The sequence below is a fragment of the Furipterus horrens genome, unplaced genomic scaffold (genome assembly GCF_987537825.1).
Source record: "Furipterus horrens unplaced genomic scaffold, mFurHor1.1.pri manual_scaffold_12, whole genome shotgun sequence".
NCBI classification, from domain to species: domain Eukaryota; kingdom Metazoa; phylum Chordata; class Mammalia; order Chiroptera; family Furipteridae; genus Furipterus; species Furipterus horrens.
This window is the reverse complement of record NW_028327182.1, coordinates 40,215-101,162: the sequence shown is the minus strand read 5'-3', so window position 1 is coordinate 101,162 and position 60,948 is coordinate 40,215. Positions and strand designations below refer to the sequence as shown.

Genomic DNA, 60,948 nt, shown 5'->3' with positions numbered 1-60,948 from the left:
TCGTTTGCACGGGGGTCTTAAAATCTCAAACGAAGAGCGGGCTGTCTCCGGGGGATCCCGGACGCGCATAGAAAACGCAGGTCACCCAGACGCGCCGGAGCACGACGCCCGCGCAGGAGCTCCGGCGGCGCGTCTTGGCGGCGGGGACCCCCTGCGCAGGCGCCGCCCTGCTGCGGGCGCAGGGCTGAGCGGCTCCGCTGAGTTTCACTTTCCATTCCGAGGGAATCGAAAGCAGGGGCCGGCGGGGCGGGGCGCGGGGGCGGGGCGGGCCTGGTGACGTGGGCGCCAGCCCCGCGCGCCGGCCAGAGCTGCAGCGGGCAGCGCGGGGAACGCTCTCCTGAGCTCCCAGCATCCGACTCAGCAGTGGAAGCTCGGCGCCGGCGCGGCACTGAAGGCAAGTTCGGTGCTAATTTGGGAGCTTTCTTTCCAGGAAAGCCGTCCCACGGGGCTCTGCTCGTATGCCACCTGGATAATTAAGAAATATATTGGGGGGTCTGCAGATTTTAATAGTAGTCTATAGTCATTAGGTGCATATGCTGGACGAATGATTTCTTTCCAAGCTAATATCCTTGTATGGACTTTCTGCATGACCGCAAGCTTGTGAAGGAAAAGGAATAACCAGGCAGACCAATGCGTAAGGTAGAAACAAAAGTTTCTTATTCCTCAAGTCAGTATCACTTTTGTGTACACCTTACCAGAAATTTTCATATGTACGAGTCTTTAAAATTGTTATGTAATTTGTATTTTTCCGACTTAACAGTATATTATGGGCATCTTTTCATGGCAAGACATAGATATATCTCCTCATTTTTGCAAATTGGTGCGTAATATGAGAAGTATCTCATCTGTTTAAACAACTCACGGACATTTAGGTTGTTTCCCATATTTACTGCTACAAATGATGCAGCAATAAATATCACTTTATGTATTTGTGGAGAAGTCCTAGAAGTGGAATTGCTGGATCAGTGTGCATACATATAGAGAAATTGGAAAGATTTGGTTTCAGTTGGGCGAATCATAGTATTTTAGGCTTGGTCTCCCTCCTACTTCTAACCCCAATTTTCCTGTAAGAAAAAGCTAGTTAGAACTCTAAACATAAAACTTCATTCTATGATCCCCTGAAAACCTGGGTTGAAACCATTTGAAAATTAACTTGGAGGCTTTAACTGGATACTACACAGCACTGAGGTGGTTATTCTTTGAAAGTGTTCCAGAAAACAAGGCAGATACGTAAGAACATCCCAGTGTTATACTGTGCAGAGTGAGGCGGAGAGTTAGACCTGGACATCTAGGTAATTTGATGTGTCCCAGGGAAGTGGGTAGGACAGGCATACAGGTTTATCTTGATTTATGGAGCACTAGCAAAAAACGGCAGAAAAGGCTTGTATCCCCCCTTTTCACTATTAAAAGGTGAGTTACACTGTTTTGGAATTTTTGCAATGATGGGCTTGCAAAGGGAGGAAAGGTTAACATGTCCACAGGCGCCGAGAGTTGGGTCCTGCCCCGACCTCTGTGGCTCAGTAGGTAGGGCATTGTCCTGCAGAGCCAAGGGTGTGTCCTGCTGGGGCACATGCCTGGGTTTCAGGCCAGGTCCCAGGTGGAGGCGCCTTTGAGAGGCAAACGATGGCTGTTTCTCTCTCACATCGATGTTTTACTCCCTCTCTTTCTCCCTCCATTGCCCTCTATTTAAAAAAAATTAATTAAATATTTTTTTAGAAGACCGATATGATTTAAAAAAGAAGGTAAGTCCTAATGCCTTTTATATGTCCCCCCCCCTTTCTTCTTTTGTTTCCTGGAAAGAGTAGCCCCACAGTCCCTTGTATTTTGGGTTTGATGTTCTGTGGGGTAATCTGCGTGCCCAGCACATTGCTGTCACTCAGAATACACAGTGAATGGTTAAGAATGAGGTCTGGATTTGTGTTTAGCTTTAGGGGTTGGATCTGGAAGACTGCGACAGCTTGTATCCTGCTCCAGGCATGTGAATTTGGTTCCTCTCACTGCATTTACACACAGAGCCAGGATTTTTATTTTTTATTTTTATTTTTGCAGAGTGTAGTGAGTGAACAGCCCAGTTAGAGACCAGAACAACTGTAGGTTTCCTGCATCACAATTTTTGTTGTTTCTCAAATAGCCTCGTTGATTCTGTGGCTACGGTGATGGGGGGTGGGGTGGGGTGGGATTGGTGCTAAGCCAGCTACTTCTCTCATTCACATCTCGTACTTATTTTAAGGGTAAAAAGTGTGGAAAAGATCAGAGCTAAGTTGGTTTAGTTCTTTGGAAACAAAAAAATATATTTTAAAAATAACATTACTAACCAGTTTTACCCTAATAAATTTAATAAAGAAACAGACTTCATTTTTTAGAGCAATTTAGGTTTACAGCAAAATTGGAAGTACGGAGACTCCCCATATACAGCCCTCTCTCCCCAGCCTTCTTTAGGGACCTCCCTGCCAGCGTGATACATTTGTTACAATAGGTGAACTACACTGATACATCATTACCATCCCAAGTCCATACTTTACAATAGAGTTCACTCTTGGTGTTGTGTGATCTGTGAGCCTTGACAAACATACAATGCCCTGTGTCCACCATTATAGTGTCATTGCCTATAAAAATCTTACGCTGGAGCCAATTATTTGTCAGGCGTTGAATCGGAAAATGCAGCTTCTGGGATTTAGCTACCCTTCCTCTCCTCCCCTCTTCCTCTTCCTCTCCTCTCCTCTTCCTCTCCTCTCCTCTCCTCTCCCTCTCCTCTTCCTCTCCTCTTCCTCTCCCCTCCCTCTCCTCTTCCTCTCCTCTTCCTCTTCCTCTCCTCTCCTCTTCCTCTCCTCTCCCTCTTCCTCTCCTCTCCCTCTTCCTCTCCTCTCCTCTTCCTCTCCTCTCCCTCTCCTCTCCCTCTCCCTCCCCCTCCCTCTCCCTCCCCCTCCCTCTCCCTCCCCCTCCCTAACCCTCCCCCTCCCTCCCTCTCCTCTCCTCTCCTCTTCCTCTTCCTCTCCTCTCCTCTTCCTCTCCTCTCCTCTTCCTCTCCTCTTCCTCTCCTCTTCCTCTTCCTCTCCTCTTCCTCTTCCTCTCCTCTCCCTCTTCCTCTCCTCTCCCTCTTCCTCTCCTCTCCTCTTCCTCTCCTCTCCCTCTCCTCTCCCTCTCCCTCTCCCTCTCCCTCTTCCTCTTCCTCTCCCTCCCCCTCCCCCCCTCCCCCCCTCTCCCCCCCTCCCCCCTCCCTCTTCCTCTCCTCTTCCTCTTCCTCTCCCTCTTCCTCTCCCTCTCCTCTCCCTCTCCCTCTTCCTCTTCCTCTTCCTCTCCCTCTCCTCCCCCCCCTCTCCCTCTCCCTCTTCCTCTCCTCTCCCTCTCCTCTTCCTCTCCTCTTCCTCTCCCTCTCCTCTCCCTCTCCTCTTCCTCTCCTCTCCCTCTCCCTCTTCCTCTCCCTCCCCCTCCCCCTCCCCCCTCTCCCTCCCCCTCCCCCTCCCCCCCCTCCCTCTTCCTCTCCTCTTCCTCTCCTCTTCCTCTCCTCTTCCTCTCCTCTTCCTCTTCCTCTCCCTCTCCCTCTCCTCCCCGGCGGGCGCCTGGGGCCCCCCCCTTAAGCTCAGCTGCACACCCGCAGTCCCGGCTCCGCCCTCCCCCCCCTTCTGGATTCTGTTTCACTTTCCTTCCTATTGTTGCCTCACTTATCGTCTCCCCTCTGCAGTCAGCTCTGAGGGTTGCTGCCTTTTTCTCTTGCCCTTAGGCGTCCGGCCTGCACTGGGTTCTGCGCTTTTTGGCTGAAGTAGGTTTTCTCAAGGTCTTGGCAGAACAACATCTCTGGAAAATGCAGGTTGCCCCTCCCGAGTCAGTTTCATCAGATGCCCCTCAATGTGGCCTCTAAATCCTGTTTCCTGCTAATGGGATTGTCAACTGTCACCTTTTCTCTTTTAACTTACCTCTCCTAGACTGAGACTCATAAGAGGAACAGCTCTTTGACTTCAGAAAATAAATATTTACAAAGAAAAAGAGTTGTTTATTAACATGAATTCAATAATATAGTCATTTATATTTAGTTGTTTCCCAACTTTAGATGTTCTTCTTTGCTCCACATTTTCCAAAAGAATTAAGAAGAAAAGAGTCTTACACTTCTTTTCATTCTGAATTCATTAAGTTTTGGGATCTTGGGCCAAGAACCCTATTGCTAACAAAGTCTCCATTAAAAGATATTAAATATATACTCAATTATTTGCAATATATTTAGAAATTAAGAGAAATAATCAAGGGAAAAAAAAAACCCACAGAAATTGTTTGTAATCCCACCAATGAGATTTACCTATCAATGACATTTTTGGTATATTTCATCCCAGTTATTTTGTGTGTGTGTGTGTGTGTGTGTGTGTGTGTGTGTAGTTGCATTTATGAATTATAAAATTAGCTTCAGACCATATGATTTCTTTATAATTTCTTTTTCAATGAAATATTATAGTCACTTCCCCATCTTTATTAAACAGTCTAAAATGATTTTAAGGTCACCATAGTATTTCATTTTATGTGTCATAATTTACTTAAGTCTTACTGTTGCATTCTGTTTGTTTTGTATTTGTGGGTTTGGTTTTGTTTTGTTTGGCCATTATAAATAGTGCTGCATCTCTTGAATTTGAAAGTGTACTGTTATTTGTTGGGAGTTGACAGCAACCAAAGAAATCCTTGCTTAAGAAATCACCTAGTGTTAAAGGAGGAACAGAAACATTGTAAAAGGAATGGACAAAATGATAACGGAATGACTTCACCATTTCCTAAGTGTCATAATTTCTTAAATCAATATTTCATTTTACTTAATTTTTAAAACAATGAAAATGAGCCAGGTCTGAATGGTGCCCTCACCCGCTCCCAGGAGAGACAGCTCTTCCCCACGTTGGAATGTAATGCACCAAGTGTTTCAGTAGGTCTGTGTGGACGGGGACAACTCCCAGACCTGCGGAGGATCTAGGGAATGCTTTTCAGTGTCAACCTTAAAATAAAGGCCAACAGGAGAGGCAATAACCATTTGAGGTCAAAGAACAGCTCTTCAGGAAGCTCCCATTCGAGGGAGGGAAACGCAATTACTGTTCTGATTAGGACATTGGGGAGGGCAGTGAGAAGGGGGTGGCAGGCAGTTCTATTGCTGTGGGCAAGTTAACCCGTGACCCTAATTCTAGGCGATGTTTTTCGTTTCCATAGTCAGGATAGTGTTTTCCTGCCATCTTTGCAAGCAGCTCTTAGAGCCACACTGTTGCTTTAGTCCCAGTCCAAAGGTTATTTTGCCCTGTTTTAACACCCAATGGCCTGAGGCATCAGACCTGCAAGGCGTTTCCTCTGGGATAGCAGCCCTGACTTCATGTTCATGTGGCTTTGTGTATATTACTTGTTTACACCTGGAAGTCAAGGGTAAGGCTGACAGGGAGGGTGCTTGTGAGCAGCCTTTATGTAATAGGATTGACAGCCCCCAGTGGTCTTTTGAGCCTGGGAAGGAGGAGCAGGGGGACACGAGGCTTCTGGTCTGCACTGCTTGGTGAATGTTGTATTGTCTGCCAGAACAGGGAACCAGGGGGGAGAAAATAGGGAAGTCCACTCTGATGAATTACGAATGGAGACATGAACAAGGAAAAGGGGTGTGGAGCCTGGTTCTCACTTTTAGCCCTGGACCAGCGATTTTTTGCTGGTGTGCTGCGGCACTCTGTGGTGCTGCAAGAATTTTTAAAACATGCAGCACCTGACTATTTAGTCAGAGGCACTAACCTCTTTTCCCTTAGACTGTCAAATAAAGAAATGACACCAGCCAACATAACAGTAGCTATTTGGTGTGAATGAATCAAAATTAAACCTATAGTTTTTATTAATTGGCAAAAACTATATTTTAGTACTTAGTTTATGTGCTGTGAGATGGAAAAGGTTGAAAAGCACCGCTCCAGAGCTTTGTGTGCTGGTCTTCTTGCTCATTTACCTCCCTCCCTGACTTGGCTCCGTGGAAGCAGAACTGGCCCTTGGATGCACTATTCCCTTTTTCTCACCTTTTAACGTCTGTGCTGCATTTCACAGAAGTCCCACCAAGGCTGAGTCAGGAGAGCTCTTCCCAGAAGCGAGGCCATGCAGTGCTGAAGACCGGTAGCTAGCGGTCTCCAATGGGCAAGGTGTTTGGGTTCCTGCAGCAGTCCTGGCGGAGCCTCAGCATTCCACGGCAGACCCTGCTGAGAACGAGCAAGAGAACAGCAACATGAAGAAGAAGAGGGAGCAGCTGTCTAAATGTCTCGGAGCCTGGGACTGCCCTCACGGTCATTGCCTCCCCCATCTTTCCTTCTCTGATGGCGCAGGACCCTTGTGTTCACCCACCATACTGTGGGCGGTAGAGCCTTGCGGTGAAAGACTCCTGGTCTCTTGTGCCTCCATTTCTGCCTCTTTAAATGGGAACAATCCTACTGTTGAGTGCAGACAGCTGTTGGGAGGAATGATGAGCTAGCTGTGAAAGCTGCGTGAGGCCGCAGTTGGCACGAGCTCCTGTCTGGCCGTGGCACCTGCGTGCTAGTGCGCTTACAGGCGAGTGCTGCTGCTGAGCATGAGCGTCAGTCCGTGATTACCTGCTCCCCCTGGATTTTTATATTTTTGTTGCTCTGTCTCAGGGATCCTGAGATCAGTGGTCCTCCTTCCCTCTGAAGTGACTCACCTGCGGTGTCTGTGGAGTGTTTGCAAGTGGCTTAGAGAAGTGCTGCCTTTTGGTTTTCTCCCTGCCTCACAAGTTCTGTAGCTTCCAGCCTCTCCCAGCGAGTTTAGATGATAGTGAATCTCCCTTTAAGTTTTGTTCTGGTTTCTCCAACCTCATGGTCGGACTGGGCAGGACCTTCCCCCTGGAGACCAAAGTGACTCTCATCCCCAAGCCCCGTAAAAGCCCCCTGTGACTCAGCTCTGTCTGGAATTCATAATCCTCCCAGCGACACTTTCTGCAACATTTCTCCCTTTTCCTTTGTTCTTACTACAATGGCTCGTACACATTTGACAATGAGCAATACAATGTGTCATGGCATCGCTGCTTTCCTACTGGACTATTGCAACTGTTATTGCTACTCCACAGTTTTTGCAAGCTCCCTAGTGAATGCTCCGAGAGTGCTTTACAGGATTTCATGTCCTTAAGGAGATTCTAGAGAACACAGGATTTCTGTTAAATCCGTTAGCCAGGCCTTGTCCTCAGTATTTTCTCGTTGCGTTTTATAGGCCCAGTCGGCTTATACAACATTGGACAGACGTGCTGCCTGAACTCCCTGACCCAGGTATTGATCAGGAACATGGGCTTCACCCAGATACTGAAGAGGTAAGACTTTTTTTCAGGCTGTAAACATGTATATTACATTATGCTTTTAAATAATGTTATTTCCAGTGACTTGGGCTTTAAAAAATTGTTATTTCTCAATTATAGTTGACATTCAATATATATGAGCTTCAGATATACAACACAGTGATTAGATTTTTATATAACTTACAAAGTGATTGCTTCGATAAATCTAGTACCCATCTGGTCCCGTCATAGTGGGTACAAGATCATTAACTATATTCCCTGTGATGTATTTCACATCCCTGTCACTACTCTGTAACTAAAAGTGTGTATTTTTAAAAAAGATTTTATTTATTTTTAATAAAGAGGGGAAGGGAGGGAGAAGGAGAGGGAGAGAAACATTAATGTGGAGAGAAACATTGATTAGTTCCTCTTGAGCACCCCCATTCAGGGGCCTGATCGGCAGCACAGCATGTGCCCAGACCGGTAATCAAACCAGAGACCTCTTGGTTTGCAGGGAGACACATAAGCTACGGGGCCACACCAGCCAGGGCCCAATGTGTATTTTTAAATCGTTTACTTTTTTCACCCATGAGTGTTTCTGTTTTGTTTATTTTCTGTTTTAGATTCCACATATAAGTGAAATCATACAGTAGTTATCTTTCTCTGACAGACTTTTTTCATTTAGTGTACTACCCTCTAGGTCCATCCATGTTGTCGCAAATGTGAAGCTGTCTTTCTTATTTAACGGGCAAGTAATATTCCGTTGTACATAAGCACCACTTCTTTATCCTCTCATGTACTGGGCACTTAGGTTCCTTCCATATGTTGTAAATAACGCTGTAAGGAACGTATGGATGCATATGTCTTTCCAACTTAGTATCTTGGGTTTCTTCAAATAAATATCCAGAAGTGGAATTGCTGAGTTCTTCTTTGTCTGTTGTTACAGCCGTTGTTTGAACGTCCACATTGTGTTGTGTAACTGTTGGTACACCAGATTTCCTTGCTACCGTTTACATGAAATACCTATTGCCAACCCTGTACATTTAGTCTCTTGTGCAGGGGCTGACCCTACAAAGCAGGAGTCACTTTAGCTGGGCTCTGGTGCCTGCCCTTTTGGTGCCACATTTGGGGAGGTGGCTGGGTGGTACACTGGCCACCAAGTGTGTTGACTGTGGGGCTTCTTTGGAGGTGCAGGTCAAGGTCAGCTACTGCTTCTGCCCTGCCCAGGGCCAGCTGGTATGAACTACAAAGTGATCTGCAGGTGGTCACCCCTCGTGCTAGGTTTGGAGGTGCCTGGGAGATGCTAAGCTGTGAACTGAGGCTCACTGTTTCCGTGTCAGGCTTGAGGCTGCTCAGCAGGAGGTGCGGCCATGCCGAGGCCAGGTGCTGCTTTTTAGGGGGTTTTGAACCTTTGAGGGGCTTTAGGTGAGTCTATCCCTCTTTTTCTGTCTCCCTTCCCTCTCTGAGAAAAACTAATAAATAAAATATTTTAAATCATATGGGACACTGAAAAAGAAATTGATAACTAGGTTCCACCCCCAGAAGTTGTGATTTAGTCATTTCACAGAGTGGCCTGGACATGAAGATTTTTGGAAGTTGCCTCAGCAGAGTCCATTGTGCATGTGACATTGAGAACCATGGAGACTCATGGCTGTTGTGATTTGGCAGGATAACCGTGCCAACCAGAGTGGAAGAGCAGAGGAGAAACGTGCCCTTTCAGCTGCTCTTGCTCCTGGAGAAGATGCAGGACAGCCGGCAGAAAGCAGTGCGGCCCATGGAGCTTGTGTACTGTCTCCAGAAGCACAATGTACCAGGCAAGTCCTCCCAGCACCTGCTCCTGGTTTGGAGCTCTGAGGGTGAGGCAGGGGCAGGGGGAGGGAAGGAGAGGAGGGTGGGGAGGAAGAGGGAGTGAGTTGGGGCGGGAGAGCCCAGGGATGAAGGACAGAGTCTGATGGACTGTGGGCCCCTTGCATTGGAGGCATTTCTGTAGATCGGAAATATTTTGAGGAGCAAGCCCACATTTTCACAGGCCCAGAATCGATGTCATTTATGCAGATATCACTTGCATACTCTCTGTCTGCCTCTTGTTAGAATAAGTAAGTATGAGAGTTTCCTCAAAGGTGATTCAGCTGCAGGTAAGGAATCTCAGGAAAACAGAATAAAGGATTAATAAGGAGAAACCATGTTCTACAAAAGAAAATTCTGAAGTTGGTTAGTTTGTAAAATCTCACCTACTATAAAATTTACTTTTAAAAAAATAGTTCAGAGGTTTTTAGTAATTTACCTTTCCTTATGGCTGAGTGGTGTTCCAGTGTACATGTGCACCGCGTCTTCTGTATCCATCTTCTGTCAGAGGACACTTGGGTTGTTTTCATGTCTTATCCACCATGACAACTGCAGCATTGGAAATAGGGGTGCATGTATATTTGCAAAGAACTGGTTCTGAGGTTTTCAGGTAGCTACCCCGGAGAGGTGTAGCTGGGTCATATGGTAACTCCTGTGTTCTTAATTTTTTGAGGAACCTACATACTGTCTTTGGCTTCTTTGTCACAAGTTATTTTACCATATACATGAGGGTTTATTTCTGGGTTCTCAATTCTGTCCCATGAGTCTGTGTGTCTGTTTTTTTGCCAATACCATGCTGTTTTGGTTATTGTAGCTGTAGCATAATTTGAAGTCAGGAAATGTGATACCTTTTATCAGAATTTCTTTGGTTGTTTGTGGTTTTTTGTGGTTCCATATAATTCTGATGGTTTGTTGTTTTATTTCTTTATAAAAGGACATTGACATTTTGATGGGTGTTGCATGAAATGTGTATATTGCTATGGGCTATATTACCTCGTTAACTATGTTGATTCTTGCAAATCGTGAACACAGAATATCTTACCATTTTGCTTTGTCAGCATCAGTTCAACCTTCCTTTTGGGGGTTGTTATTTTAGAATATGATGAATTAATCCATTCACCTAATTTAAAATATTTACCAATTAAGTGCTAGGTGTACTGGTGCTATATATAGATAAGGAAATAAGAATAACAGAGTCTTAGACTCGTTGGAGCTCACAGTGTAGAGGAGAGACAAGCCAGAACAAAAGGAAAAGAACAGCAACCCCCCAGACATTAAGTACAAATCATGATTAGTGTCATGAAGTAAACAAAATGGTGTCGAGGTTGCAGACGTGACTATTTAGTACATGTACAATAAAGACCTGTCTTGTAATGTCTTTGTACTTTGGCAGATATCTGTCCTTTTTGTAAGAGTCTTCAGTGTGTTTTCATTTTCTTTGTCTTCCTAGATGTAGTTCCTAGAATTCTGCGTTTAAGCTTTTAGCTTTACAGCTACTTATAGAACACGTACAGAATTCACTTCTTCTTTCTTACCTCCTCTGTCTCTGCAGTGGTTGTCTTTCTGCTTGTTCTCCTAGAGAGTTTTCATTAAGACCTTGGTCAGATATGAGTATTGAGAAACTGCTAAGTTTTCAGGAAGCGAATAAAGAAAACACAGAAAGGCGCAGCAGGCAAGTGGCCGTAGGAGTCCAAGTCAAGTATTGGCTTGGCAGAGGCATAGGAAAGAAGCCTCTGTTGACTGTTGGTTTTATTTAGTTGTGTCTCTGAGTGGAGGGCAATAGGGGTGGGTGTCAAATCAGAGGATAGAAAACTTGGATTTTAAGTTTTAAGGGGAACCCTCAAAAATCAGCACCGAGCTTATTTTCCACTTGTAGCACCTGACATCTAGTGGAAACTTGGCCTGAAAATGGGGCAGAGGCAGGGACAGGCAGAGCAGTGACTGTTCATGGGCATCCAGGCACCAGGGGTGAACAGCATCCCCAGGGCCTTGGTAATCGGCTGTGACTTTTCTCTTTGGCCAGTGTTTGTCCAGCATGATGCTGCTCAGCTCTACCTCACAGTGTGGAACTTAATTAAGGACCAGATCGCGGATGTGGACCTGGTAAGATGCTAGAACTAAAGGGGTCAGAGGTTTAAGATGCTGCTCATGTAACTCATTCAGCAGCAGTTAATGTGATGCATAGAGAGGATTAAAAGAAAAAATCATATAAAATGCTTATCATGATTCCATAATATTATTAGCGTCATTATTCTGCACCTTTATGAGTAAAGAGCATTAGTAGCTCCCATTTCTTGAGCTTCTTTCTGGTGGCCCCAAGTTCAGGAAGTTTTCCTGACTCGCTCTCTTTTTGGTCATGTGCCCTTTTTACCTCTCTCCTCCTCTGTTGCAGGTGGAGAGGCTGCAGGCCCTGTATACAATCCGGGTGCAGGAGACCTTCATTTGTGTGGACTGTGGCGTGGAGAGTAGCAGAGAGAGCAGCATGCTGACCCTTTCCCTGTCTCTTTTTGATATGGACTTGAATCCCCTGAGAACACTGGTAAAGGCTTTATGCTGGTGAATTTCCTGTCCTCCTCACACAACCCAATGTCCCTCTATAAAGTTATTGAATTTATAGGGGGACATTGGTTCACACAACCATATGTGTTTGAAGGAGACAACTCCGTGAAACATCATCTGCCCGTGGAATTGTGTGCCCGTCACTGAAAGCAAAGGCTGCGTCTTCATTAGTCCCCCTTGGTCCCCCCTTTGTCCACCTTCACCTGCTCTTGCTTTCTGTCTGGCTGTCAGCCCACTGTGGTCTATGTCTGTCTTTTTGCTGAACCCCTTCGCCTCCTGCTTCCTTGGTTTGCTAATTGGGCTGCTTTAGTTCACCCTTGGCTTTTAAAGAGTCATTTGTGTTTCCTTTGCATGGCTCTGGCTAAGTTCTTTGATTTGGCAAACAAGTTTTTTTTTCCTCCTATTGCTAGTTGCAGGTGCCCAGTCCTGTTTTCTCCTCTAAGCAGGAGGTGCTTTGAGAGATCCTGCCTTGGGCACCACTCTGGACCCCACGTTCAGGGGCGTGGAGACCCCAGAAGGAAAGCTGAAGTCCCCACCTGCAGGTGGGGTTGTGCTCCCGATGGGACTCACCAGCCCTGCTTGGGTTCTTGTTGTCTCGGGACAGGAGGAGGCCCTTCACTGCTTCTTCCAGCCCAGGCTGCTGTCCAGCGAGAGCGGGTGCTTCTGTGAGCAGTGTGGGAAGAAGAGTGGCGCAAAGCAGGTACTCTCTGGAAACCAGACGTCACCCTCTCCCCTTCCCCGCCCAGCACGGGTTGTCCCTGGGAGACTCTTCACAGAGCCTCAGACTCAGCCCAGGGGTCCTGGGGCTCCTCTGATCACATCACCGGAGAGACCGCCTCTTAAGAGAAGGTCCAAGGGCGCACGTTTCCCTCAAGGCCTGACGAGCCCCCGTGGCAGCCTCTGTGGTGCACATGGCCTCCAGGGCGTATGCTGTGGCTGGGCCCAGGTAGTCAGGCATTCCAAGACGGGACTCAGCAGGCCGCCCCTGGGCCCTGTGTTGTGTAGTATCCCCCTGCTTCCCCGTCGCAGGTGCGCTGTGGTGTTTCTCTGAATCTGCCCATTTCAAGTGCCTTAGAACTTTATCTCCACCGTGGTTTTGCTTTTGAAGGTCTTGAAGCTCACGCATTTGCCGCAGACCTTGACCATCCACCTCATGCGGTTCTGCATCAGGAATTCGCGGACCAGAAAACTCTGCAATTCACTGTGTTTCCCCCAGAGCTTGGATTTAAGTCAGGTTCTTCCGAATGAGCAAGGGCCGTGCAGTGCTGAGTACCAGGTGGGCGCACCTCACCTCCTGCCCGGGCTTCCGCGTTCTCAGTGTGCGCTGCACTGCTCTGCTGCGGGGTCTGCAGCTCCTGGGGTCACGACCAGGTGCCCCCCTTTCCGTGGCTGGCCTACCAACCTCGTGCCTCCTACAGGATCACCTCAAGCATGTCTTCTCGGGGGTGGGGGGGGCTTTTCCCCAGCTCCTCAGACTTTGCTCAGCTGGTGTTCCTTCTCCTTTTGGGGGCAGAAGTTGGGTTTTCCCAAGTTTACCTATAAATCCATCTGGTATAAAACGTGACATTCAATTGGCTGTGCAGTTCTCGAAGGGAGGGACTGTTTTCCAGTCCCCAAAAGCACCAGGGCCTGGTACGGCATAGGCACCGGATAAACAAGTGGTGAAATGGCTCCTTATTGTAACGTACGGTTGGAAAAGCTGTGGTGACGGGTGAGTCACTTTGTGTCTTGTGCTTTTCCAGCTTGGAGGACAGTATGAGCTCTTTGCTGTGATTGCCCACGTGGGGCAGGCTGACTTTGGTCACTACTGTGCCTACATACGGAGTTCGCTGGATGGGAAGTGGTTCTGCTTCAACGACTCCAGTGTTTGCTTGGTGAGCAGTGAGTGCCGTTGTGGGCTCGCGTCTCTGATGTATTCTGAACCCAAGCGAGACGCTGTGTGGCCCTGTGCTCTGTGGGGAGGAGGTGTTTTAGGACCACGAGAGCTGGTTTCTGCACAAGGCACCCGTCTTGTTTATTGCTCTCTGAGAGTCCAGTTTGCTCAGTCTCTAGGCTTTTGGTGTTCTAAGGTCAGTGCTCTACAGTTCCAACCTCTGTGGAAAAGTTCAGGAAAGCAAGGAGAGTTAGAAATGTAAAGGTAGAGCTCTAGGCTGAGCAGAAGCAAGGTGAAACAGAGGAACAAGGGTATTAAAAGGCATTTTGCTAACATGGCATTTATCACTAGATGCTGTGGATCTTGGGAGTTTTCAGTGTAGGTTTTTTGGGAGGGGTAATTGTAGCACCCTGCATTGTCTGGACGCTTCAGTTTTTTTTTATTTTTTTAAGATTTATTCATTCATTTTCGGGGTGGGGGGAGGGAGACAAAGAAACATTGATCAGCTTCCTGTCATGTGACCCCAATTGGGGGCCTGGCCCACAACCCAGGCCTGTGCCCTGACTGGGAATCAAAGCAGCAACCTTTTGGTTTGCAGGCTGGTGCTCGGTGCACTGAGCCATACCAGCCAGGGCTGGATGCTTCACTTTATATGTTTTATGTACTTCCAGGTATCCTGGGAAGACATCCGGTGCACCTATGGAAATCACAGCTACCGCTGGTAAGAGACATGTTTGAATGGGGGAAACCGAATTATCTTGTACACGGGGTTCTTTTTGCAGTTGAAACTCTTGTGGATATATTTGCATAATTAGTCATTGACTGACTGGTCAGCTTCATAGTTTATACCCACCCACTGCACCATAAATTTTTCAAATTTATTTTATCTATATATTTAATCCTGATCTCTGAGTGTGTATATATATGTGTGTGTGTGTGTGTGTGTGTGTATTTTCTTTTTTCCTTTTTGAGGGAAGGGAGGGAAAGGAGTTAGAGGTAACAGGGAAGCTCTCCTGATCCACCTGAAGGGGTCCGTTGGAGCAAGGGGAAGGGGTGAAGGGTGGACGGGGGGGTGGAGACTCCCAGTTGTCCAGAAGGCCCTGTGGGAATTGTCTTCTGTTTTTGATATATATATATTTTTTATTGATGAGAGAAAGAGAGAGAAACATCGTTCAGTTGCCTCCTGTAGCACCGTGACTAGGGACCAAACCTGCAACCTAGGCTTGTACCCTGATTGTGAATTGAATCTGCAACCTTTTGGCAAATGGGACAACATTCCAACTGAGCCATCCAGCCAGGGCGATTTTCTCACCATTTAGATTGCAGCAATAACTAAAAAAGGAAGTAGCTCCCATTGCCTCCATTTTCTCTCCCTGGCTTTACACATGCAGTTCTTGGCCCATATTCAGCTGTCTTAGCTTATTGTCCAGGCAAAGTCCCACCAGGCTCGGTAGGTCTGCACACAGCCTGCCTGCTCTGTGAGGCTTGCACCGACCCTCCCAGGCACAGCTGCAGCGGCTTCTCATGAGCTCTCGCTGCGTTTGCGTGTACCTCCTCCACGGAAAGGGTCACACAGTTGTGTAACTGTTTGCTGACGTAACTTTCACATCAGTGCATGAACTCTTTGGGGGCAAGTACTACTCTTTCCCCCCCTTTCTTTTTTGGTGCAATGGCCTTCATTTAGTAAGCAATAACTGTATTTTTAAAAGTCAATAACTATTGAAGGGAAGCTGTGAAGAGAAAAGCTGGGTGACATCCAGTTGGAGACCGTAAGTTTTCATAGCTGAGTTTCTGGGTCGGGGCAGCATTATATACCAGAGGTGATATGTGAGATGATTCCAGTTGCAGAACTAGGTCAGATCATTAGAAAAGTAGTGAAGTAGGTGCAGTTTGTGTTTGAAACCCTCCTCCAACCCTCCTTTTCTCTTTCCTATAAGCACCTCCCTTGGGTGCTCGGTCTTTGTCACTTTCTGGTTGTCACGATTCCCCCCATCCCTGCAGTGGTTAGGATAGAGTCTGTCAAAGTTTTTCTGTAAAGGGCCAGAGAAGAAAACCTGTAGGCTTAGGTGAGCACGCAGTCTCTCTCGCAGCTGTTCAGCTCTGCCCTTGTAGCCAAAAGCAGCCACAGACCGGACGCGAATGAAGGAGTGAGGCTGTGTTCCAATGGGGTTTATGTGACCCACGGGTTCCTAGTTTGCGGCTCCACCGCAGTTCAGTGGTTATTTCCCAGGTGACATGCTTTGTTCTCCTCTGAGGTGACAGGTAGGTGAATACTTTATCCAATAACGTGGAAACTTTGCTGACGTTTGTCCTATTGTGAACTAATAATGTATTAATTAGCTTTGAATGTTTCATTTCTGCCATGATGTTGCACTGTTTTCTTTCCAGGAGGGAAACTGCGTATCTTCTGGTTTATAGGAAGACTGAGTCTTAACAGCTATGCCCTAAATCTTCGGAGATGGACAAACCTTCGTTTTCCTTTTCTATTCCTGAAACTGCTCTTTGAAGACATTTTTCAATGAGGAGAAGTACCCCTTACAACTTGTATAATTAAAGTGTATTTATAATCAGGGGTCACGATAAAAATATTTTAAGTCATCACACAGGTGTCCATCAGTCAGAACCGGGCCACATGGTTGGAGAAGGTCCTGTGTGTTTCTGCTGTGCAAGACACTAACCCTGTTGTTGGGACTTAGTGGGAGTCTAGATGCTTTCAAGGGGGCTGAGGCCTGCCAACAGTAGTAGTGGGAAACATCCAGGTGACAAGGTGTTACAGAATGGGGGTGTCCGGGGGTGCCCAGAGCCTGAAGGCTGGGGAATGGGGAAAAGGAAGTAGCTTTCAGGATGCCTTCACATGCCTGTGGCTGGTGGCTGGTGTCTTTGTTACACAAATGGCTTTGATGCATCCAAGGCCCCAAGGAGATGGGAGGGGTCTGGGACCATGGGATGGTATGGAAAGAGCACACAGAGCCTGTGTGAGGTTCTGTGAATGGTCCGAATTCGGTACCATGCTCACTGCGTCACAGGACACAGTCAGGGATTTAAAAATAAGCGGCAGACATTTTTACTGGGGACACCATGTGGCTTTGAAAAGGAAGGAACACCATGCAGCTTTGACACACACCTTGTGGCTTGGAGAAGGGGGAATACCTTTGTGGTTTAGGAAAGGCTGGGAAATCCACGCGATTCTGGATTAACGGCTGGTGGGTACCACAACACAGAAAGGCCTCTCCAATCAGAATTGAATGATCGGCAGCTACCGGTAAAGCTGAACCGTGTCTACGAAGTAGGGAAACAGTATCTCTAACTTTTGTAAAACTAGCCTGCTTTGGTAGGGGGAGGCAGAAATATGTGTTTGTGGGTGTTTTAAGGAACATAAGACTTAACGGCAGAAATCTGCAAATCTGAATCTATATAACTATTAAATAAACAATTCTTTTTCTTTTTACTAAACTCTGGGATTGAGAGTTATAATTCTGGGGGTGGGCAATTGGGCCCCTAACGAAACACCCGGTAGGTTCTGTTTTAGTCTGAGAGCCCTGGGGTTCTGTTACAAAGGGGCAACGGTAGGGAGTTATTTCAGCTAGTATAAAGGTATTGTCACATGCTGGCTGAATATTGCTGAATATTGTTTATACCTAAAAAAATTTTTTAAGGCTATGTGAGTGCCATAATACTCATGTGCTTTATAATTATTAATTTATGTGTCAGATACATACTGAGCACCCATTCTCTATAAGATTGCATATGATAGGCACAACAGTGAATAAAGTTTTTTCTCTCAAAAGGTGTTTGCAGTTTAATGGGTAGTAATCAAAACACAGAAGATACGGAGGGGCTTTTGTCCTGGAATTCGGAGATAAAGGGAAGTCCCCTCCATGGTGGGGCCGTGGGGGAAGACGTCAGCCTGGAAATGGCCTTGGGTGTGAGGACAAGCCGCGTGCGGGCAAAAGCACATGCACAGGCCTGGCTGAGGGTGGCAAGTGCCCAGGTTCAAAGGTAGCCTCTGCACGTTTCGAACCAAGGAATAGAATCCTAGGTATGGGGATCATTTGGAGGAGTATCAGCTGGGAGGGGGGAGGGGCAGAATAGGGGAAATGGTGCAGGGACTAAGAAGCATAATCGGTTACATGCATGAACCATGGACTTGGGGGTGGGGTAGCTGGAGGGAAGGGGGTACAGGGAAGAGGGGGCAAAGAGGAAATTGGGACAACTCTGTAATAGCATAATCAATAAAATACAAACTTTTGTTCATGAAGATTATGAATATTCTTGTTTATTCTGTGTTGTTGCGATTTTTTTATATCTTCACATAATTATGTACACATAAAAGATCTTTATTTGTGCACAGTTAATTATAAAGCATGTTTATTTTAATCGGTGAGCTGAGAAGTTTATTTTACTTTTAAAGATGTTGATAATATTCTAATGTTTATCACGTTAAATCTATTGACATGCTAATATTTTTCTATCCAAGAACATGTTACTTCCCAGTCGTTCAAGTGGCTTTTATTGAATGTGACCGTAAAATTTTGTTAATGCAGATAATGTACATTCTTGTTAAGGTTAATCTTGGGTGTAATATCAATTTTGTTACTATCGGTTCTTTGATTATATCTGTGACTTTCTTCACACATATGAAGGACATTTATTTGTGAACGTTATTTCCCGTCACTGTGACAGATTCTATTGTATGCAATAATTAAGTTGCTTTTCACGATTTGTGAAGGTAAGTAGTGCACCGTTCAGAAATATAATCGTGGTACTTTAGTCGGTCCAGGTGTCCGTGGCAATGGGAAAAAGTGTCCGCTAGCGTAGCAGTAGCTCCAGGTGAAAACGGAAGGAACCTTTGGGCCGAGCCCGTTCCAATCGTGCGTCTGTACTGCCACCTCGTGGACATTTTTGGGGATGACACGTGAGTGCGGTCCCGCGGGAGAAGGGAGTGGGATATCTATGACCGTGGTCAGCCTCCTTCCAGGAGTCTAACAGGAAGGACTTTCCATCGGCTCTGTGACAGGCTCGCAGATCAGGGCGTAAGGGAGCGGTCACGACGGTGTATGCGGCATCTGTCGGAAGCGGGTTTGCAGCGTCCAGGAGTGAGGTTCGTCAACGCGGCAAGCGCCCCTGACACTTCCTCTCCGTTGGTTTTGGCCGCCGCAGCTTCCTGAAAGGACGAGGAAAGAGAAATGTATCCACCTCTCTCCCCGCAGAGGCTAAGAAACAAATAAAACGAAATAAAATAAAATCGCTATGAATGTACGCGCGCTGCCTTTGCAGACCGTGTGGTACCTTTGGCAACACTCATCTCCAATGGCTTTGCAGGGCCTCGGGAGGGGCGTCAGCGGGAGAGTGTGGCGTCCGGCAAGGTCTCGGGACGGGATGGGGCGTGTGACGTCCGTCGGAGAAGTTCCCGCACTCGGGGAGCAGCGACCAGGGTGCCGCCAGGTGAGGCAGCGCGGGGGCGTAGCAGGGGCCCGAGGAGCGCGGCGCGCCTGTGAGCTTCCATGAGCGCCCACCGGCCGGGAGTGGGTTTTACGGGAAGGAGGTGAAGGGAGGGTCGGCAGGTCTGCGTGGCGGGAGGGGGGCGGGGGTGGGAGAAGCGCAGGTGAGAAGGAGCGCACGGTGGCGCGTTTGGAAGGGGGACGGGACCCTCGTGGGCGTTTGGGGAGAGGCGGGTACGGGGGAGGGTCGTCTCGAAGGGCTTCAGTCGGAGGGGGAGGGGGGTGAAGGGGGGTGTGAGGCGGAGTTTTGATGGAATAAGAGAGAACGTAGGTTCGCGAAGGAGACCTAGCGGTGTGCGCGGCGGTGACAGAGAACGCGAGAGGCGGGAAGGGGCGTCGGGGAGGAAGGGCGGAGGGTGGGAGACGGGACACGGGGCATCCGGTCCTACAGGGGTGGGGTCTCCTTCCTCCGCGGAGGGTGGGCGAAGCGGCGGCACGGCGAACAGTTGCACTCGCCGGGCCTCAGCCTGGATCGGGGAGGGAATGTCCGAGGGGCGGGCGGGTTTGGATAGTTGGCGTCCGCCGAGGGTTCAGGGGGATGAGCCGTGGAACGCTGCCTCGTTTCCTCGGTGTCTGTTTCCTGGGGCTGGGAAGAAAGTCGATGTGTGGGATCCCCGGCGTCCCGGAGTGCGGTCAGGGGGCGGAGGCGCTCCAGCCCTCGGCGGAGCGAGGCAGGGAGAGGGCGGCCGCGGTGGCCCCTCTGCCGCCGCGCGGGCTCCGGACGCGTGAGAAAGGGACCAGGCGGCACGCACAGGGGGCGCCCGGGCCGCAGGCTCCTTACGGTCCGTGAGCGGCTTATTTGGGTGCCAGGAGGGAGCGGTCGCGTCCCCGGTGAAATGAACGTCCCGGTGCGAGCGCCGCCGAGCGTCAGGAGCCCCGCGCGCCGGTGTCTTCTGCCCTTCCTGTCGCATGTTGAGTCACGTGGAGACCATAGCGGTGGGTTTGCAGCTTCCAATCGTATTTTCCCTGTTTTCGGAGATGCGTTGGAGCACGTGGCTCCGGTTCCGTCTGAATTTTCCCCACCGGAGGGGATGGAAGCGGAGCCGCTGGAAGGGGCCCCGGGAGCCCGCCCCCGAGCCGTGAGGCGCGGCCGCAGGCGTGTCTGGCAGGGGCGCCCGAGCCCTTCGGCTTTCCCGCCGCCGCGGGGTGTCGGCGTCTGGCCGGCGGCCGGGACGGCTCGGTCTGGTCAGGACGCCGCTCGAGGTCCGTGTCTTCAAAGAGGGATCCTGGAGGAGGTGGAGGGCGGACGCCGAGTCAGGAAGGTGAACTGTGTTAAGTCCCGTTAGGAAGCGGTTCTCCACGGGATCGAGGAGTCCTGACAGGAGGGAGAACCCTCGGGCACCTCCTGTCTTCCACCCGAGTGCGACTCCGTATCGTAAGCATTTCGATCTTCCTCTGCGTCCTAGCCGTGTTCGGGTAGCTTCTCAGCCCAGGACACTGCTCCGTGATAGTTGCAAGGAGGCAGGTCTTTCGTGTCGGCTCAGGTTCAGCTTCCCTGGCAGCGGACGAAAAGGCGGCCTCTCAGGTCCCGGGCGCAAAGGGACCCTTGCCGATCAAGAGCAGGTTTTCTGGTTCTCAGCACCATTGACTTACCGGGCGGGTCATTCACCCCCCTCCCCCGGGATCTGCCTCGTGTTCTGTGGGTCGTTGGCCTCCGTGGCCTGTATTTGCCGCACCCTCCCTTCCTCCACCCTCGTGACCGTCTCAAAGGGCCACTTTAATCACGGGGAGGGGGGTCAGAAGTTTTCGGCTTGAGAAGCACCAAATGGGAAGCTTTGATCCGCTTTGAAAGCGGCACCGTGTGCCCTCGGTATGCACTCGTGTAGCTGTGTTTTCCTAGCCAAGTATTTTTTGTCACTGAGACTGGAAACACGTGAGCAGTCCAAGGTTGGCTAAGTGACCCCCTTGTCCAGTCAGCCGGCGTCCAGGGCAGCCAGGGGCAGGGGGAGTCGAAGGGGCTTCCCGCGAAGAGCGGAGGAGGGGGAGGGGGAGTCTGTTCTGAGATGAGAGAAGTCGGTCCGTTCCGTCTGCAGATCGGGACCCCAGGAAGGACCTAGGCCGTCCCCGGCACCAGGGGCAGCCAAGCGATCGGGGGTGAAGGTCCAGAGCGGAGAGCCTGCGGTCTGGGGCGTGGGGGACGGGGAGAGCTTTGCAGATGCCTTTGCATTTGTATGACCCGCAGGTAGGGTTTTAGTGATGCTAGTGGTCCTTCCGAGTGTCCCAGGAGACGGGAGGGGCTCCAACCCTAGGAAGGTGGGGACAAAGCCTTCAGGGCCCGTGGCAGGTTCTGGGAAAGGTCGCAGCCCGTTACCCTGCCCAGTGCTTCTGGAGCTTCAAAAGAGTGCGGCAGCCGTTGGAAGGGGGAACGAGAACCGTGCCGGGTGCCGTGCGGCACCGCAGAGGTTTCAGCAGACGGTTCCGCGGAGGCCCGTGCGGTCGCACCCCAGATCCCGAAGGAGCGAGCAGACGGGGAAGGGACGGGGGAGTTCTGGGTGTGTGTGTGGCTTCTCTCCTTTTGGGGGTCAAGGGACGCGCCGGCGCTCGTGAGAGAATCGGGCCGCTCCCGCTCCCGCTGAGAGCCCTGCCCAGGTCGGAATATTTTCCATGCAGAGCCGTTTTCTTCCGCGCTCGTCGTTGGGTGCTCCAGCGAGGCGCCCCACGAAAGAACGCCCTCGTTCGGTAGCAGTCCGGCAGTGTCCGGCGGCAGCAGGCCCCGTGGGGGCCGTGTCAAGCGAGGCCTGTGTCCTCAGAACCGCGGAGTGAGGCGTCAGGACGACTCCCCGAACTTAGGTACGTGTCGGGGTCCATGAGGCCCAATCATGGTTTCGGTTGGGATTCGGTTTGCGGGCGGCAGCGCACCGACGTCGGGGCAGTGACTGCAAGTTATGTCCGGGCGCCTTTTCCAACAAATTTCAGTGAGTGTTGTTTTGGACGCTCTTCCGTCAGTTTCCAGGGGTTTTGTTCCCAGGTCGTGGAAGGGATACGTAGCATGTGAAGGCTTTCCCTCCTCCCTCGCCAGGATCGAGTTTCCGTGATTTCAGGACAGCGCGGCCGCACTCTGAGACCAGGCCCAGGAGCGTCGGGTCAGCGGCTGAGGCCGATCTGCCAGTGCTCCTCGCCTCCTCCACGAAGTTTGTGAGATCCCCGGGTGAGGGGCGGGCCCGCCTCCGTTTCCCCTCCGTTCCCCGTTGGACCAGACGGACATAGTTGAGGTCCAGTCTGCAGAGAAGGATCCCCGCAGTTTTGTCGGGGGTCAGGCAGTCCTCGATACCAGCAGTTGTGGGTGGGGGACAGGACAGCCGGGTACCTAGTTTTCCTTCTTCACTATAACATTTTGATCGCGTGTGGTCGGCAACCTGTTTGTTGCCTTGCTTCCGTAAAGGTTTTCTTCAAGGCTGCAATGGGACGGGAGTTCGCAGTCACCCATGCGATCTGATTCTCGTCCCAAATGTTACGCCGCTGGGGGGTGTGACTTCTTTGGATCGCGGGCCGCCAATGCGGGAAGAGCATGCTTCATGGAGGCTTGGCATAGCTATCACTTGGTATTTTGTGCCGCCTTGGGGTCTGGCGCCTTTGACATTCATTTCCATGCACTCCATCTCGCTCGGCATGCTGCGCTGCATTATGCTCACGCACGCCACTCTCCTTCTCACCGGTCCCTGTTTGCTCGCTGGCTATGCAGAGGGATGGGAGGGGAAGGGGTAGGGGCATGATCATCCTTCTCGGTAAATGCTCCCCGGTGTGCACGTGGCCGTGGCTCAGTGTCTGGCATCGTCAGGAACTGAGTCTGTGGTCCTACGGTCTGCAGGTGTGCGCTTGATCCTTGGAACCCTCTGTATTTGGGGATGGCCTGCTAGCTCTCTGTTCCTCCGGGAACAGCACAGGATGGCTTCTGAGTGTGCCTCTCTCCAGTCCTGTGTTGGCATCCTCCGTTGACTACTTCTGACACTAGGTAGCCGGCAACACTGCTCACCTATGGTGTCTATCGTGAAGAGACTGCTTCTGAGGATGCCCCTGACTTCTCTGGATGTGATGTGAGAACCTTCTGCTTTTCATTCCTCTATGAGCACTTCTGCCTCACCACCTCTTCTGTTCTCTTGCTCCTCTGTGCTGGCTAAAGTGTGCTTCCCTGTAAAATGGCCGCATGCACCCTGACCTCTCCCAGCCTCACAGCATGTGTTGCTCCATGTTTTCTCGCTCCTGCGTTCTGCACATGTTCCTTTGTTGCCTCCCATGAGAGCCCTGTGAGCAGCCAACCTCTCCTTCGACTGTGTTTCCTTGGCTGATTTTCATGGTGGCAGGGCAGGAATGTCCCTCCCAGGGGGATAGGTAATCACATACAGTTTCTTCTCCTCTGAGGGTCAGAGTGGGCCACGGCACTGTTCTCCACCTCTGACATAGACAGGAGACCTTGCTGTCCCGTGGTCCTTTCCCCTTCCTGGTGACACACTGGTCAGTCCCTCCATAATGCAATACTTACTCAAGCTTTTCCCAGTGTCTGTTCATGGCTGTGGAGGAGGGAGCCCTTTCCTTTTCCTGTCTCCTGGGGCTTAGGAACCTTGCTGCCAGCACATCGTGAAAGGCAGCATTTCCGCTTTCCCTGCTACGATGTGCATGGACCCTTTCTGAACAGTGGGTGTCGAGAATGCTCGTTTCGGTTGGGTACTTAGTGATGGATATTCTGATTCTCAAAGTTTCCTGTGGTTATCGACCGATTTCTGTTTCCTCCGTGCTATGACTGCCGGTTCAGTCTGCCTAGCTCTCCAGAGAGGGCATGGTTTCACTTCTGTAGACAGGAGATGCAACAGGTGCCCGGTATGTTCCCACTCTGTGTGTACAGTTGCCTGTCCTGCAACCCAGGAACCGCATTTATGCTGCACAAGCCGTGTGCTCTCCCTGCGAAGGGATGTGATCCGAAGTGTCTCAGACTACAAACCGTAATGCTATCCACTGAGCTGTATTGCATTTGTTTTGTCAAGGCAGGTTCAGGGCTTGGTCTTGATAGATTTTCAGCTAAGTTTCCTCCCAAGCATGACCTCCCAGAGTACATCCTTGCTGCTGCCCTGCGTACATTTCTGGGTACTGCACGTCACTGGCTATGCGTGAGGCAGCAAACTGGTTGTCTGGGCTGCTTCTTCCCTCCTTCCCTTTCGAGTGCTGTGTCCTGCCACCACCTGCAGGTTCTTACCCCGACTTTCCTGTCTGTTTCCCAAGGACCCACGAGGAACCTTGCAGGACCATCTTTTCACCCTCCTTTTCCTTGATGTGTGCTGTCAAGGTCCTCATCCTATCGTTCTTGCTTTTCACAGGACCTGTGTGTTCCGGTTCTGATGATACGGGTTGAATCACCATCGGCCGTTGCCGCCGTCACTCCTTTGACTCCGCTTCTGCCTCCTCCCTGTGTGTCTCGAAGGTTGCACTCCTTCTGTGCATTGCTGTGGGTGCCCCCTGTGACTGCTGCTCTCCTTTCTGACTTGACAGCATCAGGTAGCCTCTACTTACGCAGAGATGTGTGTCTGGACACCTCCAGGGAGATGCACGTTTTCCCGTGGCTGCTTCTCAGGGTCCCCTGCACGGCATCTCTTCCGTTGTCCTCGTCTGTTCCCTCGCCGGGAATCCAGGCAGCTACCCTTTTGTTCCACTGCTGCCCGCTGGCTCTGCTGAGACATAACGTCCAGGGTGGTCCCTGCATCTTTCTCTCGGCACCTCAGTCAATTCCTTTCTCAGGCACTTCCCTCTGCGGCTTCTCGCTGTGAGTTTCCTCGTTGCTCCACTGGTTTGCTTCATTCCTTGGTTTTCCAAGCGGCCAATGAGAAAACCTGCATTTCTGTCCCATGTTCCCTTGAGAACATTTTGCCACTGCTCTCCATGCCTTTCCCGGAGCTCCGGGACGAGCTGTGTCGCTCTGTTGCATTACACAGGACTTCCAGGCCTCTCATGGACTGTTTCCCGTCAGGGACGGTGACAGCTGAACTGACAAAGGGAAGAGTGCCATGCTTGGCCGGGATCATGGATCTGCGAGGTCTTGCCGGATTGTGTGCCTTTGCTGCTGGATCTGGTCCTCTGAAGGTCTGGCCTCAGTGACTATGTGTGCAGCATGTAGCCTATGGGTCACGGAGGATGGAGTCCGGGGGGCTAGCGACTAAGTGGGAGCAAGGAACAGCGTGACTACTACATTTCTGTAAAAGTTACTTGTAGAGTATGTGAGAGCGCGCCGCACAGAGCTTCCTCAGCATTTCCTCATCTTTTTGGTTTCTTATTAGTTTCGCTTCCTATTCTTATCTCATGACTGTTGAGGTTCGTCACTCATAGGATGCAGCCTTACAAATTCAGTTCCTGCAGTCTGTCCTATGTCCCTGTCTGCTTTGGACCACCTAACTGTCACTTTTCTTGAAACTTGTTTCTCTGTTACCCTGCTAATCTCCATGTCACCCCACTCTCAGACCCCTTAGGTTTCCACATAGACTTGTATGGGTTGCAGAATTTTTTCCTTCCTAAGCTGTTATGATGTCTGTAAAGGATCTGCTTCTTCTGTGTCTGCCGGTCCTTGGAATGACAATCAGCGCCTCTTAGAGGAGATGCACGATTTGGACACCGGTTGCTGTGTGGTTCCGGTTCCCTGAGTTGTGCGGTTTCTCACTCCCTTTTTACCGGAAAGTCTAGGATGCTTGCTGTGCTTCCCCTCCCGATTCTTTCTTTTTCCTATGCTGACAGGACTTTGCACATGAGGTGACAAAAAGGATGAGGTTGACTGCTGATTGGTCTTCTCTTAGGCAACCCAGAACACGACACCTGTGTCTAAAAACTCAGTGCGGCCCGGGTGTGAACGGAGTTTCCCTCTTTCTGTATCCCAGGCCGGCGCTCAATCCACTTGCCCACGCTCACCTGCGCTGCTTCATGCACTCTCACCGGTTCTCTATCATGACGCGTGGAGTGTGCGTCCCCTGCACTGACCCGATGGGCCGTCTCTGCGTTCCCATCTCGTGGACACGTCAAGGAACTTCATGCCTGCGCAGGTAAGCAGGAAAACTGCTTTCCCGTTCCTGCTGTGCCGTCTTTTCCTTATGTTGACTCCGTCATTACAGGTGCTGTATGTTGCCTCGGTTCCCGGCAACTGCTTTGCTGAGGTCCTATGGAACAGGAATGCCTGTTCAGCCCTTCCCCACACTTTCTCTGATACTTGTCATGAATGCGCTGGATGTGGTTTCTTGGTTCTCGTCTGCCGGGGCTGGCATTATTCACACAGGGTCGCTGTCCCGGACACTTTCTTTTGGTCGGCTCCCGAGGGCTTTGTACTCCACGTTTCCGGGTCCCCGCGCTCTGTGTTGTGTCCGCTGACTGCGGAATGGTGATCCCTTCACTGAGCTGCAGTGTGCTGAGCTTCTCCTGGGGTTCCCTGTTGTGCAAGTGTTTCTCCTGTGCCTCAGTCAGTTGGAAATGAGGGCTACCCAGTGTCTGTTTCGGCTGCTGATTCTCTCTCAGGTGCCTTTGGTACATGGCTGTCTACTGAAATGCCCCTTACAGCTGCTCGCCTGTGTGTTTTGGTCTTCTGAACACCGTGGTATCTGCACTTCTACTTCTTCACGTGAATGTGCTAGGTCTTGCCCTCACTTGCAGCCAAGAGGACTTTCCCACTGCAGACTCCCTGTTTCTGGACTGTCCTTTGCCATGAAACCTTCATACAGTTCTTCAACTTGTTGGAAGAAACTGTGCTGCCTGGGCCTTGCTGCTCCATGGGAAGGACCCCCTGTCCCTTGTGTTCCTTGTGTCATGGCGTTTTGGGAGTGTGTGACTCTCCCTTCCGTTACCATTCACTGGTTGGCTCTGGTTTCAGTAGGACTGATCTGCACGTCGCTTCACTCTTGGTCCTGATGTCTTCTCTTCCTGGACTTATGGAGAGGTGGGAAGGCTGGGAAAAGTGATAGGTGACAGCCACAAAATGGCTGTCTCTCCTGTGCTCCAAAAAGGCAAAAAACGGGGTACTGTGGGTGTTTGTGCTCTCACCAAGACCCGAACCCAGGTCTCCAGGGTTCCTGCAAATGCACTTCTTCCACTCGGCCACCCCTGCCTCAACTGAGAATGAAGCTGAGACACATACTCTTCAGAGCTTCCCGAGCAGCCCCATTAAGCACCAACACCTCTGACAGCGTCTCGGTGCTGCCGTCTTGTGGACATTCTTGGGAATTGCATCACAACGCAGGTTGCGAGTTACACTCCTTTGCTTCGGTCCTGTCTCTTCCATTCCCTGGGGAGAGGTATGTGAGGATGGCTGATGCCTCTTTCTCATCCCCTTCACAAGTGATTCTCTTACCTTTCTGCGCACAGGACTTCGGCCCCGTTCTCATCCCGTGCTTGTCATGTCCTTGGCCGTGACTATTCCGGATGCGAAGGATTCCACTTTGCCGGATGTTGTTCTCCCTGTCGGTCAGGTAAGCTTGAGATGCCCTTGTGTCATATCACCGTGTTTGGATACATACCGTTTTCCCGTCAAGTCTCCGATTTAGCCTTTGGACACTGACTGTTATGAGAGGCTTGTATCCTGTGGATCTTCTTCTCTTGCACCGCTGTCCAACTGTCCTTTCTGCACCCTGAGGGTCGGATCCTCTTCCTAGGTAGGCTATTACTCGGTTGTGGTTGCCATCTTGTCTGCAAAGAATGTGCTCGGGAGAGATCCCTTTTGCATGTGTGCTGCATGGGAATCCCATCGGGAACCCTTGATGGTGCAGCATGCTTACAAACCCATCCTCATGCTATGCCCCTTATCGCGCGCTCCTGATTTTCCATTTCTTGCCTCTTTGCAATGCTCCCGGGAGTGCGCACTCACACTCCGGGGAGTGGGCACTCACACTCACACTCCGGGGAGTGCGCACTCACACACACTCCGGGGAGTGCGCACTCACACTCACACTCCGGGGAGTGCATACTCACACTCTGCGGAGCGCACTCTCACCCTCCGGCAAGCTGGCACTCACCCTCCCGCGAGCGCGCAGCACTCACCCTCCTGGGCGCGCACTCACCCTCAGGGGAGCCGGCACTCAGCCTCCCAAGAGCGCACAGCACTCACCCTCCCCCAGCAGTCACCCTCCCACGAGCCAGCACTCACCCTCCCCCAGCCAGCACTCACCCTCCCCCAGCAGTCACCCTCCTGCGAGCCAGCACTCACCCTCCCCCAGCACTCACCCTCCCCCAGCCAGCACTCAGCCTCCCCCAGCAGTCACCCTCCTGCGAGCCAGCACTCACCCTCCCCCAGCACTCACCCTCCGGAGAGCCAGCACTCACCCTCTCCCAGCACACACACACTGGCTCAGTGTGCTCTGTGACCACAGGGCTGGGCAACAGGCCTCCAGCATGAAGACCAGGAGGGGTGTCCTGGGAGTCCTGAGGGGGAGACCTCGGCTGAGGCCACCCACAGACTCCCTCAGAGTCAGGCCCCCGGTGGTGGCACAGAGGTCAGGTGCCGGCCAACCACCAGGCAGCTTCCCAGCCCTGGCGAGCTGGGCACCATCTGGCAGGAGCCCCAGGGTCCACTTCACAACAGCCCTGCAGTAGTTGAGACAGGCTCCCCACGGCCCAGGGGCCCCATCCTGTGCCCACACGCCACATGCCCAAACACCTGTGCACACACAACCCAGGCCACTCCAGCCTTCATGACTGCTCCTCACAGGGAATACCCTCTAGGGGCAAACCATGCCTCCTGGGAATCTTTAAGGACCCTGGGCCTCCCCAAGGGTCAGGCTTCCTGTGTCTGTGTCACAGACTTTCCCAAGCGTCCTAGCAGGCTCTAGTAGACACCCCAAGATCCAGAGGCCCTGCTCAGTGGCATGGCGGTGGGTGGCCTGGCTTCCAGGACAGGTGAAGCAGGAGACCCTAAGGAGCCGCCCACCCGCCAGCCTGGGAGGTGAACTCCCACTGACAACCCCACTGCCCTACAGTGCCTGGGGTCGGGGTCGGGTCAGGGTCAGGTCAGGGTCAGGGTCGGGTTAGGGGTTAGGGTTTAGGGTTAGGGTTACGGCTTTCAGCTCTATCAGAGCAACCCAAGCGGAAATTACGGGGTATGGAAGGCCGCATGCATTGGAAATAACAGCGCCGTGAGTATTTGTGTTGCTGTAAAACCTAGCAATAGGTACCTAACGTGATTTTGCAACGGCGATGAATGTAAACGGTATTTTAAGATAGCTGCAACAACTTTAGCACCTGTGATTGCTATTGGTGATGCAGTCGCAGGTTCTGCTAATACCACTGGGGTTTATTGCCTACGTTTGTAACAAAAGGAAATAGTAATTTTCAAAGGCAAGTTGTTGAAATAAGATACAGTTTTTTTCATATCCTGGTTGATAATCCCCTTGAATTCTATCACAAAGTCTTGGAGGTCTGAGGCCCCGGGTTAAAGATTCCATTCACAGAGTGTCGACACTCCCCCTCCACCCCATCCCATGTCCCCCCGCCCCCCAGCATAATTGCTTACATTGGTTACATGCTAATAATAATTCAGGCATCAGTCTTCTGCCCAGTCCACGTTCCTGAAAAATGCAGACATTTAAAGGACGTTCTTTTTGATGATTATTTCTGCTTCGTAGGCAGCTGTGTCTATGTTAAAACAAGACTACAAAGAAGTCAGCACTTGCTTTAGCTGTCAAAGTCCTCGACAAGACCATGGACGTGAGCAAGCTCTCTGCTGAAAAGGGTAGGTTATGTCCCCTCCTCTGATTCGGTCAGTTTCCTGGACCGCGTCGGAGAGGTTCCTACGAGGAAATTGCGGTTCCTTCTGGTCAGCACAGCTTACAGCGGGTTGGCTTGGGCACTTGGCTCGTGGGACTTTTTCTAAGGAAGGGACAAAACAGCAGCTTAGAAGATTGGAATGGGTGAGGAGAAGAAAGATTGTTGACGCAAAAACGTGAATAAAAGTATCCGTGAATCATATGAAGCACAAAACACGAAGGGGTGGTGAGCGAAGGCCAACAAGGGGGGGGGGTTGAACAGGTCGCCTGTGCGTGCCGAGTGCGCCCCGTAATGCAGCCGTGCGTGTGTGTGTTTTCCCCCAGTGGAAATTGCCACGCCAACCAGAGAGAATGGAAAGACGGTCATCGGAGTCCTCGGACAGAAGGAAGTGGAACAGCTGATCAAAAAACACGAGGAAGAAGAAGCTAAGGCTGAGCGTGAGAAGAAAGAAAAAGAACAAAAAGAAAAGGATAAATGGAAGACAGAATTGGGGGTTTTATAAATCTTTTGAGCCCCATTTCAGCCGCCCTCTTCCACAGTGAGCACGTGTTGGCTTTTGAACCCGGACGGTGGGAAAGAGGGATGGTAGCCTCTGATCGGGCCCTCGTCTTTCTGTAAGTTGAGCGGTGACTGCTCTTCATGGACCTTTCTACCCCACTCCCCCCTTTTCTGGGAATAAAACTTGGTAAGAATGGAAACGGCGAAGGAGAATTGTCTGTAGCAGTCACTGTTGTTCACCGGGATTAGTGGGTCTGTGATCCTTCATGCTTCAGTGTCCTGGGGCAGCCCTGGAGGTGCCGGGACACAAGAGGCTAAAGTTGGTGGGTGCGAGTGTCATCAGCAGGGAAAGATGGGACTTGTGCCCTGAAGGCCTCCCTTGCTGTGTCCCTACCGTCTTGGAGAACCCGTGGCCCTCGGCCTCTGTGGGAATCACATTCTTGTACCCGTTGCCAGCCGTTGATATCGATGGCTCTTCCTAGGACCGGAAGTGTGTGCGTGCACATGTATACACATACGTGTTCACACAAACCGCTCCGATAAAACGTGAAAGGCCCGTTTACAGTGCAAGCCCTGCACCCGCTACAGTAATCAGTCATCAGTGCTTCTGAGCACCTCCGGATCCCTCAGATCCCATTTCTCTCTCCCCCTCTACTCCCGAGAGAGAACTCGAGTTCACCTTTCCCCTTACCTACGGTTCTTAACAATGCGTTTGTCTGTTCCTCTGCCCCAGGTGGCACATCCCTGGGGGTAGCCAGGTGTGCCCTCTCTCCGTCTCCAGCGCTTGGTTTAAGAACGACCGTGGGCTGAGCCAACCCAGACCAGATGGGTGGAGGGAAGACGGCCGCGGATGCCGCGGCAGGCCCACGGCAGGCGCGTGGCAGGTCCCGTGCAGGAGAGATTATGGCCACAGAGGAAAAGGGGCCGCAGACGAGAGCAGTCGGTCTTGGCTGGGGGGGGGCTCCGCTTAGGTTTGCTGCTGCTTCCTTCGAGGCCTCTGACCGTGGCGCTGCGGGGCGTTCTCACCTGCAGCGGCGCCGAATCCACAGCCGTGCAGATTCTGGTGTCCCGTCCCAGACCCACAGAATGAAGAAAAATCTTGGAGTAGAGCCCAGACGTCTGTTTTAACAAGCTCTGCACAAATGTTTGAGGCTCCATTTGCTGCATGTTAGAATCACCTTGAGTGCTTCCCTACCAGTGAAGCAGCCTGGGGGGGCGGGGGGGGGCACCTGGTCTCAGCCCAGGAAGGCTCCAGGGCCACCGCCCCAGTGCCAGCCTCTCACACTTGTCCCCTCCAGCTCTCCTCAGAGCACATTTAACCCTTCCGTCGGTTCCCCTTCCGAGAATTTCACAGATCTGCTGCGAAGTGGGTGAAGCTTAAGCTTCAAGACCCCTCACTTCCGAGGCCTGGGAAGGGACCCTCACAATGTGTTCTGTGCTCGTGCTTTTTGTAAAGTCTGCAAAAGTAAGGTCTTTTACCTGCAATTAATAAGCGCTACCGTCTGTTTCTGCAGCGGAACATACTCGTTTGCAGATACTTCCATGTGTAGTGAGGTTATTGTTACTCACCTCAGGGTCGAAATGGATCTCCGGACGTGTTCCTCACCCACCCGCTGAGCCTGCATACCCAGTATAGTGACAGGAAGGCACAGGAACAGAAGTTGTCACCATCGTTGGAAGTTCGCGGACAGTGGGAGAGGAACAGGGCCTGACATGGGCCAAGTCAGAAGCTCGTGTGTGGCAAACTTCATCCTTAAGGTGTGTGCAGTTACCATCTGGGGATTCAGGTCTCGTGATGCCGGAAACGCCGGGGGATGCCTTAGGGGTATGTCAGCTCATCGAACCACTGCGGTGATTTGGTGAGGTTTCTCATTCTGATTTTCAATTTGATACCCAATTTTGCATTTGTACTGAGAAGGAAAACTCTGACTCCAAAAAACCTCCGCTGCCTTGCGGCATACCTCTTCAGGGGAAAGGCTAAGGGAGTAAACCCCGACAGAAAATCCGGAGCCGGAGTCCCTAAGGCGGTTTGACATTGTAGTCAACACCGGCAACTCCTGCGGCGCACCTGAAGCCAAGCTGTATTGACTCCGTCTTTCCCTTGGACCCTTAAGCTGCGAAGAGAGGGGGGGTCTGCTGCATGGGCAACAGCAGACCCTCCATATCACCCTGCCCAGGCTCTGTAGCTTCAGCGTCATCGCAAGATGTTGATTCAACACGGGAGACAGATACTACCATGTCACTCCCGAGTCAGACTGCACAGCCATTCTCGGCGGTGCAGATAGACTCTTGAGAAGCTACACCATCGTCTCTCGAGACGGACGGCTGCCGACGACGACTGTCGTATTCTTTTGCTTTAAGAGGACACCCCTCCACCCCGCTACACACACACACACACACACACACACACACACACACACACACATAGTATCTTCTATATAAACCCGAATCAGCCCCTGCTTTCCCTTGTCCTGAGAATAAAGTCCACTTTCTTCATTCTGACCTGCAACTCGCCACTGCCTTGTTGCTGATGCTCTGTCCTGGACCCCCCCTCTGTACCGCCCTCTGTCTGTCCCTCACCCTCTCTGGAATGCTCTCCTCTCTGCACTCTGTGTCCCGCCCCCGAAGAACTACCCCGTCCTCTTCCCTGTCCCCGTGGGACTTCGGGATCCTCTATCCTGCTCCCGAAGGTCTTACACATCCTCCACCCCGCTTCCGATAGGCTGCCGGCACCTCGTCCCCGCCCCTGGAGGACTTAGAAGCCGCTTCCGGGAAATCTGACCTTCCGCCGCACTTCCGGGACACTTTCGCCATCTTGTTCGCACCCTTGAAGGTCTCACACAACCGAAGCACAACCCCTGAAGGTCTACGCACCCTGTCCCGCTTCCGGTAGGCCCGCCATCTTGGTCCCACCCCGAAGGTCTTCCGGGTGTTCGGCCTCGCCCCGCATCCGGGAGTCTTCCGCCACCCTGTTCCCGCCTCCGAAGAACTACCGCGTCCTCTTCCCTGTCCCCGTGGGACTTCAGGGTCCTCTGTCCTGCTCCTGAAGGTCTTATACATCCTCCGATAGGGTTTCGGCACCTCGTCCCTGCCCCTAGAGAACTTAGAAGCCGCTTCCGTGAAGTCTGACCACCCGCCACACTTCTGGGACACTTCCGTCCTCCTGGTCCCACCCCAAAGGGCTTCCGGGTGACATCCGCTTCCGGCATACCCCGCCGTCTTGTTCCAGCCCTAGAAGGTCTCACGCAGCCGATGCCTAACCCCCGAAGGTCTATGCACCCTGTCCTGCTTCCGGTATGCCTGCCATTTTGGTCCCTCTTCAAAGGTCTTCCGGGTGTTCAGCCTCGCCCCGCTTCCGGGAGTCTTCCGCCACCCTGTCCCCGCCCCCGAAGAACTAGAACTACCGCGTCCCCTTCCCTGCCCCGCACTGGCACTTCGGGGTCCTCTATCCTGCTCCCGAAGGTCTTACACATCCTCCGATAGAGTTCCGGCACCTCGCCCCCGCCCCTGGAGGACTTAGGAGCCGCTTCCGGGAAGTCTGACCTTCCGCCGCACTTCCGGGACACTTCCGCCCTCCCGGTCCCACCCCAGAGGACTTCCGCTTCCCACGGACCCGCCATCTTGTTCCCGCCCTAGAAGGTCTCACGCAGCCGAGGCCCAACCCCAGAAGGCCCACGCAGCCTGCTCCGCCATCTTGGTCCCACCCCGAAGGTCTTCCGGGTGTTCGGCCTCGCCTCGCTTCCGGGAGTCTTCCGCCACCCTGTCCCCGCCCCCGAAGAACTGCCGCGTCCCCTTCCCGGCCCCCCCCCCCGGGACTTCGGGGTCCTCTGTCCTGCTCCCGAAGGTCTTACACGTCCTCCGCAATTCTATGGAGAGGTTTACGGTATCAAATTACAATAGTAAACTCAACATTTACTTAATCTGATGGTGCTCAGACTTTTTTAGAAAGTGAAAATCATCACCTCTAGATTCGGACGCCAGGCTCTGGGATTGCCAAGAAGCCACTTAAGTCCACTGAACTCAACGCGCTTCAGCTGCTCCTGTGCGCTCCAGAGGAACTCTTCCATCAACCTGTCAGTGTGCTTGCCGGCTGCGGCTCCCCGTCTGTCTCAGTGCTGCCCTCCTGTGGGGAACTCTGGGAATTACAGCTAAGGGAAGCTCACCGAGTCCACTGTACGGATAGGGCTAGATGGCTAGGCTCAGGGTTGATAGGTTTAGCGTTAAGGAGCCTAGGGTTAACAGGCTTCTATCTTTAATAGACTCAGCCTTCCTGGATGGAGCTTCAGAAGAGCTAACAGATTTCCAGAAACGCTTCGTATGTACCCCATCATCAGGCCCAGTGCTCTTTCGGGGTAGCTGTAGGAACCCCGAAAGCGAGGAGTAAGGCCAGCGGGAGACTGTGCAGAGCGCACGTCTGTCCCAGCACACTAAGTGTGAGTAGTCGTAGCGGGGGTAAAAAAAAAAAAAAGAATGGCAAACTACCTAGATACTACCTTAGTAAGATAATATAGCTTATTTAATGTTTTCTGCACAACAGTGAGGCAGCAAAGCAGAAGTTATCCTTTCTTATTAATTTTCTAGAATTAAAAAATTCAAACATACATAAAATATTCAAATATAATGACTTGAAGATTTCTTGCCATACACTTTTAACAATTATTGACATTGTGCCAATAGATATCCATATTGATGTAGGTTAGGATATTGTGGCATGTGCAGGTTCACAGCTAAACGAGTGGTGGTGCCAAGTATTCAAAATAAGGTTTTCAGCTTTGCAGTCCTTCGTCCTTCCTTAATCACCAAATTTTTTAGGTAAATCATTCTTCTAACTCCCCAAATTTGAGACAGTACTAGAGAAATGATATTCAAAGTTAAAATTGAATTTGTACAGCCAAAACTTAAGTCTCTCAGAGTGTTAATGTCATTTTTCTTATTTATACCTTTTATGTATCCAGTTTACTTTGTCTCCTGTTATTGGTAATTTTTTGGTCTTGTTTTAAATTGTTGTTCTTTTACGGTTGTCCCAGTTTTTCTCCCGTGTTGTTTGTATTTTTAACTATCGGCCCAATACCTTCTTATTTTTGTTCTTATACTGTTTTTAGTGTGCGTCACTGCTTGAACCCCTTCACTTTTTTTTTTTTGAAATATGTCATCTGTGTGCTATCAGTAGGTTGCTCTTCTAATTATCATTATTAGCTTTAAAGGGTGTAGACTCTGGGAAAGCTTCTTATTGAACTGTCATTGTACTGTGCAGACAGTGCCCAGTTCCACAGACAAGCTCTTCCCTCGTATTTTGCAAGGTTCCATTCCTCGGATGATCTGTAGGGAAACGACCTTTAGTGGCCCTCCGGGAGGTTTCAGGCAGAATCAGTAGCTCTGCAGGCAGTGACTGCTTTTGTTGCAATATTTCTGTGTATTTGTGTCTTTGGAGGTCTATCGGTTACCATTACTCTAGTAGTCATTTGTGGAATAATCAGAATGACCCCGTGCTGGCACTTCCATGCACAGTTTTATTTCATCCTCACCGTGGTCAGTTTTACAGAAGGCAAAACTGATATGCAGAGAAGGAGGTAACTTGCTTTCAGGTCAGACGGCAGGTGTTAGAGGCTGGAAGGAACCCAAGCCGTCCACCTGAAAATCCTGTGTTCTTAACCAGCGTGCTGTTATCCCCTCTCTTCATACTCAAATCTGAGTAAGACTAGGTCTCCAATTTTAAGAAGCGCAGGCTAATGCCTCATCGTCCTTAATAGCAAATTTCTGCAACTAGGTGAAAGTTGTTTCGCGACCGGCGATGAAACTCCGAATATTGGAAAGAAAAGGGAATTGTCAGATGGTATGGACTCGTGTATTCATTCGTGTATGCATTCAACAAAGTGAGCACCTACTATGTACTTCATATATCTTTGTATATTAAAATCATGTATGTCTGGCTGGTGTGGCTCCGTGGATTGAGTGAACTAAAGGGTTGCTGGTTCGATTCCCAGTCAGGGCACAGGCCTGGGTTGCAGGCCAGGTCCCCAGTCAGTTTGGGTGCATGAGAAGTGACCACACACTGATGTTTCTCCCCCTCTATTTCTCCCCACTTCCTGTCTAAAAATACATCAATAAAATCTTTTCTAAAAACATGTAAATTAAAGCACGTTTATTTTACATCTACCGTTGATACGTTTATTTTACTCCCATACATGTTTTCTAGGTTTGAAATTTTGTGTCAAGCAACCCCCTAACTGGTCATTTACAGGCTTCTGTTACTCGGAAGTTAAATAAGTCTGTACTAAGTACCGAGTGCTTCTTAGGGAACTCTGCCTATTTCCATGAGAGTCCTCTGATTTAACTTAAAAACATATCTGAACCGGAGTGTTCCTTATTGATCACAAAGAATTGTATTAATATTTCACCTTAAAAGTACTATTAATAATAGCCTAACTAATAGTTTGGTTCACTAATGATGACGGACTTTTAAAAGTTATTTGTAGGAGAGAAGCCAGTACGCTAACTTTTAAACATTTGTTAGACAGGATTAGCTGAACCGTTCTTTATTGCAAAACATGAAGATAGCTTGTTTAAGGATTTATTTCGAGGCGACGAAAGATGGGTCCGTCCTGTGGAACACCCACGAATGACAAGATAAAAATCCAGTTTGGCCTCGAAATATCTCAGTTAGTGGGTGTGGTAGGTGTGCATGTCATTCTGTATTCAATGCCATCCTCCTCTGTAGGTCAAATCGCTCGGGGGCCGTCCGCTAAGCTATTTCTTCTTCTGTCCTCTCCGCGACTATAGGGATGCCCGGCGGCGGCGGCACTCTAGGGACGCAGAGTGTACCTACAAGCTTTACGAAGCTGCCGTTCTAGCTGTGGCCTCGGTATTTTTTTCTACTTAGCAGCTTCACAGAGATTCAAGCCTGTGCCTCGGCTCCTTGGGTGTTGGTAAGCTTGGAGAAGAATACACTGGGAAGGAGGACAGGGCGTGTCGGGGTCTGAATAGGATGGTCTGGAAAGGTGTCCCTGAGAAGCGGCCGGCCGTGGGACTACCCCGGGGAGGGTGTGTCAGGCCGGGGAACTGTCGTGAGTGCAAAGGCCCTGAGGCTGGCGTGTGCCGGTGTGTTTGCGGAGCAGCGAGGAGGCCCGTGTGGCTAGAGGCGAGGGACCCCTGGGGAGGAGTGCAGGAGATGAGGTCAGAGAGGCAGTGGCAGGCTGGCCACTCGGAGATTTTGGCTTTGACAAAGATTTTGGCATCAGAACCTGGCGGCGGCTGGAACGCCCACCCGGACTTTTGACGTACGCAAAGGAACTGCATGCAAACGAACCTAGTCCCAGCATCTCCCAGAGGAAATAAAAATGGACTTGGCTCCTTCTCAGAAGAAATGTTGATGGACTTAGCATGATACATGACCGGCCTGGCGGGGAGAAAAGCAGGGCGATATAAATAGCCTGCTGAATGTGTCGCCGCGTAAACTCGCTGTAAGTGAAATGTACTGTTTGGAAAGATGTGGAGGGAGGTCTTGCACCGCCTCCGCCCCGCTTCCGATAGGCTGCCGGCACCTGGTCCCCGCCCCTGGAGGGCTTAGAAGCCGCCTCCGGGGAGGTCTGACCTTCCGCCGCACTTCCGCCACGCTTCCGCCACCTTGGTCCCACCCCAAAGGGCTTCCCGGTGTTCAGCCTCGCCCCGCTTCCGGGAGTCTTCCGCCACCTTGTCTCCGCCCCCGAAGGGCTTCCTTGTCCTCGGCCCCGTCCCCGGAGGACTTCCGTATCTTCGGCCTGTTCTCCCCGCCCCCCCCACCCCGCGAGATCGTTCTGCACACGCGCGTGGGCCACATGGGCAGCGGACACTCGGCGGGGCGACAGTGGGTTCTTCCTGTGGCGTGAGGCCCTTCGTGTAGCCCTCGATTCCAGTTTTTCTTCTCCGGTTAGTACCTGCCTTCGGGCGCCGCGGGGGTGCCGGCTGCGCCGGCGTGGAGCATGGGGATGAGGACTCTCCGGCAGCTTGGTCGCAGGTCACTGCCTCCCAAAGTGCCAGGCAGGCCCCGAGGCCCCGGCCCACCTTTAAGAAATCTCGTCTGGGCGCGCCGGTCCTGCGGCCTTAGTCTGGTGTTCCGCTATTTGGGAAATGTGCTCTGGGGGCCGAGGTCGCCCCACGCCCCCACCCCCAACCCCCCGCCTCCTTCCGCATGCAGGACCCCGGCCCTCCCGGGAGAAGCCTCTGCCCCTCTTCACGTGTCCGTCCTCCTGGACTCCGTGGTCAGGATACTGCCTTAGCTTTCGAGCGGCTGCGATTCTTTTTTTTTTTTTTTTTTTTTTTGAGCTTCGGCCGTTTGTCTCTTGCCCGTGAGGCGTCTGACTCAGTGTTTTCTGCTGAAGCTTCCTGCTCCGCCTGGACGCCCCGTTCTTTCTCCTTCCCCAGTTCTTCCTCTTGGACCTGCAGGGTCTCATCCCTCTTTCTGCCTCTACCGTGTCTCATTTGGGCTCCTTTTCTGCGTTGGTTTTTTTCCAAAAAAGGGCTTTTTCGATTTTGCCGTCCAGCCCCGGTGCCTCGGTCTCCACCTGTGTCAAATCGTGTTTGCGTCCCTCACCTCGGCCAAAGAAGGGGGTGGACGGAACGGTTTTAAGCCGTGGAAATGCTTTTTCATTTGTAACTTTCGTTTTAGTAAGGATCTTACTTTCTTTTGACAGGAGCCGTAAAGTTCAGAACACACGGTAAGTTCCGCACACGTCCGTAAGCTATCGCCTGACAAAGGGTCTGGTACTCAGCTTACAGACCTGCGTGAGAAAATGGGGGTGGGAAGAAATGATCGGTTCCCTGCTACACACTGGACTCTGGGTGCCAGGATGTGTTTTATGCAGGAGTTACTTTCAGTGGACGGGAGTCATGGGTATATATTTTCCTTTGCGGTCTCGAAGCTATGACTCCAGGACCACTATATTTTCTCCAGGAGGCAAAGTAGGAATTGTAGAATCTGTCTCAAAAGTATTTTTAAGTGCTTGACTTTTGGGGGGGTGGGGGTGGGGGGGCGGAAGTCAAGACACTTTTTGTATAGTTCATGCTCTCTTGTGTTTTGATGTCATTATGGTCACCAGGTCGATCGCGCGCAGCACGAGAGAACGAGAGAGGGACTCGAGGGTAGAGCCTGTCAGGGTTCCCGCTGACTCTCTTGGCCCAGTGGTGCAAGCACCCAGAAGGGAGTCTCGGTTTCTCACTGCTTGTGTTTTGCAGGTCGCTTGTACCAGGTTGAATACGCCATGGAGGCCATCGGACGTGCGGGCACCTGTCCGGGAACTTTAGCGAACGACGGTGTTTGGCTTGCAGCAGAGCGACGCAACATCCACAAGCTGCTTGATGAAGTTGTTGTCCCTGAAAAAATTTATAAGCTCGATGATGAGTAAGTGAGCTCACAGGGGGGAGAGGGTTTCGATACCTCACGTGCTCACATACGTAGGACCTCACGTATTTCGGGAGGCCTGGCCCGTGTGCCGCAGTAAACTTGAAGCGAACGCTTGTTATTGTGCCTTTACTGGTGGACATTTTTGATTCTTATTTGAAACTTCCTTGAGGCTTCGGACGATGCGTTATTCTTTTGACGTGCAGGGCCAAGCCCTAGGTGGAGAAACTATACCGTTCGGAGTACAGGCGTGGTAGGTGTGCAGACCTGGGTTAAGTCTGTGTGGCCTCGCGCCCGTTGCTTTCCTTCTCTGGGCTTCGGTGCCGCCTCGAGGGGTGGTGGCCGTTTAATGAACTAGAGTGAAACGAGTGAAATACACTGGCGCAGGGTCTGACACGTAGCAGGCTCCCCGAGTGTTCAGAACGGCTACTCGGGAATTGTGTGGAAGTGTCCTGAATCTTACCCCTGGAGGTCTGGGAACAGTTTAGATGAGCCCCGTCGGTTTCGCGTCGTTGGGCGTGCGGGACTCCTAGCCGGCGGGGCACTGGGTTTGCCTGTCAGAGACTTCCCCCCTGAGTGGGGGACGAGGCGGGTGCCGGTTCTAGGGCCTTTGGATGCGTGTCCAAGGAAGCGTCATCCCTCCAGAGTCACCGCCGGGCCACGGGCCGCTCGGCTGAGCCCCCTCCCTCCGCCCCGGCCCGCCAGGCCTTTGGAGGTGAGAATACCAATGACCCAGGAGTGGGGGTAGTTTTTCTTCCACTCTGGCAAAAGCTCTGTCTTGCTTCTGGACCCTCTCAGGACTTGCTTTAGCTGCCTAGTGCTCCTTCTCTCGCCCTGTTCGGCGTCGTGGTGCTGAATACGCCTATCGAAGAACTGGAGGGGGCGCTGTGTATCTTTCATGTTATAAACGACGTCAGGTTTGTCCTGCAAAGATAAACCTTCTGTAGTTTCTGTCTGTTCAGAAGAAAACCAGAGCATTGACGCGAGCATGGTAAACTTATCATGGAACTTGGGGCTTTGCAAATACTTCTTAAAGGCCCTCTCAGACACCTGCTCTGCTTACAGACACATGAATACATTTTTTTTTTCTTCCTCCAGGGGCATGGCTTGCACCGTGGCCGGCGTAACTTCTGACGCTAACGTTCTGACCAACGAACTGAGGCTCATTGCCCAAAGGTATGGTCAGAGAGAGTGTGACTGACGATCTATAAGTCAGTTTGCTTGATATCTCTAAGGAGAACTCGTTTTTGCCAAGATGAGAGTCATCGCAGATTTATTAATTGAAAATTGCTTCTTTTTTCTAACCCGAACTTATAAAATGCTATGGTCATAAGATTGTTAGGATGTTGACATTCCCCTGCTCCCCTTTCAAATGACAGGTGACTGTCAATGTCCCCCCATGGCGCAGGTTTATGTCCAGAATATGTTTTGCTTAGATTTTTGTGTCTTAGGAAAAAATGATGACTATGCCAGTGTTTTCATCCTAGGTATTTATTTATTACAGTATCGGGAGCCAATTCCTCGTGAGCAGTTGGTGACAGCGCTCTGTGATATCAAACAAGCATACGCGCAGTTTGGAGGTAGGAAATCTGGGGCATATTTATTCCAGAAAGGGGAAACATTTTCTAGGTAATAATTTTTTTATGAGATGGTAAAAAGAAATTGAAAAGTAAGTGAAAAACTTTTTGTACATTTGCGCTTCGTGGTTTCCGCGATATGTATTATCATATGTTTTATTAATAGACCATCGAGAGGCAGAAATAGCCTTTTTAAATCTGGAAACCGATTGCTTTTCTTACCTAATAATTAAACTCAGCACGGAGTAGCGGTCCTCCGGGTCTTAACTCCGTCTCCTGGCTGTGCCCATCTCCCGGAAGCAAGTGGACGTTTTGGTGGGCCTTAGTCTGTGGTGGCCAGAACAGAGCCACTTACGAATGCTCAGCTTCACAAGAAAGGTGCTTCAGCTACGTTCGGGGAGCTCGAGTGACTGTAGCGATACTGCCTTTGGGCGGCTGATGTGCTTGACGGTCCTCTTTTCTTGGTTAAAGGGAAAAACGTGCCTTTGGCGTCTCGCTGCTGTCCATTGGCTGGGATAAGCGTTACGGCTTTCAGCTCTATCGGAGCGACCCAAGCGGAAATTACGGGGGATGGAAGGCCGCACGCATTGGCAATAACGGCGCCGTGAGTATTTCTGTGTTGCTGTAAAACCTAGCGATAGGTACCTAACGTGATTTTGCAACGGCGATGAATGTAAACGGTATTTTAAGGTAGCTGCAACAACTTTAGCACCTGTGATTGCTATAACGCAGCCGTGCGTGTGTGTGTTTGCCCCCAGTGGAAATTGCCACGCCGACCAGAGAGAATGGAAAGACGGTCATCGGAGTCCTCGGACAGAAGGAAGTGGAACAGCTGATCAGAAGACACGAGGAAGAAGAAGCTAAGGCTGAGCGTGAGAAGAAAGAAAAAGAACAAAAAGAAAAGGATACGTGGAAGACAGAATTGGGGGGTCTTATAAATCTTTTGAGCCCCATTTCAGCCGCCCTCTTCCACAGTGAGCACGTGTTGGCTTTTGAACCCGGACGGTGGGAAAGAGGGATGGTAGCCTCTGATCGGGGCCTCGCCTTTCTGTAAGTTGAGCGGTGACTGCTCTTCATGGGCCTTTCTACCCCACTCCCCCCTTTTCTGGGAATAAAACTCGGTAAGAATGGAAACGGTGAAGGAGAATTGTCTGTAGCAGTCACTGTTGTTCACCGGGGTTAGTGGGTCTGTGATCCTTCATGCTTCAGTGTCCTGGGGCAGCCCTGGAGGTGCCGGGACACAAGAGGCTAAAGTTGGTGGGTGCGAGTGTCATAAGCAGGGAAAGATGGGACTTGTGCCCTGAAGGCCTCCCTTGCTGTGTCCATACCGTCTTGGAGAACCCGTGGCCCTCGGCCTCTGTGGGAATCACATTCTTGTACCTGTTGCCAGTCATCGACATCGATGGCTCTTCCTAGGACCGGAAGTGTGTGCGTGCACATGTATACACACACGCGTTCACGCAAACCGCTCCGAAAACACGTGAAAGGCCCGTTTACAGTGCAAGCCCTGCACCCGCTACAGTAATCGGTCATCAGTGCTTCTGAGCACCTCTGGATCCCTCAGACCCCATTTCCCTCTCCCCTTCTACTCCAGAGAGAGAACTCGAGTTTACCTTTCCCCTTACCTATGGTTCTTACAATGCGTTTGTCTGTTCCTCTGACCCAGGTGGCACATCCCTCGGGGTAGCCGGGTGTGCCCTCTCTCCGTCTCCAGCGCTTGGTTTAAGAACGACCGTGGGCTGAGCCGACCCAGACCAGACGGGCGGGGGGATGACAGCTGCGGACGCCGCGGCAGGCCCACGGCGGGCACGTGGCAGGTCCTGTGCAGGAGAGATTATGGCCACAGAGGAAAAGGGGCCGCAGACGAGAGCAGTCGGTCTTGGCTGAGGCGGGGCGGTGGGTGGGGGGGTGGGGGGCCCTGGTCTCAGCCCAGGAAGGCTCCAGGGCCACCGCCGCAGTGCCGGCCTCCCACACTTGTCCCCTCCAGCTCTCCTCAGAGCACATTGAACCCTTCCGTCGGTTCCCCATGCGAGACTTTCAAAGATCTGCTGCGAAGTGAGCGAAGCTTAAGCTTCAGGACCCCTCGCTTCCGAGGCCTGGGAAGGGACCCTCACAATGTGTTCCGTGCTCATGCTTTTTGTAAAGTCTGCAAAAGTAAGGTCTTCTACCTGCGGTTAATAAGCGCTACCGTCTCTTTCTGCAGCGGAACATACTTGTCCGCAGATACTTCCATGCGTAGTGAGGTTATTGTTACTCACCTCAGGGTCGAAATGGCTCTCGGGACGTGTTCCTCACCCACCCAATGAGCCTGCATACCCAGTATAGTGACAGGAAGGCACAGGAACAGAAGTTGTCACCATCGTTGGAAGTTCCTGGACAGTGGGAGAGGAACAGGGCTTGACATGGGCCAAGTCAGAAGCTCGTCTGTGGCAAACTTCATCCTTAAGGTGTGTGCGGTTACCATCTGGGGATTCAGGTCCCGTGATGCCGGAAACGCCGGGGGGGGGGCGGGGGGGGTGCCTTACGGGTATGTCGGCTCATCGAACCACTGCGGTAATTTGGTGAAGTTTCTCATTCTGATTTTCAGTTTGATACCCAATTTTGTATTTGTACTGCCGTATTCTTTTGCTTTAAGAGGACACCCTCCCACTCCGCTACACACACACACACACACACACACACAGATAGTATCTTATATATAAACCCGAATCAGCCCCTGCTTTCCCTCGTCCTGAGAATAAAGTCCACTTTCTTCATTCTGACCTGCAACTCGCCACTGCCTTGTTGCTGATGCTCTGTCCTGGACCCCCGCCCCCCCTCTGGACCGCCCTCTGTCTGTCCCTCACCCTCTCTGGAATGCTCTTCTCTCTGCACTCTGTGTCTCCCGCCCCCGAAGAACTACCCCGTCCTCTTCCCTGTCCCCGTGGGACTTCGGGACCCTCTATCCTGCTCCCGAAGGTCTTACATACCCTGCGCCCCGCTTCCGACATGCTGCCGGCACCTCGGCCCCGCCCCTGGAGGACTTAGGAGCCGCCTCCGGGAAGTCTGACCTTCCGCCGCACTTCCGGGACACTTCCGCCCTCCCGGTCCCACCCCAGAGGACTTCCGGGCGACTTCCGCTTGCGGCGGACCCGCCATCTTGTTCCCGCCCCAGGAGGTCTCACGCAGCCGAGGCCCAACCCCCAAAGGTCTACGCAGCCTGCCCCGCCATCTTGGTCTCACCCCGAAGGTCTTCCGGGTGTCCGGCCTCGCGCCGCTTCCGGGTATCTTCCGCCACCCTGTCCCCGCCCCCGAAGAACTAGAACTACCGCGTCCCCTTCCCTGCCCCGCACTGGCACTTCGGGGTCCTCTATCCTGCTCCCGAAGGCCTTACACATCCTCCGATAGCGTTCCGGCACCTCGCCCCCGCCCCTGGAGGACTTAGGAGCCGCTTCCGGGAAGTCTGACCTTCTGCCGCACTTCCGCGGTCCTGGTCCCACCCCAGAGGACTTTCGGGCGACTTCCGCTTCCCGCGGACCCGCCATCTTGTTCCCGCCCTAGAAGGTCTGACGCAGCTGAGGCCCAACCCCAGAAGGTCCACGCAGCCTGCCCCGCCATCTTGGTCCCACCCTGAAGGTCTTCCGGGTGTTCGGCCTCGCCCCGCTTCCGGGAGTCTTCCGCCACCCTGTCCCCGCCCCCGGAGAACTGCCTCGTCCCCTTCCCTGCCCCACCCCCGCCCCGGGACTTCGGGGTTCTCTATCCTGCTCCCGAAGGTCTTACACATCCTCCGATAGAGTTCCGGCACCTCGCCCCCGCCCCTGGAGGACTTAGGAGCCGCTTCCGGGAAGTCCGACCTTCCGCCGCACTTCCGGGACACATCCGCCCTCCCGGTCCCACCCCAGAGGACTTCCGGGCGACTTCCGCTTCCCGCGGACCCGCCATCTTGTTCCCGCCCTAGAAGGTCTGACGCAGCTGAGGCCCAACCCCAGAAGGTCCACGCAGCCTGCCCCGCCATCTTGGTCCCACCCCGAAGGTCTTCCGGGTGTTCGGCCTCGCCTCGCTTCCGGGAGTCTTCCGCCACCCTGTCCCCGCCCCCGAAGAACTGCCGCGTCCCCTTCCCTGCCCCCCCCCCCCCCGGGACTTCGGGGTCCTCTGTCCTGCTCCCGAAGGTCTTACACGTCCTCCGCAATTCTATGGAGAGGTTTACGGTATCAAATTACAATAGTAAACTCAACATTTACTTAATCTGATGGTGCTCAGACTTTTTTAGAAAGTGCAAATCATCATCTCTCGATTCAGACACCAGGCTCTGGGACTGCCAAGAAGCCACTTAAGTCCACTGAACTCAACGCGCTTCACCTGCTCCTGTGCGCTCCAGAGGAACTCTTCCATCAACCTGTCAGTGTGCTTGCCGGCTGTGGCTCCCCGTCTGTCTCAGTGCTGCCCTCCTGTGGGGAACTCTGGGAATTACAGCTAAGGGAAGCTCACCGAGTCCACTGTACGGATAGGGCTAGATGGCTAGGCTCAGGGTTGATAGGTTTAGCGTTAATGAGCCTAGGGTTAACAGGCTTCTATCTTTAATAGACTTAGCCTTCCTGGATGGAGCTTCAGAAGAGCTAACAGATTTCCAGAAACGCTTCGTATGTACCCCATCATCAGGCCCAGTGCTCTTTCGGGGTGGCTGTAGGAACCCCGAAAGCGAGGAGTAAGGCCAGCGGGAGACTGTGCAGAGCGCGCGTCTGTCCCACCACACTAAGTGTGAGTAGTCGTAGCGGGGGTAAAAAAAAAAAAGAATGGCAAACTACCTAGATACTACCTGACTTAGTGAGATAATATAGCTTATTTAATTTTTTCTGCACAACAGTGAGGCAGCAAAGCAGAAGTTATTCTTTCTTATTAATTTTCTAGAATTAAAAAATTTAAACATACATAAAACATTCAAATATAATGACTTGAAGAGTTCTTGCCATACACTTTTAACAATTATTGACATTGTGCCAATAGATATCCATATTGATGTAGGTTAGGATATTGTGGCATGTGCAGGTTCACAGCTAAACGAGTGGTGGTGCCAAGTATTCAAAATAAGGTTTTCAGCTTTGCAGTCCTTTGTCCTTCCTTAATCACCAAACTTTTTAGGTAAATCATTCTTCTAACTCCCCAAATTTGAGACAGTACTAGAGAAATGATATTCAAAGTTAAAATTGAATTTGTACAGCCAAAACTTAAGTCTCTCAGAGTGTTAATGTCATGTTTCTTATTTATACCTTTTATGTATCCAGTTTACTTTGTCTCCTGTTATTGGCAATTTTTTGGTCTTGTTTTAAATTGTTGTTCTTTTACAGTTGTCCCAGTTTTTCTCCCGTGTTGTTTGTATTTTTAACTATCGGTCCAATACCTTCTTATTTTTGTTCTTATACTGTTTTTAGTGTGCGTCACTGCTTGAACCCCTTCACTTTTTTTTTTTTTTGAAATATGTCATCTGTGTGCTATTAGTAGGTTGCTCTTCTAATTATCATTATTAGCTTTAAAGGGTGTAGACTCTGGGAAAGCTTCTTATTGAACTGTCATTGTACTGTGCAGAGAGTGCCCAGTTCCACAGACAAGCTCTTCCCTCGTATTTTGCAAGGTTCCGTTCCTCGGGTGATCTGTAGGGAAACGACCTTTAGTGGCCCTCCGGGAGGTTTCAGGCAGAATCAGTAGCTCTGCAGGCAGTGACTGCTTTTGTTGCAATATTTCTGTGTATTTGTGTCTTTGGAGGTCTATCAGTTACCATTACTCTAGTAGTCATTTGTGGAATAATCAGAATGACCCCGTGCTGGCACTTCCATGCACAGTTTTATTTCGTCCTCACCGTGGTCAGTTTTACAGAAGGCAAAACTGATATGCAGAGAAGGAGGTAACTTGCTTTCAGGTCAGACGGCAGGTGTTAGAGGCTGGAAGGAACCCAAGCCGTCCACCTGAAAATCCTGTGTTCTTAACCAGCGTGCTGTTATCCCCTCTCTTCATACTCAAATCTGAGTAAGACTAGGTCTCCAATTTTAAGAAGCGCAGGCTAATGCCTCATCGTCCTTAATAGCAAATTTCTGCAACTAGGTGAAAGTTGTTTCGCGACCGACGATGAATCTCCGAATATTGGAAAGAAAAGGGAATTGTCAGATGGCATGGACTCGTGTATTCATTCGTGTATGCATTCAACAAAGTGAGCACCTACTATGTACTTCGTATATCTTTGTATATTAAAATCATGTATGTCTGGCTGGTGTGGCTCCGTGGGTTGAGTGAACTAAAGGGTTGCTGGTTCGATTCCCAGTCAGGGCACAGGCCTGGGTTGCAGGCCATGTCCCCAGTCAGTGTGGGTGCATGAGAAGTGACCACACACTGATGTTTCTCCCCCTCTGTTTCTCCCCACTTCCCCTCTAAAAATACATCAATAAAATCTTTTCTAAAAACATGGAAATTAAAGCACGTTTATTTTACATCTACCGTTGATACGTTTATTTTACTTCCATACATGTTTTCTAGGTTTGAAATGTTGTGTCAAGCAACCCCCTAACTGGTCATTTAAAGGCTTCTGTTACTCGGAAGTTAAATAAGTCTGTACTAAGTACCGAGTGCTTCTTAGGGAACTCTGCCTATTTCCATGAGAGTCCTCTGATTTAACTTAAAAACATATCTGAACTGGAGTGTTCCTTATTGATCACAAAGAATTGTATTAATATTTCATCTTAAAAGTACTATTAATAATAGCCTAACTAATAGTTTGGTTCACTAATGATGACGAACTTTTAAAAGTTATTTGTAGGAGAGAAGCCAGTACGCTAACTTTTAAAAATTTGTTAGACAGGATTAGCTGAACCGTTCTTTATTGCAAAACATGAAGATAGCTTGTTTAAGGATTTATTTCGAGGCGACGAAAGATGGGTCCGTCCTGTGGAACACCCACGAATGACAAGATAAAAATCCAGTTTGGCCTCGCCATATCTCAGTTAGTGGGTGTGGTAGGTGTGCATGTCATTCTGTATTCAATGCCATCCTCCTCTGTAGGTCAAATCGCTCGGGGGCCGTCCGCTAAGCTATTTATTCTTCTGTCCTCTCCGCGACTATAGGGACGCCCGGCGGCGGCACTCTAGGGATGCAGAGTGTACGTACAAGCTTTACGAAGCTGCCGTTCTAGCTGTGGCCTCGGTATTTTTTTCTACGTAGCAGCTTCACAGAGATTCAAGCCTGTGCCTCGGCTCCTTGGGTGTTGGTAAGCTTGGAGAAGAATACACTGGGAAGGAGGACAGGGCGTGTCGGGGTCTGAATAGGATGGTCTGGAAAGGTGTCCCTGAGAAGCGGCCGGCCGTGGGACTACCCCAGGGAGGGTGTGTCAGGCCGGGGAACTGTCGCGAGTGCAAAGGCCCCGAGGCTGGCGTGTGCCGGTGTGTTTGCGGAGCAGCGAGGAGGCCCGTGTGGCTAGAGGCGAGTGACCCCTGGGGAGGAGTGCAGGAGATGAGGTCAGAGAGGCAGTGGCAGGCTGGCCACTCGGAGATTTTTGGCTTTGACAAAGATTTTGGCATCAGAACCTGGCGGCGGCTGGAACGCCCACCCGGACTTTTGATATACGCAAAGGAACTGCATGCAAATGAACCTAGTCCCAGCATCTCCCAGAGGGAATAAAAATGGACTTGGCTCCTTCTCAGAAGAAATGTTGATGGACTTAGCATGATATATGACCGGCCTGGCGGGGAGAAAAGCAGGGCGATATAAATAGCCTGCTGAATGTGTCGCCGCGTAAACTCGCTGTAAGTGAAATGTACTGTTTGGAAAGATGTGGAGGGAGGTCTTGCACCGCCTCCGCCCCGCTTCCGATAGGCTGCCGGCACCTGGTCCCCGCCCCCGAAGGGCTTAGAAGCCGCCTCCAGGGAGGTCTGACCTTCCGCCGCACTTCCGCCACGCTTCCGCCACCTTGGTCCCACCCCAAAGGACTTCCCGGTGTTCGGCCTCGCCCCGCTTCCGGGAGTCTTCCGCCACCTTGTCTCCGCCCCCGAAGGGCTTCCTTGTCCTCGGCCCCGCCCCTGGAGGACTTCCGTATCTTCGGCCCGTTCTCCCCGCCCCCTGCCCCACCCCGCGAGATCGTTCTGCGCACGTGCGTGGGCCACATGGGCAGCGGACACTCGGCGGGGCGATAGTGGGTTTTTCCTGTGGCGTGAGGCCCTCCGTGTAGCCCTCGATTCCAGTTCTTCTCCGGTTAGTACCGGCCTTTCGGGCGCCGCGGGGGTGCCGGCTGCGCCGGCGTGGAGCATGGGGATGAGAACTCTCCGGCGGCCTGGTCGCAGGTCACCGCCTCCCAAAGTGCCAGGCAGGCCCCGAGGCCCCGGCCCACCTTTAAGAAATCTCGTCTGGGCGCGCCGGTCCTGCAGCCTTAGTCTGGTGTTCCGCTATTTGGGAAATGTGCTCTGGGGGCCGAGGTCGCCCCACGCCCCCACCCCCACCCCCCGCCTCGTTCCGCGTGCAGGACCCCAGCCCTCCCGGGAGAAGCCTCTGCCCCTCTTCACGTGTCCGTCCTCCTGGACTCCGTGGTCGGGATACTGGCTTAGCTTTCGAGCGGCTGCGATTCTTTTTTTCTTTCTTTTTTTTTTTTGAGCTTCGGCCGTTTGTCTCTTGCCCGTGAGGCGTCTGACTCAGTGTTTTCTGCTGAAGCTTCCTGCTCCGCCTGGACACCCCGTTCTTTCTCCTTCCCCAGTTCTTCCTCTTGGACCTGCAGGGTCTCATCCCTCTTTCTGCCTCTACCGTGTCTCATTTGGGCTCCTTTTCTGCGTTGGTTTTTTTTTCAAAAAAGGGCTTTTTCGATTTTCCCCTCCAGCCCCAGTGCCTCGGTCTCCACCTGTGTCAAATCGTGTTTGCGTCCCTCACCTCGGCCGAAGAAGGGGGTGGACGGAACGGTTTTAAGCCGTGGAAATGCTTTTTCAGTTGTAACTTTTGTTTTAGTAAGGATCTTACTTTCTTTTGACAGGAGCCGTAAAGTTCAGAACACACGGTAAGTTCCGCACACGTCCGTAAGCTATCGCCTGACAAAGGGTCTGGTACTCAGCTTACAGACCTGCGTGAGAAAATGGGAGTGGGAAGAAATGATCGGTTCCCTGCTACACACTGGACTCTGGGTGCCAGGATGTGTTTTATGCAGGAGTTACTTTCAGTGGACGGGAGTCATGGGTATATATTTTCCTTTGCGGTCTCGAAGCTATGACTCCAGGACCACTATATTTTCTCCAGGAGGCAAAATAGGAATTGTAGAATCTGTCTCAAAAGTATTTTTAAGTGCTTGACTTTTAGGGGGGTGGGGGTGGGGGGGCGGAAGTCAAGACACTTTTTGTATAGTTCATGCTCTCTTGTGTTTTGATGTCCTTATGGTCACCAGGTCGATCACGCGCAGCACGAGAGAACGAGAGAGGGACTCGAGGGTAGAGCCTGTCAGGGTTCCCGCTGACTCTCTTGGCCCAGTGGTGCAAGCACCCAGAAGGGAGTCTCGGTTTCTCACCGCTTGTGTTTTGCAGGTCGCTTGTACCAGGTTGAATACGCCATGGAGGCCATCGGACGTGCGGGCACCTGTCTGGGAACTTTAGTGAACGACGGTGTTTGGCTTGGAGCAGAGTGACGCAACATCCACAAGCCGCTTGATGAAGTTGTTGTCCCTGAAAAAATTTATAAGCTCGATGATGAGTAAGTGAGCTCACAGGGGGGAGAGGGTTTCAATATCTCACGTGCTCACATACGTAGGATCTCACGTATTTCGGGAGGGCTGGCCCGTGTGCCGTAGTAAACTTGAAGCGAACTCTTGTTATTGTGCCTTTACTGGTGGACACTTTTGATTCTTATTTGAAACTTCCTTGAGGCTTAGGACGATGCGTTATTCTTTTGACGTGCAGGGCCAAGCCCTAGGTGGAGAAACTATTCTATACCGTTCGGAGTACAGGCGTGGTAGGTGTGCAGATCTGGGTTAAGTCTGTGTGGCCTCGCACCCGTTGCTTTCCTTCTCTGGGCTTCGGTGCCGCCTCGAGTGGTGGTGGCCGTTTAATGAACTAGAGTGAAACGAGTGAAATACACTGGCGCAGGGTCTGACACGTAGCAGGCTCCCCGAGTGTTCCGAGCGGCTACTCGGGAATTGTGTGGAAGTGTCCTGAATCTTACCCCTGGAGGTCTGGGAACAGTTTAGATGAGCCCCGTCAGTTTCGCGTCGTTGGGCGTGCGGGACTCCTAGCCGGCGGGGCACTGGGTTTGCCTGTCAGAGACTTCCCCCCTGAGTGGGGGACGAGGCGGGTGCCGGTTCTAGGGCCTTTGGATGCGTGTCCAAGGAAGCGTCATCCCTCCAGAGTCACCGCCGGGCCACGGGCCGCTCGGCAGCCGGCAGGCTTGCGGAGGTGTAGTGACAGCAGGTGACAGAGGGTGCCAGCTCTAGGGGAGCCGGCGCAGCCCTCGGGGAGCGGCAGCAAAGAAAGGAAAGGCGCCTTTCCTGGGAGCCTAGCCCCTGAGCCCCCTCCCTCCGCCCCGGCCAGCCAGGCCTTTGGAGGTGAGAATACCGATGACCCAGGAGTGGGGGTAGTTTTTCTTCCCCTCTGGCAAAACCTCTGTCTTGCTTCTGGACCCTCTCGGGACTTGCTTTAGCTTCCTAGTGCTCCTTCTCTCGCCCTGTTCGGCGTCGTGGCGCTGAATACGCCTATCGAAGAACTGGAGGGGGCGCTGTGCATCTTTCATGTCATAAACGACGTCAGGTTTGTCCCGCAAAGATAAACCTTCTGTAGTTTCTGTCTGTTCAGAAGAAAACCAGAGCATTGACGCGAGCATGGTAAACTTATCATGGAACTTGGGGCTTTGCAAATACTTCTTAAAGGCCCTCTCAGACACCTGCTCTGCTTACAGACACATGAATACATTTTTTTTTTTCTTCCTCCAGGGGCATGGCTTGCACCGTGGCCGGCGTAACTTCTGACGCTAACATTCTGACCAACGAACTGAGGCTCATTGCCCAAAGGTATGGTCAGAGAGAGTGTGACTGACGATCTATAATTCAGTTTGCTTGATATCTCTAAGGAGAACTCGTTTTTGCCAAGATGAGAGTCATCGCAGATTTATTAATTGAAAATTGCTTCTTTTTCCTAACCCGAACTTATAAAATGCTATGGTCATAAGATTGTTAGGATGTTGACATTCCCCTGCTCCCCTTTCAAATGACAGGTGACTGTCAATGTCCCCCCATGGCGCAGGTTTATGTCCAGAATATGTTTTGCTTAGATTTTTGTGTCTTAGGAAAAAATGATGACTATGCCAGTGTTTTCATCCTAGGTATTTATTTATTACAGTATCGGGAGCCAATTCCTCGTGAGCAGTTGGTGACAGCGCTCTGTGATATCAAACAAGCGTACACGCAGTTTGGAGGTAGGAAATCTGGGGCATATTTATTCCAGAAAGGGGAGACATTTTCTAGGTAATAATTTTTTTATGAGATGGTAAAAAGAAATTGAAAAGTAAGTGAAGAACTTTTTGTACATTTGCGCTTCGTGGTTTCCGCGATATGTATCATCATATGTTTTATTAATAGACCATCGAGAGGCAGAAATAGCCTTTTTAAATCTGGAAACCGATTGCTTTTCTTACCTAATAATTAAACTCAGCACGGAGTAGCGGCCCTCCGGGTCTTAACTCCGTCTCCTGGCTGTGCCCATCTCCCGGAAGCAAGTGGATGTTTTGGTGGGCCTTAGTCTGTGGTGGCCAGAACAGAGCCACTTACGAATGCTCAGCTTCACAAGAGAGGTGCTTCAGCTACGTTCGGGGAGCTCGAGTGACTGTAGCGATACTGCCTTTGGGCGGCTGATGTGCTTGACGGTCCTCTTTTCTTGGTTAAAGGGAAAAACGTGCCTTTGGCGTCTCGCTGCTGTCCATTGGCTGGGATAAGCGTTACGGCTTTCAGCTCTATCGGAGCGACCCAAGCGGAAATTACGGGGGATGGAAGGCCGCACGCATTGGCAATAACGGCGCCGTGAGTATTTCTGTGTTGCTGTAAAACCTAGCGATAGGTACCTAACGTGATTTTGCAACGGCGATGAATGTAAACGGTATTTTAAGGTAGCTGCAACAACTTTAGCACCTGTGATTGCTATAACGCAGCCGTGCGTGTGTGTGTTTGCCCCCAGTGGAAATTGCCACGCCGACCAGAGAGAATGGAAAGACGGTCATCGGAGTCCTCGGACAGAAGGAACTGGAACAGCTGATCAGAAGACACGAGGAAGAAGAAGCTAAGGCTGAGCGTGAGAAGAAAGAAAAAGAACAAAAAGAAAAGGATACATGGAAGACAGAATTGGGGGTCTTATAAATCTTTTGAGCCCCATTTCAGCCGCCCTCTTCCACAGTGAGCACGTGATGGCTTTTGAACCCGGACGGTGGGAAAGAGGGATGGTAGCCTCTGATCGGGGCCTCGCCTTTCTGTAAGTTGAGCGGTGACTGCTCTTCATGGGCCTTTCTACCCCCCTCCCCCCTTTCCTTGGAATAAAACTCGGTAAGAATGGAAACGGTGAAGGAGAATTGTCTGTAGCAGTCACTGTTGTTCACCGGGGTTAGTGGGTCTGTGATCCTTCATGCTTCAGTGTCCTGGGGCAGCCCTGGAGGTGCCGGGACACAAGAGGCTAAAGTTGGTGGGTGCGAGTGTCATAAGCAGGGAAAGATGGGACTTGTGCCCTGAAGGCCTCCCTTGCTGTGTCCCTACTGTCTTGGAGAACCCGTGGCCCTCGGCCTCTGTGGGAATCACATTCTTGTACCTGTTGCCAGCCATCGACATCGATGGCTCTTCCTAGGACCGGAAGTGTGTGCGTGCACATGTATACACACACGCGTTCACGCAAACCGCTCCGAAAACACGTGAAAGGCCCGTTTACAGTGCAAGCCCTGCACCCGCTACAGTAATCGGTCATCAGTGCTTCTGAGCACCTCTGGATCCCTCAGATCCCATTTCCCTCTCCCCCTCTACTCCCGAGAGAGAACTCGAGTTTACCTTTCCCCTTACCTACAATGCGTTTGTCTGTTCCTCTGACCCAGGTGGCACATCCCTCGGGGTAGCCGGGTGTGCCCTCTCTCCGTCTCCAGCGCTTGGTTTAAGAACGACCGTGGGCTGAGCCGACCCAGACCAGACGGGCGGGGGGATGACAGCTGCGGACGCCGCAGCAGGCCCACGGCGGGCGCGTGGCAGGTCCTGTGCAGGAGAGATTATGGCCACAGAGGAAAAGGGGCCGCAGACGAGAGCAGTCGGTCTTGGCTGAGGCGGGGTGGTGGGTGGGGGGTGGGGGGCCCTGGTCTCAGCCCAGGAAGGCTCCAGGGCCACCGCCGCAGTGCCGGCCTCCCACACTTGTCCCCTCCAGCTCTCCTCAGAGCACATTGAACCCTTCCGTCGGTTCCCCATGCGAGACTTTCAAAGATCTGCTGCGAAGTGAGCGAAGCTTAAGCTTCAGGACCCCTCGCTTCCGAGGCCTGGGAAGGGACCCTCACAATGTGTTCCGTGCTCGTGCTTTTTGTAAAGTCTGCAAAAGTAAGGTCTTCTACCTGCGGTTAATAAGCGCTACCGTCTGTTTCTGCAGCGGAACATACTTGTCCGCAGATACTTCCATGCGTAGTGAGGTTATTGTTACTCACCTCAGGGTCGAAATGGCTCTCGGGACGTGTTCCTCACCCACCCGATGAGCCTGCATACCCAGTATAGTGACAGGAAGGCACAGGAACAGAAGTTGTCGCCGTCGTTGGAAGTTCCTGGACAGTGGGAGAGGAACAGGGCTTGACATGGGCCAAGTCAGAAGCAAAGTTCATCCTTAAGGTGTGTGCAGTTACCATCTGGGGATTCAGGTCCCGTGATGCCGGAAACACCGGGGGGGGGGGGCGGGGGGGGTGCCTTACGGGTATGTCGGCTCATCGAACCACTGCGGTAATTTGGTGAGGTTTCTCATTCTGATTTTCAGTTTGGTACCCAATTTTGTATTTGTACTGCCGTATTCTTTTGCTTTAAGAGGACACCCCCCCACTCCGCTACACACACACACACACACACACACACACAGATAGTATCTTCTATATAAACCCGAATCAGCCCCTGCTTTCCCTCGTCCTGAGAATAAAGTCCACTTTCTTCATTCTGACCTGCAACTCGCCACTGCCTTATTGCTGATGCTCTGTCCTGGACCCCCGCCCCCCTCTGGACCGCCCTCTGTCTGTCCCTCACCCTCTCTGGAATGCTCTTCTCTCTGCACTCTGTGTCTCCCGCCCCCGAAGAACTACCCCGTCCTCTTCCCTGTCCCCGTGGGACTTCGGGGCCCTCTATCCTGCTCCTGAAGGTCTTATACACCCTCCGCCACGCTTCCGGTAGGCTGCCGGCACCTCGGCCCCGCCCCTGGAGGACTTAGGAGCCGCCTCCGGGAAGTCTGACCTTCTGCCGCACTTCCGGGACACTTCCACCCTCCCGGTCCCACCCCAGAGGACTTCCGGGCGTCTTGTTCCCGCCCTAGGAGGTCTCACGCAGCCGAGGCCCAACCCCCGAAGGTCTATGCAGCCTGCGCCGCCATCTTGGTCTCACCCAGAAGGTCTTCCGGGTGTTCGGCCTCGCCCCGCTTCCGGGAGTCTTCCGCCACCCTGTCCCCGCCCCCGAAGAACTAGAACTACCGCGTCCCCTTCCCTGCCCCGCACTGGCACTTCGGGGTCCTCTATCCTGCTCCCGAAGGCCTTACACATCCTCCGATAGCGTTCCGGCACCTCGCCCCCGCCCCTGGAGGACTTAGGAGCCGCTTCCGGGAAATCTGACCTTCCGCCGCACTTCCGGGACACTTCCGCCCTCCCGGTCCCACCCCAGAGGACTTCCGGGCGACTTCCGCTTGCGGCGGACCCGCCATCTTGTTCCCGCCCTAGAAGGTCTGACGCAGCCGAGGCCCAACCCCCGAAGGTCCACGCAGCCTGCACCGCCATCTTGGTCCCACCCCGAAGGTCTTCCGGGTGTTCGGCCTCGCCCCGCTTCCGGGAGTCTTCCGCCACCCTGTCCCCGCCCCCGGAGAACTGCCGCGTCCCATTCCCTGCCCCACCCCCGCCCCGGGACTTCGGTGTCCTCTATCCTGCTCCCAAAGGTCTTACACATCCTCCGATAGAGTTCCGGCACCTCGCCCCCGCCCCTGGAGGACTTAGGAGCCGCTTCCGGGAAGTCTGACCTTCCGCCGCACTTCCGGGACACTTCCGCCCTCCCGGTGCCACCCCAGAGGACTTCCGGGCGACTTCCGCTTGCGGCGGACCCGCCATCTTGTTCCCGCCCTAGAAGGTCTGACGCAGCCGAGGCCCAACCCCCGAAGGTCCACGTAGCCTGCTCCGCCATCTTGGTCCCACCCCGAAGGTCTTCCGGGTGTTCGGCCTCGCCTCGCTTCCGGGAGTCTTCCGCCACCCTGTCCCCGCCCCCGGAGAACTGCCGCGTCCCCTTCCCGGCCCCCCCCCCCCCCCCCCGGGACTTCGGGGTCCTCTGTCCCGCTCCCGAAGGTCTTACACGTCCTCCGCAATTCTATGGAGAGGTTTACGGTATCAAATTACAATAGTAAACTCAACATTTACTTAATCTGATGGTGCTCAGACTTTTTTAGAAAGTGCAAATCATCACCTCTCGATTCAGACGCCAGGCTCTGGGATTGCCAAGAAGCCACTGAAGTCCACTGAACTCAACGCGCTTCAGCTGCTCCTGTGCGCTCCAGAGGAACTCTTCCATCAACCTGTCAGTGTGCTTGCCGGCTGTGGCTCCCCGTCTGTCTCAGTGCTGCCCTCCTGTGGGGAACTCTGGGAATTACAGCTAAGGGAAGCTCACCGAGTCCATTGTACGGATAGGGCTAGATGGCTAGGCTCAGGGTTGATAGGTTTAGCGTTAATGAGCCTAGGGTTAACAGGCTTCTATCTTTAATAGACTCAGCCTTCCTGGATGGAGCTTCAGAAGAGCTAACAGATTTCGTATGTACCCCATCATCAGGCCCAGTGCTCTTTCGGGGTGGCTGTAGGAACCCCGAAAGCGAGGAGTAAGGCCAGCGGGAGACTGTGCAGAGCGCACGTCTGTCCCAGCACACTAAGTGTGAGTAGTCGTAGCGGGGGTAAAAAGAAAAAGAATGGCAAACTACCTAGATACTACCTGACTTAGTGAGATAATATAGCTTATTTAATTATTTCTGCACAACAGTGAGGCAGCAAAGCAGAAGTTATTCTTTCTTATTAATTTTCTAGAATTAAAAAATTCAAACATACATAAAATATTCAAATATAATGACTTGAAGAGTTCTTGCCATACACTTTTAACAATTATTGACATTGTGCCAGTAGATATCCATATTGATGTAGGTTAGGATCTTGTGGCATGTGCAGGTTCACAGCTAAACGAGTGGTGGTGCCAAGTATTCAAAATAAGGTTTTCAGCTTTGCAGTCCTTCGTCCTTCCTTAATCACCAAATTTTTTTAGGTAAATCATTCTTCTAACTCCCCAAATTTGAGACAGTACTAGAGAAATGATATTCAAAGTTAAAATTGAATTTGTACAGCCAAAACTTAAGTCTCTCAGAGTGTTAATGTCATGTTTCTTATTTATACCTTTTATGTATCCAGTTTACTTTGTCTCCTGTTATTGGCAATTTTTTGGTCTTGTTTTAAATTGTTGTTCTTTTACGGTTGTCCCAGTTTTTCTCCCGTGTTGTTTGTATTTTTAACTATCGACCCAATACCTTCTTATTTTTGTTCTTATACTGTTTTTAGTGTGCGTCACTGCTTGAACCCCTTCACTTTTTTTTTTTTTTTGAAATATGTCATCTGTGTGCTATTAGTAGGTTGCTCTTCTAATTATCATTATTAGCTTTAAAGGGTGTAGACTCTGGGAAAGCTTCTTATTGAACTGTCATTGTACTGTGCAGAGAGTGCCCAGTTCCACAGACAAGCTCTTCCCTCGTATTTTGCAAGGTTCCGTTCCTCGGGTGATCTGTAGGGAAACGACCTTTAGTGGCCCTCCGGGAGGTTTCAGGCAGAATCAGTAGCTCTGCAGGCAGTGACTGCTTTTGTTGCAGTATTTCTGTGTATCTGTGTCTTTGGAGGTCTATCGGTTACCATTACTCTAGTAGTCATTTGTGGAATAATCAGAATGACCCCGTGCTGGCACTTCCATGCACAGTTTTATTTCATCCTCACCGTGGTCAGTTTTACAGAAGGCAAAACTGATATGCAGAGAAGGAGGTAACTTGCTTTCAGGTCAGACGGCAGGTGTTAGAGGCTGGAAGGAACCCAAGCCGTCCACCTGAAAATCCTGTGTTCTTAACCAGCGTGCTGTTATCCCCTCTCTTCATACTCAAATCTGAGTAAGACTAGGTCTCCAATTTTAAGAAGCGCAGGCTAATGCCTCATCGTCCTTAATAGCAAATTTCTGCAACTAGGTGAAAGTTGTTTCGCGACCGACGATGAATCTCCGAATATTGGAAAGAAAAGGGAATTGTCAGATGGCATGGACTCGTGTATTCATTCGTGTATGCATTCAACAAAGTGAGCACCTACTATGTACTTCGTATATCTTTGTATATTAAAATCATGTATGTCTGGCTGGTGTGGCTCCGTGGGTTGAGTGAACTAAAGGGTTGCTGGTTCGATTCCCAGTCAGGGCACAGGCCTGGGTTGCAGGCCATGTCCCCAGTCAGTGTGGGTGCATGAGAAGTGACCACACACTGATGTTTCTCCCCCTCTGTTTCTCCCCACTTCCCCTCTAAAAATACATCAATAAAATCTTTTCTAAAAACATGGAAATTAAAGCACGTTTATTTTACATCTACCGTTGATACGTTTATTTTACTTCCATACATGTTTTCTAGGTTTGAAATGTTGTGTCAAGCAACCCCCTAACTGGTCATTTAAAGGCTTCTGTTACTCGGAAGTTAAATAAGTCTGTACTAAGTACCGAGTGCTTCTTAGGGAACTCTGCCTATTTCCATGAGAGTCCTCTGATTTAACTTAAAAACATACCTGAACTGGAGTGTTCCTTATTGATCACAAAGAATTGTATTAATATTTCATCTTTAAAGTACTATTAATAATAGCCTAACTAATAGTTTGGTTCACTAATGATGACGAACTTTTAAAAGTTATTTGTAGGAGAGAAGCCAGTACGCTAACTTTTAAAAATTTGTTAGACAGGATTAGCTGAACCGTTCTTTATTGCAAAACATGAAGATAGCTTGTTTAAGGATTTTTTTCGAGGCGACGAAAGATGGGTTCGTCCTGTGGAACACCCACAAATGACAAGATAAAAATCCGGTTTGGCCTCGCCATATCTCAGTTAGTGGGTGTGGTAGGTGTGCATGTCATTCTGTATTCTGTACCCCGTCCTCTTCCCTGTCCCCGTGGGACTTCGGGGCCCTCTATCCTGCTCCCGAAAGTCTTACACACCCTCCGCCCCGCTTCCGGGAGTCTTCCGCCACCCTGTCCCCGCCCCTGAAGAACTGCCGCGTCCTCCTCCCTGCCCCCGTGGGACTTCGGGGTCCTCTGTCCGGCTCCCGAAGGTCTTACACATCCTCCGAAAGGGTTCCGGCACCTCGTCCCCGCCCCCGGAGGACTTAGAAGCCGCTTCCGGGAAGTCTGACCTTCCGCTGCACTTCCGGGGCCCTTCTGCCATCTTGTTCCTGCACACTGACTGCCGCTTCCAGCAGGCCAGCCATCTTGTTCAACCCCTCTTTCCCCCCACAGTTCTCTTCCCTTTGCTCTCCACCACGCTGCAAAGTAGGCAGGGAACCAGCAGTGTCCCCATCAGAAATGAGAAACCGGGACCCACTCAGCCCTGATTCCAAAATCAGCGTTTCTATGGAATCCCCAGTGATTTGCAACCATGTCTGAGACCCGCTGACAAGGAGCAAGAAGGGTGGGGGTGCTCAGATCCTGAGACTCATCTGAGCAGGATGAGCCTCTCAGTGACCGTGGAGGCAATGTGACAGAACCCCTGGGCTGCTCCAATTGAAAACAAACCTACGGGCTCTTTAGTCAGGGGCCCGATTGCCCGCCACCAAAATGATAACTCTGAATACCAGAATTTAGTGAAAACAAAAAGAATTGTTTATTTAACAGTTATCTAGATTTAGATTATATGCGGATTTCTGCTGTTAAGTATTATGTTCTTTAAAACACCCATAAACACATATCCTTGCCTCCCCCCTACCAAACCAGGCTAGTTTTAGAAAAGTTAGAGAAACCGTTTCCCCACTTTCCAAACACAGTTCAGTTTTGGCAGCAGCTGCCAATCACTCAATTCTGATTGGGGAGGTCCTTTCTGTGCTGTGGTACCCTCCAGGTCTTAATGCAGAACCGCCTGGATTCTCAGCCTCCTTGGAAACTGCCTTCTTCCTGCAAAGCGCATGGATCTCCTCTCCTCAAAACCACATGGCGAGAGCCTCTTAAAGCAGCCTGGAGACCCCTTCTCTAAGCCACACCGAGAACTTAGCTTCTTTATTCCGCATGGAGAAGGCCCCTTCACCAAGCCGCGTGCCTTTTATAGGCACCCGTCCCACTTGCACACTGGATTGGTGCTCCTCTAGCTGCTTTCCTGGCCGTTGTTCCCAGAGTGGGTGGGTGGGTGGGTGGGTGGGTCTGTGGACATTCAAGGACCTTGGGGTCCTTTTAAACAAGCAGACTGTGCTGAGACTATCAGTTTCTGCCTCTGCTTCAACCTCCACTGGTTTGTATAGTCAGAAGCAATGAGG

At 51.4% G+C, this 60,948-nt stretch overlaps 1 protein-coding gene and 3 long non-coding RNA genes across 4 annotated transcripts; all 4 read left to right on the top strand.

Moving 5' to 3' along the window:
- The first annotated feature begins 279 nt into the window (after positions 1-279).
- Positions 280-16,994, top strand: USP18 (ubiquitin specific peptidase 18). The gene is made up of 11 exons (XM_090258525.1): positions 280-394; positions 6,037-6,269; positions 7,204-7,300; positions 8,933-9,078; positions 11,133-11,212; positions 11,502-11,648; positions 12,273-12,368; positions 12,777-12,944; positions 13,411-13,542; positions 14,213-14,262; positions 15,930-16,994. Exons 2-11 carry the CDS (start codon positions 6,212-6,214, stop codon positions 15,973-15,975), a joined length of 1,020 nt encoding a protein of 339 aa, XP_090114651.1. The 5' UTR covers positions 280-394; positions 6,037-6,211; the 3' UTR covers positions 15,976-16,994.
- Positions 16,995-38,088: 21,094 nt separating this feature from the next.
- On the top strand, positions 38,089-39,630 carry LOC149995754 (uncharacterized). The gene is made up of 3 exons (XR_016507506.1): positions 38,089-38,164; positions 38,929-38,952; positions 39,470-39,630. It is a non-coding gene; the product is annotated as an uncharacterized LOC149995754 (long non-coding RNA).
- A 1,109-nt stretch (positions 39,631-40,739) lies between these two features.
- LOC149995753 (uncharacterized) lies at positions 40,740-42,407 on the top strand. Its single transcript, XR_016507418.1, has 3 exons — positions 40,740-40,811; positions 41,140-41,215; positions 41,971-42,407. It is a non-coding gene; the product is annotated as an uncharacterized LOC149995753 (long non-coding RNA).
- A 9,579-nt stretch (positions 42,408-51,986) lies between these two features.
- LOC149995752 (uncharacterized) lies at positions 51,987-53,721 on the top strand. The gene is made up of 3 exons (XR_016507451.1): positions 51,987-52,205; positions 52,534-52,609; positions 53,365-53,721. It is a non-coding gene; the product is annotated as an uncharacterized LOC149995752 (long non-coding RNA).
- The last annotated feature ends 7,227 nt before the right edge of the window (positions 53,722-60,948 follow it).

Excerpts from the sequence above, each read along its gene's own strand:
- USP18 (XM_090258525.1), top strand. The coding sequence starts at position 6,212 with ATGAAGAAGAAGAGGGAGCAGCTGTCTAAATGTCTCGGAGCCTGGGAC. Across the intron at positions 12,369-12,776 it reads AGAAGAGTGGCGCAAAGCAG|GTCTTGAAGCTCACGCATTT; the intron begins GTACTCTCTGGA and ends TTGCTTTTGAAG. Across the intron at positions 12,945-13,410 it reads CGTGCAGTGCTGAGTACCAG|CTTGGAGGACAGTATGAGCT; the intron begins GTGGGCGCACCT and ends GTGCTTTTCCAG.